The sequence below is a fragment of the Onychomys torridus genome, chromosome 1, assembly GCF_903995425.1.
Source record: "Onychomys torridus chromosome 1, mOncTor1.1, whole genome shotgun sequence".
In the NCBI taxonomy this organism is placed as follows: Eukaryota; Metazoa; Chordata; class Mammalia; order Rodentia; family Cricetidae; genus Onychomys; species Onychomys torridus.
In genome coordinates, this window is record NC_050443.1 from 119,443,204 (window position 1) to 119,513,012 (window position 69,809).

At 50.8% G+C, this 69,809-nt stretch overlaps 1 protein-coding gene across 1 annotated transcript; it reads left to right on the plus strand.

Moving 5' to 3' along the window:
- The first annotated feature begins 29,313 nt into the window (after positions 1-29,313).
- On the plus strand, positions 29,314-58,343 carry Muc5ac (mucin 5AC, oligomeric mucus/gel-forming). The gene is given in 50 exon segments (XM_036177789.1): positions 29,314-29,386; positions 30,069-30,143; positions 30,933-30,992; positions 31,319-31,580; positions 31,881-31,995; positions 32,373-32,463; positions 33,345-33,454; positions 33,574-33,787; positions 33,885-34,010; positions 34,201-34,318; positions 34,510-34,648; positions 35,769-35,879; positions 36,381-36,450; positions 36,534-36,671; positions 36,752-36,916; positions 38,439-38,533; positions 39,102-39,228; positions 39,508-39,763; positions 39,899-39,951; positions 40,374-40,474; positions 40,788-40,939; positions 41,163-41,301; positions 41,393-41,506; positions 41,614-41,793; positions 43,367-43,606; positions 43,941-44,097; positions 44,716-44,844; positions 45,116-45,287; positions 45,970-46,013; positions 46,107-46,292; positions 47,031-50,627; positions 50,847-50,977; positions 50,979-51,047; positions 51,372-51,546; positions 51,890-52,140; positions 52,240-52,423; positions 52,682-52,880; positions 53,392-53,570; positions 53,942-54,032; positions 54,164-54,264; positions 54,406-54,437; positions 54,928-55,090; positions 55,450-55,554; positions 55,785-55,822; positions 56,361-56,486; positions 56,567-56,665; positions 57,128-57,247; positions 57,422-57,479; positions 57,593-57,701; positions 58,061-58,343. Coding segments are annotated over 50 exon segments (10,122 nt in total).
- The last annotated feature ends 11,466 nt before the right edge of the window (positions 58,344-69,809 follow it).

Sequence of the window (69,809 nt, forward strand, 5' to 3'; positions counted from 1 at the left end):
AATGAACCATTTTGTTCCCTAAGTTGCTTTTTGTCAGGGTATTTTTTTTTTAATAACAGCAATAGAAATGAAGCTATGGAAATCTCTCTGAGTTGAATTGAGCCCAGTAATTCACAGGTACATGGCCTGGTGAGTGTCCACACATGTGTGAACAGCTCCTAGAGAGACCCGGAACAATCCCAGCACCCAGACTCCTGCTGAAGTCACCCTGGTTCTTTTCCTTTTGTATATTTCCTGTTTTCTGAATCTTAAGTGCAGGCCCCTTTGGTATCAGCTTTGCCTCAGAACGGTGCACATGGTGACCTTTAGAAGCCCTGCCCCCACCACTTATTATTTCTGGTAGCATCACATTGTATGCCCGTACCATGGTTATTTATTTTTTCAACTGTTGATATTTTTGTTATTCCCATTGTGACACTCTATTTCCTTTACCCACATTTATATGTTGGTGTGGGAATCCTCAGGGCCTCAGAATGTGACTGTATTTGGAGACAGATCTTTATGGAGGTCAACATATTAAAATAAGGCCAGGAGGTTGAATCCTAACCCAGTTTGTCTGTGCATTGACTTTGTCAACTTGACACAAGCTTGAGTCATCAGAGATGAGGGAGCCTCAACTGAGAAAATGCCTCCATAAGATCAGATGTGTGCAAGCCTGTGGAGTGTTTTCTTAATTAGTGACTGATGTGGGAAGGCCCAGCCCATTATGGGTGGTGCCACCCCTGGGCAGGTGGTCCTGGGTGCATAAGAAAGCAGGCTGAGTAAGCCATGAACAAGTCAGTAAGCATTCTTCCATGGCCTCTGCCTCTGCTCCTGCCTCCAGGTTCCTGCCTTGAGTTCCTTCCCTTACTTCCCTGGACTACAAGCTGTAAACTGAAAAAAACTCTTTTTCCCTGAGTTGCTTTTGGTCATGGTGTTTTGTCACAGCAATAGGAACCCAAAGACAGACCAGCATCTTCATTAAAAAGGGGAAATGGCACAGACATGTTCAAGGAGAGTGCCATGGGAAGAGGAAGACAGAGGACAGTTATGTCTCCATGACAAGGATGGCTAGCAACCACAAGAGCTGGTGTAGGCTGGACAAACTCCCTCACAGCCTGGGAAGGACCAGCCTCACCCTCTGGAGCTCAGGCTCCTGCCTGCCACCTGAGAGCACCTATTTCTATGGTTGAAAGCATGGGTCTGAGGCACCATGTCCTGTGGCCCTGGCAGATAGACATACATAGTTCTTGGTTGTTATGGTCATGGTGGCTATAATGTCCACATATGTGGTTTGGGTGGATCAGATTGCTTCCTCAAGGAACTTGGGAGTGAGGACTAGGTCCTATGTGGGCCAAATGTTTTGATGAACAGCTGTGCCTACACATTTGTACACATGGAACACAGTCTGTATTGCTGGTGGGAGCCCTCTCCTGGCTCCTAGAGTCTCAGTGTGGTGTCAAGCATGGGTGTCTCTCTTCTGTTTATCTTTCTGAACCCCTATTGGAGCCCCTTTGCCTTTAATTATAAGAAAACTATCTCCATTATGACTTTAATACTCCACTAAAACTGGACAGTGTAGAACTGTGGTAAAATGCAGTGGAAGTTCCCATTGCTGCCGTTTGGGGAAAGCCGTGTTGTGTGGGACCAGCATGTCCTTCCCAGAACCCTGCTCATCTTGAAGAACTCTGGAAGGGACACAGTTCTTCTCTCGATTGCCTCTTCCTGCCGCGCTCTGCCATTATGTTGGTGTGAGTGGCGGGATCAGCTGCCATGTCTCGGTCTATATCTCTCTGTCTCCTTTTTCTTTGACTTTGTCTGTCTGTCTGTCTGCTTCTGTGTCTCTATGCCCCTCTTTGTTTTTCCATCTTTGTCTCTCTCTTTCCTTTTGTCTCTCTGTCTCTGGATCCTCTCCACTCTCTCTGTCTGACTCTTTATCTCTCTATGTGTCTGTCCCTCTGTCTGTCTGTCTTCTGTGCTACTCTGCCTCCATGTCTCCCTAGCTTTCTGTCTCTGTGTCTGTCTGTCTCTGTGTCCCTCTTCTCTGTTCCTGCCTGTATCCCTGTCTCTGTCTTCTGTGTTTTTGTCTCTTTCACTGTGTCTATCTCTGTCTGTCTCTGTACCTCTGTCTGTCTCTGTACCTCTGTCTGTGCATTCCTGGAGCTTGTCTTACTCCATACCACTTCTTTCTGCAGTATAGCCATGGCAGAGGGCCAAGGGTGTTCATTGGTGGTTTTTCCCTAGACGAAGAAGCCCTTCCACCCCACCATGGTGGGGACAGAGTCCCACTAGGCCTAGTCTCAGGCTCCAGGACTCAGCTTCCTTGAGGAACCTCTAATTGTGTAGGACAGCACAGCTACTGAGTTATGGGGGTCTCCTGCCTTCCCTCCTTATATGATCCTAAGCCCCAGACCATTCTGGAGCACTGGAGTGGGCTGCAGGCTGTGGTCTCTGCAAACCACAGTAGCTCAACAGCTCTGGCTCTCATGGTGCCAGAGGCCTCCAGCATGGCTCTAGGGTCTCAAGACCTTTCTCTCCTAGGTACATCAGGTTTACTCTTCCTTCTCTGTCCTCCTAGGCTGACGGAGAATATGGTAGGGCCAAGGAACCAGTCTTCTTAACTTTGGGGAGTTAAGTCCCTTGACAATTTCAGCCAGGCTCCTGGTGTGGGAGCTACCCAGGATTGTCAGTCATCAACCTCCTGCAGGATTCTGTGGGTTCCTTGGGAGTCAGAGCCAGACAGCCTCTCCTCTGACCACACAGGGCCTTGAGTGCTTGGATTTCTGGGGTGAGGCTCACTGTAGGCTCTGCTAACTTCTCTGGCCTCTCAGATGCAGGGGCTGCCAGGGTGGAAATCAGTTGTCAGCCATCTCACACTACTATCTACACTGAGCCATAGAAAAGACAAACAGTCTGAGTCACATTCAAGGGAGCCACCAGGGTGATACCCACATGGCCAGCAAGGAGTCCGCCATCTTTGTGTTGTCTTAGTGCCGTGTCCTCTTCTGACTGGTGGGTAGAACTGTAGGGATGGGCAGGTTGCCAGATGTGCCACAGGGCCCCTTCATTGCCAAGTGTGCATAGTGGGAGAACTAGGTCCAGCTGACTCTCGCTCTTGACTTGTGAGGGAATAACCTAGACAAGATCTGTGTTTGTGGTTTTTAGGGCATAGATCACTGTCGCCAGCCTATTCCTTATCTTTAATGGGGAACCTCATGGGGAACTCCCAGGCTAACCCCAGATCAGTCCAAACAGCCTAACCACTCACCCCTGGCCAGTGGGTCTGGCTGCAAGATAAGGATGTGTGGTGGCTGAGGAGCAAGGGTTCCAGTCTGTGATTGTCACTGGTCTTGATCAGAGTCCCCTTGCCTTCCTAGGTGGGCAGGCCTGGTGATACAGGGCCCTGAAGGATCAGGGAGGGCTTTCTGGACTGCCCTCAGGTCTGGGGCAGACCTTGTCAGGAGAGCAGAGGGTTGGTATCGGAGGAGGAAGGTGGTGAAAAGGTTCATGGGAAGAGGAAGGTGGGCATCAAGGTGAGGGCCGCTGGCTGTCCAGCTGGGCTAGGCCAGATGAAGGGCCAATTAGTGAAGTGGAAGTGGGGGCATGTTTCGAGAGTCTGAGAGAAGGTGGGTGGGAGTTTTGAGTGTGTGTGTGGCAGGGGCAGGGGGTGGCAGGAGAAGAGGACTAGACACCTGGAACCTTTGAAAGGCCCTGCTGAGCAGCACTCAGGGGACCTGTCAGTAGGTGAAAGGTACTGTGGGTCCAGCCTTGGTTCTAGAGGGCTAGAATCCTGACACGTGGAGGCTTGCTGGGTAATTGGAGTTTCCAGGGAATGTAGGATTACCCCACCACCACCACCACCACCACCACCATGCCGAGCATCTAGTGGTGATGGCACCATTCCACATGGCTTAATTAAAACCTGACAAGTCTTACAGCTAAATAAGGCAGCTGGTCTAACCCTGAGTACAAACCTGGTGCATCTGTGTGGCCTTACCCCGTTGTTTGTGAGGACCTCCCCTCCTTCCTTGGCTATCTCAGTCCCTAGAATTCTGGCACTTTTCCTTCAAGCCATGTGCTGACACTGTCTGGTTCTGAAAGTCCTTTCTGAACTGAAGAGTGACAGTGTCCCTCTTTGTCACTTTCCATAGCTGCTCTGCCAGGCTAGGAGGGAGTCCGTGTCACTAGACGTGTTAACTCAGTGGAGAAGGAAGGGTGGCAGCATGGGAGAGGACTGGGTTCCGGGCTTAAGGAGACCCAAAGCATATGTGAGTCTGGGGGCTTCACAGCAGGGTCACATACTCCAGACCCGCACTGTGATTTCAGGTCCTTGGTTGAGACCTGGCCTGGCTGTCAGGAGTCCTATCTATCTTCAGGTTGTGACTCTGCTTCTATTTGGTTGTGAATGTAGACTGCACACCTCAGTAGCTTGAATTAATGATGTGGCAGCCACACAGGGTGACAGGTGGCAAGGTGTGAGTGGACCAACAGCCTGGGTATTTATGGCATCCACACTGAATTTCCACCCAGGTATGGTGTGTGGTTGTAAGAGGCTGCAGGAGTACTGTGAGCCTTGTAGAAGTATTGTGGGGGCTGTGAGACCACTGTGGGCCAATTACAAACCCTCAGCTCATATAGCCTTGGACATGGCCCCAGGCAGAGCTCCAGAGGTAAGGGGTCAGGTTGTTGCCCCAAGGAGGATCCTGCCTATGGCCCAGGACCTGTTCCTGCTTGGGTGTCTCAGCTGCCCCATATTTCCTGCTGTCCACACTTGGCCTTCTTCTCTTACACTGTGGTTGACACAGTTATGCCCTCCACCTCCCAGAGCCAGACAGATTCCCCTCCACCCTCCATTTCCTTCTCACACTCCTCACCTTGTGTTGTCTCTAGACTTGTTGGCCAGCCCCTCCTGTGAACTGAAACCTGGTCCACCTCTCATACCTGCACCCCGCCCCCCGACTCCAGGCATAGTCCTAACACTGCAGCATGTCTTAGGGTCAGGCAGATGTTAATGATACCAGGATGTCCCCAGGCAGTCAAGCAGAGCCACCCAGTCTCTAGTCCAGGAGACAGCTGAGGATGATTCTATGTCTGGTCCACGCTCTCTAGCCTGAGGGTGGTGACCATTGTCCTCCCAGGCTTTGCCTGGCATTGCTAAGAGACTGTGAGTACTTTCTCTCTTTCCTGGGCTCAGAAGAGGCCTTAGACTCCCCAGAGGGGCTGGGTAAGGGGCTGGAGTTGTGTCCTGGTTCTCCTGGAGTTCACTTTGAGAAGGTATCAGATTCAGGTGGCCTCATGGGGGTCCTGGTGTCATTTCTGAGGGTGTCCTTCAGTGGGGGTCTTCTAATGCCCTCTGTGATGCCTTTGCCTTCCCTCTTGGCCTGAAGTGGGATCAGGGGCTGAGCATGGCTACAGAGTCGTCTGGTCCACTTGGTAGCAGGTATCGTTCTTGTTCGGAGACCTTGCACCGAGCCAGTGTGTCCTTTGTCTGAGGAATAGACTCCCCACCCAATGCTGGTTCCCATGCCCCAAGAAAAGATAAACCCACAGTTTGTTTTCTGAAGGAGGAGGGTGGCAGGAGAAGATATTTTCTACGAATAAAAGTGTCTTTTGCTAGTACGCGTGCCAAGGTACACGGCTCATAGGCCCTAGAACCTGGCTGGGCTTAGCCCATGACTCAGGCTTCCCTAGGGAACTTGGAACCACCCATCTCAGCTGGAAGAAATTCTAGGCTAGCCCCAACACCAGCCCTACACCTTCATCATCCACAGGGTGTCTTCCAAGTACCCAATGACCCGCTAACAACCACCAGTGGTAGCTCGGGCTAGTCTTCTCCCAGGTACCTCATGTAAAGCTGTTCAGATGGGCTTGAACAGATCGAACTTCCCACATTGAATGAGCTTTGCAGGGGCACAGTGGCCCGTGGCCCAAGGTCATGGTTTGGTCAATATTGGCTGAGTCAGAGGAGAAATGAATAGTTCAAATCTCTGCCAGCTGCACGTGTGTCTACCACAGGCCCACAGAAAGGCCCCAGGCTCCTTATTCAAGTGTTCTCAGGTTGAGTTCTGTGAAGAGTGGGCTGGACCAGTAAGTCTCAGGAACCCTGTCTCGTTCCCTCTGCCCTCTCCTTCCCCCTTCTCCCCTTTCCATCAGGTCTTTACTGGTCTCTCATCGGTAAGCACATTTGACACAATGTCAGGCAGGGGGATGATACTTCCATCTGCCTCCTCACTCAATCCCTCCACACTTTTGTACAGTAGACATTTTTATTCTGTGCTGACTGTGAGTGGCCAGTACCCTACTAGCCCAAATCCAGCCTTGGTTTCCACTTTGGACACACAGGGGAGCTCTGTTGATGAATATGTGACAGTCACACAGCTGTGGGAATGTACTCAGTGCCACGAATTGTGCACTTACATGGTCACAAGGGTGTATTTCATACTCTGTGCATTCACCACATTACAGAACACGATATTAGAAAAAAAGAGGGGGGCCAGGGAAGCAGTTTCCCACTGTACCCATGTCTCTGCCAGCTGCATGTGTGCACACCCCAGTTGTATAAATCCCACTCACAATGTTGTGCAACTGTCACCATCGTCCAGATCCTGTTCCTGTCAAGCATGGATTCCCCAGCACCATACACCTAACATCTGTTTTTCTGTTTCCATGAATCTGACAATTACAGGGACTGACATGGAATCCTGCTAGATTCAATGCAGCATTCTTGATGGTCATCCATGGTGAATGTCCTTCTAAGGATCGAGGAGTGTCCTCCCATGGGGATGACCACACATGAGACAAGAATATTGCTTTGCCTGTCCAGTTATCTGTTGGATACTTATCCACTTCTTGGCTCTTGGAAGTAAAGCCATATGAATATGGACCATTGTTAGAATCAAGTGTGTGTGTGTGTGTGTGTGTGTGTGTGTGTGTGTGTGTGTGTGTGTGTGTGTGTGTGTTTGTGTGTGTGTGTGTGTGTAGTGCCTACCAGGCAGGTAGGCTAACCAAAGCCGGATTCTCCAGGTGCCTGTGTCCAAAGCTCTAGTAGAGGAACTAAGCTGTTCTGACTCCATCCATCTTGGCCCTGCTCAGAAACGTGAGGTTACAATTGTCATTCCATGTGGCTAGTTCCCTGGCCCTCCTGGGTGACAGGCTGTGTATCAGGACCAGTGGCTACTGCTTGAAGTGTCCAGCTCACTTCAGATGCCCTACGCAGGTGCATCTTGGAGGGAAGCATATGAGGATAACAATACATAATTGGGTACATATATGAGTATATGATTGGCCCACTCCTGTGGCTAGGCTGCTGAGACCATCAGCACCATAGATCTGCATAATCCTGGAGTGAGGCATCCCCGCTGTGATGGTTGGTATCGATGTTGACTTGACAGGAGCTAAAATCACCTAGGAGACAAACCTCTGGGCATGTCTGTGAGGGAATTTCTAGATTAGGTCAACTGAGGTGGGGCAGCCTACCCTGAATGTGGGCTGCACCGCTCCATGGGCTGGGGTCCTAGACTGAAAAAGGAGAAAGCGAGCTGAGCATCAGTGTTCATCCCTCTCTTTCCTAGCTGCAGATGCCCAGGCACCTCATGCTCCTACTGCTCTGTCTTCTCTGCCATGATGGACTGTTAAACTGTCAGCCCAAATGAACCTTTCCTTAAGTGGATTTTGCCAAGTATTTTGTCATAGCAAAGGGGAAAAGCAACATGTTTCAGCTCTGTCCAGCTTCCTCATGGAAGCTCTGTCCTTTTCCTGCCCTTTGCAGGATGATCCTGGCAGTTAGGACTCTTGTCTAGCCAGGCCCTCATGCTATACATAGCAGAACAGCCGGTGGGACCACCCAGCTGTCTTCAGATCTTGTTGCACACGCCCCATCCACATAGTGTATGTACCTCCTCACAGCTTGGCTACATCTCACAGGCCCTCTTCTGGCCAGCAGGAGGGATACCAGAATGGAAGAGAGAGTTCTATGGATCCTAAGCCCCAGGAGCACCTCAAGCCTTCTGCATGAAGGGAGAAGGGGGTGGCTAAGAAGACGGTCAAGCAGGGCCCAAATCAAGTCAATGAGATGTGTAATTAACCATGTGCCCTCAGGAGGTCAGGAAGAGGGGAGGGAGGAATGAGGTTGAGGTAGAGCTTGAGCAGGACTGGTGACAGGTCCCTGAGTATGGGGGGGCTCTGGGACGCCTGGTTTCCCCCACCCCATCCTCCCACTGTAGGCCTCAGAGGAGTGAAGCTGTACCTTCTGCCCCATGACCCACTTCCTCAGCCAAGGCCCTCCTTCATGCAAAGGCTTCTTATATGGTCTACCTGTGCCTGCCCAGGCACCAAGAACACCAGGGTGAAGCTCAGCCCAGAGTGGGTCTCATGCATCATATATTTTTCCTCTAGTAGCACAATATCCCATCCTCCATAGTACCTTTGGGAAGGACTATGAAGTTTGTAGGCAGGGGTTCATGGGACACTTTTAGGATGTTACCCTTGGAACCAGGTATAGGATAAGCCATGGAATTCCAGAGAGTCCAGCACTGGCCTTGTGTCTTCCTTCCAGCAGGCTGCTGGAGATGGAATATGACCTTGGACAAGGCAGTTCCCAGGGAAAGTCAGCCCTGCCACTGGCAATAATAGGTCTTCATCCTGGTGGAGGCTGAGTAGTGTCTACCATGCAAGGCCATTGGTAGCCATGGAAGCCCACCTTCTCCATCTCTCTCTCTCCCTCCCCTACTGTGAGAGTCTCAAGCTCATGCCAGCTTAGGCATGCAGGGGGGGGGGGGGGGGGGGTGGTGGTGGTGATGACACTCCCTGGCCCTGAAGGGACATCAGAGGACTTTATGGTGCTATTTCAACATCATCATTGTGGCTGGGGAAACCAGGGCCTAAAGATACATAGCAAATTCTGACAGAGCTGGACTCATATCTACCACCTCACTGCCCTGCTTAGAGCCATCTGCCTGCTGTGGCCTGGCCAGGGAGCACAGACAGTCAAAAATCTAAGAGGGGACAGTTGTTCAAGAATACAACCAAGACACCTTGAGATTCTCTCCAGCAGAGGGTACCCCTAGGCTCAGCCACTCCCATGAGTAGTGGCCCATCCCTCAGGGCAGCTGACCTGAATCTGGATACAGCTCCAAGATGATCCCTACAGGTGTGGGTGCAGGGGAAAGGGGGATTGAAACCTGAGGCTTTCCCCCCAAGGAGGCAGAGGGGCCTGCCAGGCTCTGGCACTGGCCTGGATGGATATTTGGGAACACCACCTACCAACTTGTCCCCTATCGACACTTTGTGTGACTCCTCTTGGGTGCGGTTGTGCTGTGGTAGATAAGCTGCTTAGCTTGGCGTGTGCCCTCAGGCTTTATCGAGGCCAGGATGTTGTCTCAGGTGGAGTTGGGCAGGCCCAGGGGAGAGGTGTTCCCAGGCTACTGAGAGGCAGCATTACCCAGCTCCCACCAAGAAGGGGGAGGGCTGGGGAGGTCAGGCCAGGGGCTGGCTGCTCCAGCGGCCATGGTGGATGGGAGCTAAGGTTGGCAGCATCAGCTCTTGTTTGGTCCTTAGAGGCCGGCTGCCTTCCTCATCCCAAGTGTATCCTCTATGTATGGAGCATGAGGAGAGCGAGTAGCCTCAAACACTAGGATTTGTAGCTGGGCTCGGGCACCTGTGGGATCAAACACTCCCTGTGTTTCCTCTGATCAGTTCCCGAGACTGCACCCATGGAAAGGGAACTGGAACCGGGGGATATCACTGCCTCTTTTACAGTCAGATCTCATCCCAAGACAGGTCTGAGCATTTTGCAGTGATCCATGACTAAAACCAAAAAGAAAGCCAGCATGAGAATGTGGGAATCAGGCAGCTCCGGCAAGCCAGGTGCTTGGCTCATAGGTGGCCGGGATGGGGTGGTCCTGATGAAGTGAGGAGCCTCGACACTAGAGGAGCTGGGGTGTGGATGGTCCAAGAAAGGGGCCCTGGGGACACTGAGGAAGGCGCAGGGTGTTGAATGGAGAGTTTGGGGAGCTGGGCAGGGGTGGATGCAGTCTGATTCCTCCTCTGTCCTGCCCCAGAACTCACTTGCATCCAGTCTTGCTCCAATCAGGTTGACTTGAGAGCCCCCCCTCCCCACCCCAGACAGCCTGGCTTTCCACCAGAGACCTAGCATCACCAGGCTTCACGTCACCACATCCTCATGTCTCTTCTGAGTCTGTGCCAGAGGTACACACCCCATCCAACACACTGCCCCCACAAGCCACACATCCACTTATCTAAATGCTCTATGTCCAAGACTTCCTCACAAAGTCCCTATCTTCTCAGCAGGAAATGCAGCCTCTAGAGTCTGTTCCTACCCACCCTTTATTCTCAAGCTGATGAGCAGCAGCAGCCTCCAGCTGGTGGGCCCCAGGGCCCCAAGGTTGGCTTCCAGCCCAACTATTGTTCCAGAGCTGGGGGAAAGGCAAACAGCCCTTTGTGTGGGGCCTCCTCGACTATTCCAAGCACTCTGGGGACAAAAGCTGGGGGCTGAGGAGCCCCACAGTCTAGACAGCCTGGCCCCACCCATCAGGCACCTGGGGAAGCAGAAGTTGTCTGAGAGGGAGCTTGGGTGTTCCTGAGACTGCTGGTCCTTGGTCCAAAGCAGGAAGGACAAGGATTACAGCAGGAACGTGGTTCTGTACAGCCCTGTCTAGGGCTCTGAGCCTCTCTGGGCCTCAGCAACCCTGGGGACTGCCAAATTCCAGAGGAAGGACAGCTGAGGCCAAGCTTGGTTCTGTTGCCCCTTTTCCTGAAGTGAGACCTCCTGGGTCCTGTGTGGTCAGTACAGGGATGGCCTGGGCTCTGGACAAGGTTCTTCTCTTCTTCCCTGACTCCTTGTCTCCACCCGCTGTCTCTGCTACTATTGCCATGACGTCACTGTATGTGATCCTGATTCCTGAGATCTTAAGGGTCCTTTCTAAAAACCTCAGTCATGGTTTTCCAGCCTTAGGACTCCTCCATCATTCCCATAATAGTTCATATACACACTTCTTTGTTTGTTCAGGCTTATGATCCCTGCCTGGGGAGTATAAAGCAATGGGAAATTAGCCCCTCTTACAATGCTCTTGGGCAGATTTCCAGTTGTCATGGGTTCTGTACTTTGCTATGGTGCCCAGAGTTCCTCTTGATCCTCCATTAGCAGGGGAGAGGTCCAGTGAGCCCACAGTATACATACTGGGAGTATTCTTTGGCTCTTTAAAGCACAGGCTTGTAGACCAACCAAATGATGTCTTATGGGGCCAGGTGATCCGTAGGCCCTAGGGAGAGCTAGAGGCTAAAGAGGTCATGTCCATGTGAGTAACACACACACACACACACACACACACACACACACACACACACACATACACACTCACACACACACATACACACACACCACACACATACACACACATACACACATACACACACACACACACCACACACACACACACACACACACACACACACACACACACACACAACTGTGGTGGGGCCCAAGAAAAACATCCTAAAGAGAAAAACAGGTTATAAAGTAGAGTAAGGCAGGTGAAGGGCATGGGATGGGGTGGGGGTTCCCTGTAAATAGAGAGGAAGAGTGGAGAGAGATAGTAGGGGTCCCTTCAGGGCTGAGGAGTGACTCACAAGAGACAACACATCTGCCACTCATAGTCACAGATTTAGACAGCATAGGAAGACCCCTATGTTAGTGGTTGGTGAGTAGAGAGGTGGACAGCATTGGAGGGGATGCAAACGAGTACAAGGAAGTAGAAAAAGGGTGAGCGTTTGTCCTGTACAGTGACGGCTTTCTTCATTGTTGTGATAAAGGACCTGATGTAAACAACCTGAAGGAGGAAGGTCTGACTTTGACTCAGTTTTCAGAGGGTCCTTTCAGTCTACGGTCACTTGGACTCTATGCACCACGGTGTGGAAATGTGTAGGGGAGGAAGTTCTTGCTCTCATGGCAGACAGGAAGCCGAGAGGGAAGTTACCACTTTCAACAGCACGTGGCAGAGACCTACTTTCATCATCTAGGATCTATCTATGTTTCCAGAACTTCCCAAGACGAGGAACATGTGTTCAACACACGAGCTGGGGGAGTGGGGGCGTTTCATATTCAAACTATGGCAGCTGGCTCCCCTGGAGGAGCCTCTTCAGCTTTCAGGGAGAGGAAGAGAGCTCAAGCTAAATGCCTAAAATGGCGGTGCCAGCTGGATGCACGTGTTTAACGTGTGAGCCTGCAGTGGGAGGGGGTGGTTTTTCATTCAAACTGTGGTGCCTCTACCCACAGTCTTCAGGCTCCTGACAGGGGGAGCTCAGGATGGAGGCAGCAGCTTGCCAGACAGAACAGATGATGTTGCCAGACCTTGAGTTAGGAATCTGGGGGACCACAGATTGGAGCTTGAAGACCAAACTCCCTGAATCTTCATTCTGGACCACTCCTGCAACTGAAAACCCCTTTTCATCTACTGAAGTGCAAAACCAGTCAAGAGCATTGCTCCCATAGGGGTGAGTCTCCTGGGGTTATATTTTAGTGGGATGGTGACCTCAGCAGGTGGTCTTCTGTGTCCCAGCCATGGAGCTGAGGAGGTTAGCAGAGGGGAACACCAACAGAAGAGAAGCCACAGGCAGGGAACAAAATCTTGCTTTTTAGAGCTGAAGTGATGAGGTAAAGGACCACCCTGGAGAAAATGGAGAACTAGGAAGACATAGTGGCTCATGTCTGTATTTCCAACACTTGAGAGGATGAGGTATACATGTTTAAGGCCAGCCTGGGCTACATTGTATGACCTTGTCTACAATCTACACAGTAAGTACTAGGTCAGCCAGGGCTACATAGCAAGACCTTGTCTCAATTCTCTCCCTTCAATTCCTCCACTCTCCAAATAAAAATAGAACACACACACACACACACACACACACACACACACACACATGCACGCGCGCACACACACACACACACACACACACACACACGCACGCACGCATGCACGCACATGCACACACACATGGAGAAATATTAGTCTAGCTAAACAAAACTAAAGGAAAAATAGTGCACAAAGGACAGCAGGGGTGGAGTTAAGGAACCCCAGCTGGGTTTTTTCTCAGCTAGGCACCCATTCTTTCTTCCCTTGAGGCCAGTGAGATTTCAGTGAAAGCCATTTGAACACATGGCTTCTCCCCCATCCCCTATCACACTGTCAGCAATGAAGCACCCATCTCTCCCCCTTGGCTTCACCTCACTGATGACCAAGCCTCTACAGTGTCAGTGCAGGACTTGTGAAGAGCTGTAACTAGGTACCTCGTTCCACCCTAGTCGGCAACAATCAGACCTAGGTGAGCAATGAGCAGAGACCCCTTGGGCACTCAGACACCTGCTGGAATGTGAGCATCTGCCTCCTCCTGGTGAATCAGTGCCAGAGGAAGTAAATTAAAGAGTTTCAAGGCCAGAGACTCCTAACAGAACCTGTCAAACATGGATAAAAAGCCAGTACAAGAACTGGGAAGATCTCAAGCTGAGGTCAAAGTGGTCAGCAGAGGTCAATGCTGAGACACCAAAGTATGATTACTCAGCCAAGACCTTAACACAACCACTGTAAGAAGGCTTCCACGGGGCAACACAGAGGCAACCTAACACACACACACACACACACACACACACACACACACACACACACGTTCAATAAGGAGCAGAGAATCCAAGCAAAGATGTGAAAAATACCAAGGAATAGGGCTGGAGAGATGGCTCAGAGGTCAGGAGCACTTGCTGCTCCTCCAGAGGACCTGGGTTGGATTCACAACACCCACATGGCAGTGTAGTGGATAGCCATCCCAGCATTGGCCTGGAAGTTCCAACCCCCATTGAGGCTTCGGTAATGGTCACGCCCACAAGGCAGGGTGGAGGAGGAAGCAGAAGACCAAGGATCGGGAAGAGGTCACTCTCTTGGTTCCCGGACTAGGGACGCTGGAGGTAGACCGAGCAGAGTTCTCCAGAGAACACAGCCGGACTGCACTATACCCTTGCCAGACCCTGTAACCTACCCCCTCATTTGTAAGTGCTCCACAAAATAAACCTCCCTTAACTACGTGGAGCGGCCTTAATAATTTCACCAATATTTGGCGCCCAACGTGGGGCACCATTTGTAGCTAGAGTTTTCCTGCCTGGCCCAGTCAGGACAAATCTCTCTTACCCGCCAGTCCCACAGTCGCTCAGACCCAACCAAGAAAGCACATAGAAACTTACATTGTTTAGAAACTGTATGGCTGTGGCAGGCTGCTTGTTATCTACTTCTTCTATCTTAAATTAACCCATTTCTGTTAATCTATACTTTGCCACATGGCTTGTGGCTTGCCAGTGTCTTTACATGTTGCTTCTCATGGCGGCGGCTGGCGGTGTCTCTCTCCAGCCTTCTACTTCCCAGAATTAGGTGACTTTCCAGGCTGCCAGCTGTCTCTGTCTACCCTGCAAGACTCCCGAAAAATGCTTGCATCCTTCTCCTGGTTCTCAGGTAATATTATATCCTTCTGAGGTCTTTGATGTGGTTGAAGGCTAGATAGTTATAATTTCCTCAGTTATGATAAGAGATAAGTTAGGTATAAAACCTTAAACTCACAAATATAAGATACATAGGATATCTTCTTTAATATTGTAATTGTAATTCTTGCTTGATAATTGTTTTGTTATATGTAATTGTACTATGTAAAAATGAAAACCTTCCTTAAAAAAAAAAAGAAAAGGGGAAGTGCTGTGGGTATCGCTTTGTGTAAATAAAGTTCTGATTGGCCAGTGGCCAGGCAGGAAGTATAGGCAGGACAAGAGAGAAGAGAATTCTGGGAAGTAGAAGGCTGGAGAGAGACACCGCCAGCCGCTGCCATGAGAAGCAACACGTAAAGACACTGGCAAGCCACAAGCCATGTGGCAAAGTATAGATTAACAGAAATGGGTTAATTTAAGATAGAAGAATTAGATAACAAGAAGCCTGCCTCGGCCATACAGTTTCTAAACAATGTAAGTTTCTATGTGCTTTCTTGGTTGGGTCTGAGCGACTGTGGGACTGGCGGGTAAGAGAGATTTGTCCTGACTGGGCCAGGCAGGAAAACTCTAGCTACATGGCAGCTCACAACCATCTGTAGCCCTAGTTCCAGGGGATCCAATAATTTCTTCTGGCACAATGCTCTCTAGGCACCAGACATGCAAGTGCTACAGAGACATATATGAAGGCAAAGCACCCATACACATAAAATAAAATTAAAAAAAAAAAGCTATCAAGGAAAACCAAATGAGATTTTAGGACTGAAAACTCCAATAATGGAAAGGATAAAAACCCCAAAAGCTCATGTGTGTGTGTGTGTGTGTGTGTGTGTGTGTGTGTGTGTGTGTGTCTGGATGCTCCACAGTCTCGTCTGTTTCAACCTTGGTCTTCTATTGAGGGGTACTATTTCTGGAGGTTGTGGAACCTTTAAGAGATGGGGTTTTGCTGGAGGAAGTGGATCACTGAGGGACTGTCCTTGAGGGTTGTAGCCCAGCCCTTGTTCTACCTAAGTCTCTCTGATTCTGGTCCACTGGGGTGAACAAGCACTCTGGCCACAGAGTGGCCCACCACCATACCTTTCCCACCATGATGGAAACCATGAGTCAAAACAAACCCTTCATCCCTTAGGTTGCTTCTCATATTTGGTCACAGCATTGAGAAAGGAAGCTACTACAGTGGACCTAAGTGACAGAAGGAAGGGGAAGGATCCTTAAGAAGATGAAACACTGAACTGAAAGATGTAAGTCAACAAAGATGATCCAGGCTAGAGAGGAGATAGACTAACAGAGATCGGGAAGGCACACACAAACAGCCCCAGAAATATGAAGGACTATATCACAGAACTCACACTAATGCCTTTCATGGAGTGCTAGTTACTCTTCATGTGACCAAATACCCACAAAAGCAGCATATGGGAGGGTTTGTTCTGACTCATAGTTGGGGACCAATCCATCATGGCTGGGAAGGCATGAAGCAGGAGCACAGGGCAGCTGGTCACATTAAGTCCACAGGAAGGAGACAGATGGATGCCAGCACACAGCTTTTTTTCTTTCTTTCTTTCTTTCTTTCTTTCTTTCTTTCTTTCTTTCTTTCTTTCTTTCTTTCTTCCTTCCTTCCTTCCTTCCTTCCTTTCTTTCTTTCTTTCTTTCTTTCTTTCTTTCTTTCTTTCTTTCTTTCTTTCTTTCTTTCTATTCATCCCATGGGATGGTGATTCTCATATTCAGGGTGGTGATTCAGTCAACTCAATCCAGAAACTGCCTCCAGACATGTCCAAAGTTTTGTCTCCTAGGTTCTAGACTCTGTCAAGTTGACAGTCAATATCAACAACCATCATACACAGTTGATCTTTGGTGTTGTCTGAAGGGCCATGTGTTGAAGGCTTGATCTCCAGTGTGGGCTATAGTGAGGTGACAATCTTTATGGAATGGGGTCTAGTAGGAGGTCTTGGGTCATTGGGAGCATGCCTTTGAAGGGGCAATTGAGATACTAGCCCTTTCCTTTTTCTTTCTTTTGCTTTTCACCCACAAGGCTAGAGGTTGTGATGTGTGGTCTTGTCACAGGTCCCAAGCATGAGATCAAGGGGCATGGACTAGAACCTCCAAAACATAAGCCCTCCAAACTCAAATCAACTCTATTATTGTTCATTATCATCCAAGGATGACTACCTCAGGTATTTGTTTTAGGTTATAGAGACCAAAGATGACTCACAAAACCATGGGAACCTAGAAGAAGAGGCAGAGGGTATGGCAGAAAAAAAGTACCAAAAGGGTGAAAAGCTCCTAAGTAGACTTGGAAAGATAGCTCAACAGTTAAGAGCACTCGCTGTTCTTGCAGAGGACATGATTGGGTTCCCAGCACCCAGACTGAAGCTCACAATAGCCTGTAGCTTCAAATCCAGGGGATCTGATTCCCTCTCTGGCCTCCACAGGTACCTGACCACACAGGCACAGACACACAGTCACACACATCATTAAAGATAAAAATAACTCTTAAAAAAGTAAAATCTCCCTAGTATGACCAAGCACATGGATGCTCAAGAAGCAATGTGAACCTCAAGCAGGATCAGTCCTGAGAACGCACATGGAGGCCTCAGTGGCAAGCTTCTGAAAATGGAAGAGAAGATTCTGAAAACAGTGGGAAAGAAATATGTTACCCACAGGGAGCATCAGCTCCATTGACAGCAGATTCCTCATCAGAAACCACAAAGTTCAAAGGTGTCAGGGCATCCTCCTCCAAGTGTGGGAAGAGCTGTTCCCCAGCCCAGAATGCTACCCCAGTGAGGGCAACTCTGAGAAGCAGAGGAGTCAGGACTTTGTTAGAGGAAGCACTAAAAGCTGAAGAGCCTATGCCTCGAAACTGTTAGGAACAAAAGGACTAACACAAATTTACAGTTATAGTTAGAGATGCTGACAACCCCCTCTAAACAATTGTTAGAACAATGAGACCGAAGGCCAACAAGGATGTAGCAGAGCTTAATGCTGTCAGCCAACAGGACATAGCCTTCATCTGGGGCACTCCACCCTGGGGCACACCCTTTCTCAAATGCCCAGGGAGCATTGTTGAGCATCTGCTTCCTCCAGGTTGTGTGACCATCATTGTCTGGCAGCAGAGCTACTGTGGTGACCTACAGAAGACCTTAGTCTGCAGTCATGGCAAGGAACTAAGCAGAATACAGCTGGTAGTGTTGTACCCAGAGTCCCCCAAAGACCACCAAGAGACCGAATCCGATGCAAAAGCAAGGGGTCTTTGTATTGTTACTAGTTAACTTGGGACTCTTCGTCTGTCTGACGCAGCAGCAGGGCAGGAGAGACCCCAAGTAGCATGGGACAGGGTTTTTAAAGCAAGCGGGGGTTGGGGTCTACAGACTACATAGGAACAGACTCAGGATTGGTTTATGCAAGTGGAAATCATGTTAGTAACTTTTAATTGGCTAGAGTTAGTTGGGGGTTATAGTTATCCATTTTGGGGCAGATCTGGACAAGTCCCAGGCTTTGTCCTTGAGTTGCCATGGAGGCTGGCTGGCCTACCACATACTGATTGTGGGGGCTGGTTCAGTGGCCCAGGCTGTCACATTGATCCATGTATGTAGCTCTAAGTTGGTGAGGGTCCCAGATCGTAAACAATTGACTGAACCTTGAGCCCGTCAGAGTATGTGCAGAAAGGGACCTACTGCAAGGACTATGTTTTTTGTTCATGGTCCTTTTGGAGACTGCTTGCTCAAGTCTCAGGAAACTGAAATTGAGGCCTTACTTTTGAGAGAAGACTGAGCAGCCTGTTATAGTGGCTGCTTGGTCCTTTTAATAGCATGTCTAGGGCAATGAGGCTGCTAACATTCTTATGTAGAGAGAGAATCATGGGATACTGGGGTTCTGGTTGCTGGTCTCCCCTGCCTCAGTTGGGCCTGTGTGTGTGTGTGTGTGTGTGTGTGTGTGTGTGTGTGTGTGTGTACAAGGAGGCTGGAGAATAACCTCGAATCTCTTTCCTTAGGAGTTGTGCACTCTGAGACAGGGTCTTTCATTGGCCTAAACTCACCAACTAGACCAGGCTGTCTGGCCAGTGAGCCCCTGTCTTTGTCTCCCTAGAGCTGTGATGACCAGTGCATGTCACCCCACCAGGCTTCCCCTCACCCCCAGGGGCTGCATCTTAGCAACTGGCCAGCTCTTCATCCCCACAGCAGGGTTGTATAGATTTTTTTTCATTTTTCTGAGGTGATTCTCTGTATAAGTTTACCATGAATGACCATTGAACTTCCCAAACGCATTCCTCTCTGGACGTGGGTCACACAGCCATGGGTTCTTGGCTATCAAGTGTTTGGAGGTTCTTGATGTCTTCTGTGCTGATTCTGATTTGATTGTGCTGTCATCAGACTCAGTACGTGCAGGTTTGTTTGAGATCCCAGGACATGGAGAGCATATGCCTGTTGCATGCCTTTTTCTGCAGAGACCTAAAGAAACATTTATTCATCCCAGATAAGGAGGTTCCCCACAGACAGAAGAGCCTGAGTCTGGCTTGGTGAATATACAGGGTTATGATTTTCATATCTATTATTGGCAAGAAGCATCTCAAGGGAGGATGGCTTTAGTCTAGCGCGTAGTGTAAGAGGGTACAGTCTAGGGGAGGCATGGAGAAGGGAGCAACTCAAGGCGGTGGTGGTGGGAGCTTGCTCACATCTGCCTGGAGCAGGAAGCAGAGCTAGACTATAAATCTCATGGGCCACTACCAGTGACCTACTTCCTCCTACTAGAACCCACCTCTGAAATGTTCCACAGTTCCCAAAATACCACCACCAGCCGGTAGCCAAGTTCAAACACAGGAGCTTGCCAGAAGCAGTCCACGTTTAAACCACAACAGTGAACCAGTGAGTTCATTGGAGTTACTGGCAAGAGCCTGGGTGACTCTCGGGCAGCTATGTCACTCCAAAGCCCTGACCCCAGCTAGCCTTCCACCTCTTGTGTACTCCAGCACTCCTCAAGAGCACATACAGCTGGGGCAAGACACACACACACACACACACACACACACACACACACACACACACACACACACTAACTTGTTAATATCTGTTCAGTGGTAACAGGCCAAAGCTTTCTGCTTCCTCCTGGGAAGAGGATACCTATCTCCAAGAGCAAAGCATGACATTTCTGCTCTAGGTCTCAGATACTATCTGATGACATTTTTAGCTTTTGAATTGGTAGAAGCTAGCCGTCTGCTAAGTCAATACACTCCGAAGTTTTCTCCTGACAGTTGAAAGAACATTAGATTAGATCTAGAAATGATAAATGGCTACCTTGGGACTAAAGACAGCTCAAGGTAACTTGCCTCTTTACCTGCCACTTTCCATCTCTCTACGTTCACAGTTCTTGCCAGTCAATGAATCTTCAACACAGGGAACCTCACAACGTTCACAGGCCCAGGGGCCTAAAGCAACACAAATGTATGACTGCAGTCCAGGAAGCTGGAGGTCTACAGTCAGCAGGACCCCGTTTCTCCCAGAGGCTCCTGGGAGAACCCATATCATCCATGTTCTATCTTCCACCTGCATTCCTTGGCTGTTGTCTCAAAGCTCTTCATCTATTGCTCTCTGAGGACTACTGGGATCACTTTAGGGTCCCCAGGAAACCCTGGACACTCTCCCTATCCCAAGAGCCTCTTACAGTCACACCTGCAACTTTCATCAAGGAAGGTAGTGGACACAGGCATCCATGATAGTCAATACTGACTGTCAACCTGGTAGCATCTAGAATCACCAAGTCTGTGAGGTAGTGATAATTTAGGTGGGAAGATTCACCCTAAGTGTGATCAGCATTCTTCCATGGACAGGGGTCCCTGACTGAGTAAGAAAGAAAAAATCCAAACTGAGCACCAACATCTGCCTCTGATACCTAGCTCAGGTACAGTGTGACCAGATGCCTTATGCTCTGGCCACCATGACTTCTCTGCCAGGACAGAAGAACTAAAACTCGTCCTTCCTTAAGTTGCTGGGTCTTTTATCACAACAAGGTAAGTAACTATACAGAAGTCCCGGGATCATTACCGAGACTGACACAGTCAGGGAACAGCACTGTATGTTCACTAGATGTTCCCCATGTCTATGGACTACCAGCATACTATGAGGAATGAGCAGTCCTCAGCCGATTCATAAAACCCTAAACACCTAGGATTAAATTTAACAAAGTGTATACAAGACCTTTACAATGAAAACTGGAGAAAGCAGAAGAAATTTAGAGACCCATAGAAGAGGAAAAAAGATGACTCAGGATTGCTGAGATGTCATTTTCCCTGCGACTGATCAGCAGATTTCTTTCTTGACAGTGACACGCCCATCTGGTCTTCATGGGCCTGCAGCACCTACCTAGGACAGCCAAAGAAGTCTTTAGGAGTGAAATTAGAGGACACTATTTTCAAAACCTTTACTGGTCCAGGTGGAGTGGTCTTGGTGTGAACACAGAAGCAGTGAGTAAGGAACCTGGATACACACTGTCGTTCACGGGGTCACTTGACTCACCGTTGAACCCATTGTGGAAAAAGACCAGCATGGTGGTAAACTGGAAATTGGAGTAGGAAAAAACAAACCTTGCTTCAGACTTTATATTACACAAATCCCTACCCAGTGGTTCACTGTCTCACAGGTGAAACCTTGGCAATGGCATCCTACGAGAAAACATGGGGGTGAGTCTCCCTGACTTAAAATAGACCAAGTTTGAAGGCAAGGCTACCTGAACAGAATGAATGTCACTGGGTGCAAGAGAGAGGATTGGTAAATTGGATGCCGCCTGAATTAGGAATTTCATCAAAAGCCAAAGTGTTCACAGTACATTTCCAAAGAGAATTTATATCGTGCATACTTAAAGAACACCTACAAATCTATAGGGAAAAGAGACACATCTCAATTTTATTTCATTTTTATTTTTTTGTGTGTGTGTTCATGTGTGTGTGAGTGCATGTGTGTGTATGTGTATGCCTGTGTGTGGAGGTCAGGGGTCTATGTCAAATGTCATTCCTCAATAATTTTCTACCTTATTTTTTGACAGAGTCTTTCACTGAACTTGGGGTTTGCCAGTTCAGCCAGACTGCCTGGCCAGCAAGCTTCAGGGATCCTCCTGTCTCTGCTCCTTAGTGCTGGGATTGAGGGCAAGCACCACTATGGGGACCAAACTCAGGTCCTTATGTTTGCCTGGCAAACATTTTCCTTACGGAGCCATCTTCCTAGCTGTTCTTACACTAGTTAAAAACAACAAACAACAAAAACCCCCAGAAAAACCAAAAAACCAAAAACAAAACAACTTGACAAAAGGCTTGAACACATACATCTTAGCTAGGCTTCTATGGCTGTAAACTGGACAGATCTCCATATTCTGAGTTCTCAGGAAATAGTTGCCACTCAAACCACATATCTGTGTCTCTGTAGTGGTCTGGGAAGGAGACACAGCTTTCCTGGCCATGCTGCTAAAGGCTGATCTGGATGCATGTGGATAGCCATGGTTCAGCCCCGCTGGTGTGAGTTGACTGGGTGGCTGGCCATGGTCTGACCTCAGGGCTGAGCCTTTGTATCATTTCAGTACTTTTCCTCTTCACCTTGCCCTTCATAGCTTTATCATTCTGAGGACTCTGTGGGTGGGTGTGCACTGCCCTTTGCGTGGTGCCATCTCCTAGGGTGACTGCTAGCTGCTGGGCCTGTCTTTTCTGTCTTCCTGGTGCTGCTGGGTGGACTCAGCCACTCTTGTCTGCCCTATGATGAGCCATCAGGCCTAGTTAAACAAGGCAGGTCAGGGTTGTGCTGTGTGGGCTCTGACGGAAGGGTTGACTGGCTGATGGGGACCCACATAGGGTGGGGGAGGGTAGAGTCCAGCTCCTTTGGGCCAGTAGTGCTTGGCTGGCCTGCTGGAGCCCTGGCCTGGCCTGGGCAGTGATTCAGAGCTATGCACCCAAGACACCAATGGGTTGTTTACCTGTTCAGTCCTTAGAGACCAAGTTGTAGGAGTAAGCCTGTGTACTTTTGGAGCCGGGTGTTGGGGTGGTTCTAAACCTTCACCCCAAAATGTGAGTGTCTCTGATCTGGTTGCGCTTGGAGCTAGGCTTTGGGGGGTGATCTCAGTTGTCAGATATTCCAGGGGTGAAAGTTGTAGTTTATATGGTCTGGGAAAATTGGCCCTGCAGCAGCCCCTCAGGGTGAGGAGGTGTGGGGGCTCAGGTAAGCAGCCAAGAGTCCAGTCACTGTCAGGGTCAACAAGGCTTGGGAGAGCGCACACACAGATCTCAACCCAGAGAAGAAACAATGACTGCCATGGTCCCTCCTGTTTTAAAAGCTCATAGTGAAATCTACACCACGTGAGATCTGCGGCCTTAGTCATTGTCCTGAGTTCATTTCTGTTGCTGTGACAAAACACCTTGACAAGGAGCAGCTTAGGGGAAAGGGAGCTTATAACTTTGGGAGAAAGGTTATCTTCCATCACCGCAGAGAAACCAAGACAGCAGGAGCCTGGATCAGCCAGTGGAATCACGCCCACCATCAAGAGCAAAGAGAGAAGGAACTCGTGCCCACAAGCCAGCTTGCTTTCTCTACCCTTACACAGTCTGGGACCCACACCCAGGGAATGGTGCCACTCAGTTTTAGGCTGGCTCTTCTCACAGACATGCTCATAGCCCAAACCAATGTAGACGTGTTTTCTCACGGGGATTCCCTTCCCAGGTGATTGTCCAGTTGACCATCAAAACTAAGCATCACAGTCATACACGCTTAAAAGTGCATAGTTCCATGTCATGAGGCACATTCACAGGTGTGCAGCTGTCCTCATCGTCTACTTCCAGAATATTCCATCTTCCTAGACTGAAACTCTGTCAGCATTAAACACTGACTCCATGCTCTTTCCAGGCGCAGCGTCTCATTTTTATTTCCTTTTCTGTGGAGCTAACAACTCTAGAGATCTTCTGTGAGTGGAATCTTGCAGAATTTATCTTTTTTTTTTTTAGTTCAAGAAAGGTCTCACTATATAGCTCTGGCTGTCTTGGAACATGCTATATAGATCAGACTGCCCTCAAACTCCCAGAAATCCTCCTGCCTCTGCTGGGATTAAAGGTGTGAGGCACTGCACCTTGTCCAGAATTTATCTTTCTGTGTATGGTTTAGCTTACTAAAGTTTCATTCACATGCTGGAATTCCCTGCCCCTGACTTTCCTGAGACCCGGTATCTTTCTATGTGGTCCTGGCTGGCTTCAAACTTACTATCCTTCTGCCTCAGGCTCAGGGTGCTGGGATTACAGGTGTGTGTTGAGTAATATTCTAGAGTGTGGACACAGCATGTCTTGTGCATGTTCCAGTGGATTTGGGCTTTTGTGAATAGTGCTGCTATGAACCTGGACATGCAAGCATCTCTTGGAGAGCTCTTCTGTTGTTCTGGGTGTGTATCCAGAGCAGTACTTTTCTATGAATATAAATTTCATTGGATGTGGGTGGTTATTATTTTTTTTTGTGTGTGTGTATGTGTGTTTGTATGTGTATGTGTATGGCCTGTGTGTGGAGGCCACAGGTTGCTGTTAAGTGTCTTCTTCAATCATGAAGCTTAGTTTCTGAGACAGAGTCTCTTACTGATTTTAGAGTCATTGATTCTATTAGGCCTGCTGGCCAGCAAGTTCTAGGGATTCTCCGGTCTCTGACTCCACAATGCTGGTGTTCTGTGTGTTTCTAGGCTTTTTTATTTTATGAGGGAGCAGAAGATCCAAACAGCAGGTCTTCATGCTTTCCTGGTATGGATGCTGCTGACTAAGTAATCTTCTTAGGCCCTGAATTATTGAGGAAAATGTCCTACATACTCTGTTGTGTAGAATGCAACTTGAAAGCATGTTCTTTTTCTGTCCAAAGAGCTACTATCCATGTCCCAGGGGTCTGGTTGGGGCTAGTCCTAGGGAGCCAGTAAGGGAATATGCCATTCTCTACCCTGAAGCTCAGTAAGAGGTGATATAGAGAGGGTAAGCAACCTGGCCAGGCCCCTTAGGCCAGAGTTGGGGAGCAGCACCATGGAGGGGTGACCAGGGATAGTCTGACAGAGCCTACTTGACTGTCACAGACCCAGTAGCTCCCAGGGTTGCACTGACTGGCTGAGTGATGGCCCCAGAGGAGAACTGGGCCTGGTATTCTGCCTCAGGATCTTTTCTGTCTCCCAAATCTATCTTCAGGTTCACACTCTCTAGGGGATACAGTAAAGCTGCTTGGGGCCCAGGAGACGAGGTGACCAGAGACCAAAAGAGGGAGGGATGAAGGGCTGTAGGGCAAGAGAGGGTCAACTCCCAGGGACAGTAGGAGAAACATATACTCCCAGACTAGGCAGGCAGAAGTTGGTGTTGGGAGCACCAGTCATGTGGGAGGCTGGTATTGGCCACTTTCAGCTGCCATCTATGTGGTTCTTACTGTGGGCACTGCCAAAGAACTGGCCCTTTGGCTAGTACCAGAACCAGAGGGGTTAGGACTTCCTTCAGCTGCCCAGCCAGATCTTGGGAGGAATTCTGTTTGCCTAATGATTCAGAGAAACAAACAAGCACGGGAATGCTCCGAATCAGGGCAGCCCCGCCACAAAATCAAATTGACGCTATTCCTTTTACCTCTGATGTTGGGGTGCAGTTCCCAGCCCTAGGCAGGCTAGGCCAGCTCTCAGTTCCTTCCGGGCAGGGCGAAACAACACTCCCATGGACATTGCTTCACCCTATCTCTCCCTTGCCCTCCCCCCAAATAAGCCTGGAGAAATTTAAGATGCTTTTCTCCCTTATCAAGGAAGTTCCTGGCTTGCTAAAGACCCACTGGGCTGCCTGCCCTTCTGTCAACACCTGCGGTAGTTCCTGAAGGTGGCAGGACTGCTCAGCCATGCGAGGGTTGTCCCCTTCCTCAGCTGGTGCCACTTCCTTTCTGCCCCTTCTGAAGAATGGACTCTCAGTCTTTTGCAGGAAGCCCCCACAAAGCCCATTCAAACAAGGAGATACAGTTCCCCCCTCAAATGCCAGCTTCGCAATCAAAACTAGACTTGTCAGCAGGATCAGCCCAGCCCCAGGCTCTCAGGGCACCCATGCATTACATGACTATGGGATAGAACTGCATGGGAAGCCATCAGGATCATAAAACCTGCTGCGTTTTTAAGCGCCATGACTGGGCATATGTGTCCAAAATGACAGGCTAGGAAGTGCCATGCTGCTTTGTGAATGAGGAAGCAGGAACGCTTTTGAGCCCCTTGACTAGCCTCTAGTAAGTGAGGGGTGCCCCCCCTCCTCGGGAGGACAGTAGTAGACTGCCACTGAGCCCTTTCCCAGAGACCAGGAGCAAGGGTGGAGAATCCTGTGCTGACTGAGACTCAGTTCATCATTGGGCTGGTAGTTCACTGTGAAGCAGCTTGTACCCATGAAAACTCGGAGGCATGGAGATGATGATAGGCTAGTCCAGGGCCACATAATACAGGATGCTGTCTTCTGCCCAGGAAGTAAACCCTATGGCAAAGTGCACCCCTGGCTTCCCAGGAAGAGTCCTTAACCACTCACCTTTGGGAAAGAGGAAGAAGGTTGAGGGATCTCAGGTCTGCATGTTGCTTCAGGGGACATGGACTTCTCTTGGTAGAGCTGGGATGATCTGAGGGCCTCAGGACTACGCCTAGAAACTGGAAAAGTGTGGGCAGTGGGGGAATGCCAACCCTGGAGCTCTAGACACTGAGATCTGAGGCCCTACGCAGCTCATATGGACCAGTGACAGGCTGGGCTGAGAGTCAGGCTGTGGCTGGGCTGGGGGAGGCAGGAGGCCAGTAGAATGGGTATGATACCTTAATGTTAAGTGGGTGGCTTTGCCTAAGACAAGGAAACTCTTAGACAAGGTAGGAAGGGAGCTGTAGTGAGCATACTGCCCATGAGGGAACGCAGAGCATCCTTCATGGCAGGGCTAGACTTGCAGGTGAGGGGTCTTTGTGTAAGGGTCATGGAGTCTCAACCTTCAATTCTCTAGGCTGTCCAAACTGGCTATTTCTTGCCTTACTGTGGGGCTGATCCAGCTGGATGGGGCTTAATCTCCACTGAGTCACCAGGCTAGCCTGCCAGAATCAAGGGGATATCAGATGCTGGCTTCCTGTCTCATACTGGGGGGCCAGAGGTGGGGCTAGTAGTCAGACAACAGCATGACAGTGATGCTCTGGAATACGGCCATGGCCTCTGTCCTGTTCTGGTCCCTAACATTTCCCTGACTCCATGGCAGCAGTTGGGGTATAATCCCAGCCCTTCCTTGAAGCACTGCAGTGAGCCATTCACTTATCAGTTCCTGAAGGGAGGGCTCCAACCCAGCCCAGGCCCCGCCCTAGAGCTGAGTGGCCTCAGGGACCAAGCAGAGGAAGGCTTCTGGACCACTGCCATAGTCCCATGCCCCCTTTGCCTCCATGGCACAGAGTCCTTACTGTATGTCCTTTAGGACAGTGGGGCTCCAGCAGCTGAGCACAGTCCCCACCTGTGATGCATCCTGCAAGTCAGGTCTTGTCACCCTGGCTTCTAGGTCAAGCCATTGCTCCCATACCTATCCTGGATCAGAAGCCGAGCAGGCTCTATCCCAGGGGGGAAGTAGGGTCAAGAGACCAGCCAGAGTGACTGGAGCCCATAGGTGTCAGAGTGAGCTGAAGGTGGGGGCCAGAAGCCACTGGAGCCCTACAGGGTGGATATGTGAATCCTGGGTGTTGAGATGGTCAATCCTCAGGAGGAGTATCTGGCTCTGCCAAGCGTCCAGCTAGGTTGGATTTACATGGGAACAGCCAACAAGCCTGGTAGCTTGGACAGTGGTTGAAGTGCCCAGAACTGGGTACTAAAGGAAGCTCAGCATCCACATGGTCATGACAGGACTAGGCAGTCACATGGGCCTGGTCCCCAGAGTGAGTCTTGGAATCCTGTGTGCCATGGCCTGTTGATGGTCTGGTCTGTGAGCTGGTCAAGGGATCCTCTTACTGTGATTGAACCCAGCCTCAGACACAAGGTGTGATATCCACCAAAGTCAGGCTGATAACTCAGGGTTGAGGGGTCAAGATGTGATCTGGGCCTGTTTCCTTGTGCTAGGGCAATAGACCCTGTTGGCCAGGGAGGCTCCTGCCTTGCTAAGGGTGTGAGGAAGGCATAGCAATGGTCATGTACTCCCCCAAGTCTGGGACTGGCTACCACCTGTAGCACCTTATGGCCTTCTCAATGGAACTGATTCCAAATCACACAGCCTACACACCTAGCCATGGCTAGCCTCGTCCATAGTAGCCTGCCCCACAGCAAGGCTACTCCTCACTGAGCTTTCTCCAGGCTCAGTGTTCAGTGCTAAGACAGTCCAAGCTCTGCAACAGTTGGTGTTTGGGGCAGGGGGGTGTCATGTATCTAAGACCCAGCCTGCCTAACTCATATAACCATCCCGTTACCACCCACACCTTTACCTGTGTGTCCACTCATTTATTCTTCAACTCACTCATCCATGCATTTGCTCATCTAGTCATCCATTCTTCACTTATTTGTTTACTTTATTCATTATGTCTATTCATTCAATCATCCATCCATACTTACTCATTGATTGATTGAGTTATCCATCCATTCATTCACTCAATTGTCCACTCACTTTTGCATTCATTCATTTTTCACCTACTTTTGCTCATCGATTGATTCTTTCACTTATTCACATGCATTCACTCATTCACTCACTCATTTACTCGTTCACTGACTTATTTGCTCATTGATTCACTCACTCATCCATAATTCTGGGGCCCCACACTCCTGTGATACGTGAAGTGTTCTCTCTCTCTCCCTCTCTCTCATAGACAGACAGACAGACAGACACACACACCCCTGGACCAAGGCATGGCATCTGAACCAAAGGGCAGTACAGGCTTAGGACAAACCATAAGGGAAGCCAGAAGCAACCAGAAAGTTCAAATGTGTGTCTTTCTTTGACCTTTGACCTCTCTCCAGCAGGGAAGGGGATAGCCTTTCTTTTTCTCTTGCCATTCCTCCCCAGTAGGGTCTTTCACTCTGTCTACTTTGTGGGCAACAGAGCTGCTGACATTAGCTGAAGGAGTATGGCTACCAGGGGTGTGTGTCCAGCTCAATTCCTGGTGGCCCAACCTCATACATCCTTGGTTTGGGCAAGGGCCCACGTACAATGTTTTCTCATCTGAGCATCAGGACAATGAGTACAGGTTCCTCTAGGCAGGGTCAGTAGCATCTCTCCAGGCCAGTGAGCACTAAATGCCTTGGCTTCTGGCACCCAGTGGGTAGAACTGGGCCTCTTGCTGCAAGTGCCCACTTGGGTCCAGGAACCTGAAGTATAACCCACATTTTTGAGAGTGTGCAGCTGGGGGGTTAGTATTTCTGTTGCGTGCTTGGCTGTCGCTGCCCACAGAGCTCCTCTTCAAGGAAAGAGAGGATGACTGTCCAGGACAAGCCCTGGAGTAGTCTCAAAGGCAGCATTTGGTCAGGCTGGAAGATGTGTCTGTTGAGGTGCCAGGAACTCATGGGTTAGAGGGTGGCCTGGGAAAGTCTAGGTGGGGGCTGCTTGAGGAGGACTATACAAGTAAGTCCTGGGAGCCTCCGGAAACCAGGCTCCACCTGCAGACACACCCACCTCTGACTGCTGCCATTGACCAGCCTAAAGTGACTGAGTGCCCACTGTTTACCTGGGTGAGGGGAATGATAGACCTGCCCCACCCACTCAGGTGAAGCCACTGGGGCTGGAGCCAGCTCTCAGACTACAAAAGGCAGCTGGTGACTTGAGTCCCTCCTCAGAGGCTGCCAGTGGGGACATTTCCCCATGCTCCACAGCATGAGTGTCGGCCGGAGGAAGTTGGTCCCATTCTGGGTCCTAGCCCTGGCCCTGGCTTGCGGTCAACACACAGGTAAGACTCAAAGTGTCCAGCTTTCCCAGGCCAGTTGGGGAGACATTTTCATCACCCCATGCTCTAGACTCAGGTGAGGATGAAGTTCAGAGTTTTCTCTATCTGGGTCCTGACAAGCTAGAAGTGTCTGTGAGAGAGTCCTGCCATGTAGCCCAGCCTGACAACTTCGAACAGTCTCTGACATAAGAGGCAGGGAGGTAATTCTATGCATAAGAGATTGAGGTTGGGCACCTAGCGTGTAGGGGAGCAGAAAACCGTGTCTCAGAACCCCCAAAACTGGTCATGACAGGCTCTCAGCCCTCTCATGTGCCCCATTGTGTCAATTTTATCAGCTCACAACCCTCTCTGGACTGTCATAACCTCACAAGAACCCACAGGCTGTAGTGTTGTAGCACAGGAGGGGGTTCTGGGGATGTGGTTTCTACTAGCCTGGCCTAATAACAGATGAAGGCACCAGGGAACTAGATTTAGGGTGAAGGCCAGTCGCAACTTTGCTCGAACCCTCTTGTGTAGGTATGGGGGTGGGCCATTTACCTGCCATCATGGTGACTCTCTGAATCAGGCCATTAGTCAGTGATGAATACATCACTGTCTCCCTCCACTTGCACACTGGTGGCCAGCAGCCTGGGCTACCTGAGGCACCTGTCCTGTTCTCAGCTCAGGCCCATCTCTCCTTCTGCAGGCCAGGCCCAGCAAGATACTCTGAAATCTGACCATGAACATCACTCTGACTTCTCTCTCCTTCAAGGGCACGATGGTGAGTCCCAGCCTTTTGTCCCCACTATGCCTGCCATGTACTGCCCCCCAACTCTACCTTCATGTGACTTTGGGTCCCCCAGGACTTCTTGCCTTAATGGCTCCTCAGCTAGCACACTGAGTGAGAACTTAGAGCTGAAGTATACCCTGGTATACATGGTTGTGATCAGCTACCTCCTGTCCTTGACTGATCCAGCCCATGGAGACATCACAGGCATCCTTGCTCAGGCTCTCAGGCAGATGCAGAGTCTGTCAAGCTGACTGGGTAGGCTATGTCCCCTGTGGCATGGGCTCATGTTTCACCCATGTAGAGCCTACCTCCATCTCTCTTGGTTTGATTTACCTGTATCAACATCACATTCACCGTCTGGGATTTGACCTAGGAGCTGGGGGATTGGCCATACATGCCAAAGCAAGGGGTCTTGTGGGGCACTGGCCAGCACCTTGCAGTTTGCATTTCCCCAAACTGGTTAAAAAGGAGGTTGAGCTGCTGACCTAGATTCAGGCATTTGCGAGGATCAAGTCACAAGCCCCCAAGTGCAAACACAAGTTTCTGGGCTTCTGTGGCCACTAAAGGCTGATGGCTTCAGTGAGAAAAGAGAATGCTGTATGTAGGCTTCAGGCTGGGCCATGACTTACTTGGATCTCAATAGACAGTAGGACCCAAGCTGGACTGGAGACCTAGGAGTCTGCTTCTGCTGGCCCTGGGCCCTCTCCTCTGGGCCACAATGACTCCACAACCTCATTCAAGGCTGTGTGCATCCCATGATCTAAGCCCCTGTCTCCACAGCTGCTCCATTCCATGGGGTGACCATCATCCCACCTCTGAGGACCATCCCTGTGGTACGAGGTGAGTGAACCCCAAAGCCTCTCTGGGAAAGTGGCCCTGCTTAGCTGGGGTACTCACCCTTAGACCTAAAGAGCTAGTTTAGAAAGGGCTCCCTGATTCCTGGCTGACAATAGCATAGGAAAGGTTGGGGGGCATTCAAAGCTGCTGTGAGCTGATCCCAGGACTTCCTAAATCAGATGAGACCTTAGATGCTCACTGTAGACAGCAGCCTGTCTGATTCCCAGTGGCACATGGAAAACAGATACCCAGTGTGAAAGGCAGAACATGGAGGGCATATCAGGGACTAGAACAGTGCCCCCAAAGCCTGCCATTGCTTTGGTCCACAGCTCTCAACCCAGCACACACCGGGCGGGTGTGCAGCACCTGGGGCGATTTCCACTACAAGACCTTTGATGGCCAGGTCTTCCGCTTCCCTGGCCTCTGCAACTATGTGTTCTCTGCACACTGTGGGGCTGCCTATGAGGACTTCAACATCCAGCTACGTCGTGGCCGGGAGTCTAATGCCACTGCTCTGAGCAGGGTCACTATGAAGCTTGATGGCCTGGTTGTGGATCTGACCAAGAGCTCTGTATTAGTCAATAACCACCTGTGAGTCTGGGGCAGTATTGGGTGGATGATGGAGGTGCTGTGTGGTGAGGGGAAAACTAGGATGTCAGGGTTGTGGGAGACACTGGGGTTGTTAGCAAGACTCCACTCTCAGGAGAGAAGCTGAGCGGGCACTCCTTCACCCCATGCTCGAACTGCCCCTTCAGCGCCTCCTTAATACTGACATTCTAGGTCCCATGTCTCTGTCACACACATGGCTGCAGGGCTCTTCTCACCTGGGGTCTCTCTTGTCTCCCTGCCCCCCCCCCTCGCCCCGTACCTTATCCCTACTCTCTTCTACAGGGTTCAGCTGCCCTTCAGCCAGTCTGGGGTCCTTATTGAGCTCAGCAGTGGCTACCTGAAGGTGGTGGCCCGGCTGGGCCTGGTCTTCATGTGGAATGATGATGACAGTCTCCTGGTGAGAGGGAATAGAGTCTCTTGGTGGTGCAGAATGGATGTGGGTGGGCGGAGCCTTCTGGTAAAATGGGGGCAATGGGTGGAATCTCCTAGTGAGACCAGGCGTGGGTTAGGAGAGGGGGCATAGGCCACACAGCTGGGGAAGGTGGGCATCCAGGCATTAACAGAGCCTCAGGGGCTTCACCCCCAGACATAGGTCCTGTGTATGCGGGGTGTTTGCTTCAGCCCTGCTCTGAATCATGACTTCATCTGATTTAGGGGGAAAGTCCTTTGGATTGTGTCTCCTCTGGGAGCCTTTGCCCCCATTTTGGGGGTCTATACTTCTCATCCTGGGTGTCTATAGTGGGGTCAGATGTCTGATGTCTCCTCCAATTTCAGCTGGAGTTGGACACCAAGTATATCAACAAGACTTGTGGTCTCTGTGGAGACTTCAATGGCAGCCCAGAGTCCAGCGAGTTCCTCTCCCACAGTAAGTCCCAGGCGATGTCCCAGGGCCCCAGAAGGCTTGGTTTCCCAGTATCCCAAACCATGTATCTCTCTGTGTATACAAACAAATGCTCTTTCTCTGTCTGTCTGTCTGTCTGTCTGTCTGTCTCTGATACACACACACACACACACACACACACACACACACACACACACACGCCTGCAATTCACATGGGCACATACACACACACACACACACACACACACACACACACACACACACACACACACACACAGGCTTCCCTCTCCACAATTACAGCTCATGCATAAGTGCACACAGACATACCTGCACATACTGACACTCATGTGCATGTACCACAGGTGCATGCGAGGAAACCTCTAGTTCTTGGTACCCTTATTCTGAGGACACAAACCCTCACATGGAATCATTCCTGCTTTCTTTACCTTGGGAGGGTCACATTTCTTTACCTCCAAGCAGTGATATCACAAATGTGGCTGCATCAGCCCTCCTCTGTCAGTCCCCCAAAGTCTCATATAAGCTGTGGGTAACAGACTATGCATATGGCTGCCCCTGTCAGGCTAGGCTGTGTGCAGAGTCAGCCAGAGTCTGAGGGCTGGCGGGATGTCAGGTTCACTCTACAGTCCTCTGGGCTGCGTCTGATGGCTATGCATCTGTTAAGGCCACCAACCACTCCTCCTGTTGCCCTAGGAACTCCAAGCTCTTTCTGGGCTCCTCTCATGGGTTCCAGATATCAGCATCCCAAGCAGTGAGGCTGGGGAAGCTGGGCAGGGATCACAGGACCACATGGACATTCTCAGTGGGGAGCCCTTTGGACCTGGCTGTTGGGATGATGGGCTGGGGGCCTGGGACCTGTAAACAGAGCTGCTCTGGACTTCCTACAGATGTTAGATTGACACCTCTTGAGTTTGGGAACCTTCAGAAGATGGATGGCCCCACAGAACAATGCCAGGACCCCCTCCCTGTGCCTCAGAAGAACTGCTCCACCAGATTTGTGAGCTTTGGGAGGAATGGGTGGGCAGGGTGGGGAGGAGGGCTTTGGGCTCTGGGCTAACCCAGGTGCTTCTGGGAAGCCAGGGGTCTGAACTCAGCATGGGTCTTGTTCTTGTCCAGGGCATCTGTGAGGAGATCCTGAAAGGTCATCTATTCTCGGACTGCTCAGCCCTGGTGGACACCAGCAGCTACCTGGAGGCTTGCCGGCAGGACCTCTGTCTTTGTGAGAGCCCTGACCTGTCCAGCTGTATCTGCCATACCCTGGCTGAGTACTCCCGGCAGTGTGCCCATGCTGGAGGACAGCCCCAGGACTGGCGGGGTCCCAACCTCTGCTGTGAGTGCCCTCAGCCCCCTTTCCCACCATCATAGCATCATCCAGCTGGTAAATGGGACCTGGTCTGATCCGATCTTTTTTTCTGGTCTCCCTGCAGCTCCAACATGCCCCCTCAACATGCAACACCAGGAATGTGGCTCACCCTGTGTGGATACTTGTTCCAACCTCCAGCGCTCCCAGGTCTGTGAGGACCACTGTGTTGCCGGCTGTTTCTGTCCTGAGGGTAAGATGGAGTCTCTTCCCCACCAGTCCAAACACAGGACCTCCAAAGCACATAGTTGCATGGGTGGTTATGCTACCATTGTTCAGCCTTGGTGAAAGATCCCTATGACCCTGGCCCAAAGTGTGTCTGTGTTGCTGAGATTTACTGAGGCTCCTAGATGACACTTATCACATGGATTTGCTTTCTTCAGGGATGGTGCTTGATGACATCAACCAGACTGGCTGTGTCCCTGTGTCTCAGTGTGCCTGCCTGTACAATGGGACAGCTTATGCACCGGGTACCAATTACTCTACAGACTGCACCAAATGGTAGGTCTTGGACTTCCCACCCAAGAGTCTGACATATGCCAGGGTTACTTCCTCAGGATGTGTGGACTGGTGAGGTCCAAGGCTGTTGTGGCCAATGCCCCATGGGTAGGAGCCTTCAGTCTAGGTGGCAAAAATATCAGGACTGTTGTTCCTGGGACCAGCACACAGTATGTCCTTCTTCCCACTCATAGCACATGCTCTGGAGGTCAGTGGAGCTGCCAGGAGGTCCCATGCCCTGGCACCTGCTCAGTCCTGGGAGGTTCCCACTTCTCCACATTTGATGAAAGGCAGTACACAGTGCATGGGGACTGCAGCTACGTGCTGAGCAAGGTAAGGCCTATGCTGTCCTGGGGCCTTTGATTTGGGGGGGGGGTGTCCCCAAGTATCACTAGCCTAGGCCTCCATCACTGCTGCACCAGGGAGATCTCGGGGACTTTGTGGTAAAACTATGAGGAAATACTACCAATTGGCCCAGGGTTCCATGGAGTCATTCACCTGTTGACTGAGCCTCTAGTGCTGAATGACCCCTGCTCATTTCTTTGGCCCTTCTAACCTTGTCTTTTTAAAGAGACTTATTATTTTATTTATATATTTTTACTTATGTGTATGTATGTGTCTCTCTCTCTGTGTATATATGCACAGTGCCCATGGAGGCCAGAAGAGGCATCAGGTTCCATAGAGTTGGAGTTACAGGTGGCTGGGAGCAACCTGATATGGGTGCTGGGCACTGAATTTGGGCCATTTACAAGAGCAGTACATACTTAATCATCGATTCATCTTTCCAGTCCCTGTCTTATTTAATTTTAGATCAGTTTTATGTCCACAAATAAATTAAATAGAAAGTCCAGCGAGTTCCCAAGCCTCACCATCCCCAGAAGTCTCCCTGTACTAACGTTTGCTTTAGTGTTAACATATTGGTGATGATTGATAATGAAAACCAGCCATTACCATCCACGGCCGTGTCCAACAGGGTCACTCGTGACCATACCCCAGGATTTGACTAAGGTGAAATGTCCTGTATCTACTACCTGGTGTCACTCAGTAGCACACCATGCTGGCCATCCTAGACTCCACCTCCCTACCTTGGAAACCCCTGTCTTTTTTTTTAAACAAAGCAAAACAAAACTTTTATTTTTGAAAATTTCATATATGTGTGCAATGTATTTTGATCATCTACCTCCTCTCCCCCTCCCAACTCCCCTCAGTCTCCCCCTGCTACATCTCCTTCTCAACTTCTCTTTTAGAATTACTGCACTCATTAGGTGTATTAAGCCCCTGTGTTAGGGACTAGGGGAGCCTTCCTCCTAAAATCCAATGCCTGCTTCTTAGAGTCTTTGACAATGGTGGAGCAGGAATTTCCCACAAGGGGAGGCAGCAGGGATGGAGGAGAGGGGAGATGAGGTAGGCAGGGGTTTGGGCAGTATGCAAGGACCAGTGTCTCTCCCTATAGCCCTGTGACAGCAATATCTTCACTGTGCTGGCTGAGCTTCGAAAGTGTGGACTGACAGACAGCGAGACTTGTCTGAAGAGTGTGACATTGAGCCTGGGTGGGGGGAAGACGGTGAGTATCACAGGGGAGCTGAGGGGAGCTCGGGCAGGGAGGTTTCTGGGAGGCAGTGGAAAGAGTATGTCCACATGGCCAGTCACCTGGATTCACATCCTGAACAGTGAGTGCACTCACTATTTGCGCCTCTTTCTGGGGACTCCCAAGAACGTTGCAGGAGTCTGGCTCTGGGACTCTTGTGATTGTACCAGTTGGCCCCAGGAAAGAGGATTCAAACATCTCTATCCAGTACAACTCAACTGACGTTATTTTGTAGACATTAATTTCTATTTTTATATTCTGTAGACTACGATTCTTTTGAAAGTTTAGAAAAGCAGGGAAAGTATGTGGACAGATCTTGGGACATAAGTTGACCACATGGGGACTAGAGCTTTGCAGCCCAGGGTCTCCCAGACCTAACAAGCATACTTCCCAGCCTGTGTAGGCTACCAGGGGACAGTTGAGGAAACACTGCCTCAGTGCCATACTGACCCCAGTTGACTCTGGAATTGCTTCTAGGTGGTCATGGTGAAAGCCACTGGAGAGGTCTTTGTGAACCAGATTTATACCCAGTTGCCGGTGTCTACAGGTGAGGACTGCTTGTGAATCTAAACTGTGTATCTCCATTCCATGGAGTATGCCCACCCTGAGACCCTCATCTTCTGCCCACAGCCAATGTTACCCTCTTCCGGCCTTCAACCTTCTTCATCATTGCCCAGACCAACCTGGGTCTGCAGCTTGAGATCCAGCTGGTGCCCATCATGCAAGTGTTTGTGCGGCTGGCACCTGAGCTCAGGGGTCTAACCTGCGGTAAGGGGCACTGACCCTGGACCTCAGCCCATTCCATTCTAGAGCCCACATGTGGCCTCAACCTGTTCTCCTGTCCCCAGGGCTCTGTGGGAATTTCAACAGTATCCAGGCCGATGACTTCCAGACCATCAGTGGGGTTGTGGAGGGCACAGCAGCTGCCTTCTTCAACACTTTCAAGACCCAGGCGGCTTGTCCTAACGTCAGGAATAACTTTGAGGACCCCTGCTCACTCAGCGTGGAGAATGGTGAGTGTAGCTGTTGGTCTGTGTTCTGTTGAATGCGTAGGGGTTGGTTTACCTGCTTCCATTTCTGAACTGGTTACTATCCCAAGGAGCATTTTCTCAGCAAACTCTGACCTGGCCTGGGGTCCAGCTGTCTGCCCTGAAGTGGTGAATAGGAAGACTAGTATGTAGTGCATTGTGTCTATCACACATTGAAGACACCCCAGGGAGGGTACCAAAGGACATTGATGTCATATTGAGGAATGAAAGAAGGAAGCTTCCCCTTGGAATAGTTTGACTGAAAGTGAGCCCGAATTGGAATCCTGCATTTCTCTGCTGGTGTTTTCCATTTATCTGTAGTTTGTAGTCAGTGGCCTGTCTACTGTATTTGATCTGTCTTTGTTGCCTGTCTATAACAAAGGGTTTTGACCCGTATTTATTGAACAGCATGAAAAATACGGTATGGGGAATGAGTGAGGAATTCTTTTCCATTGAAATTTTAAGCAGAGTTTTACAAAGGAAAACGTTACTTTACTGATTCTAGCTGATCCAGGATAGCACTCAAAACTGCACAGAGGCTTTATCAATCTGTAGCTGCATGTTTCTGTCAACATTTATGGGATATATATATTTTTTCTTAATGTTGCTTTCTACCTGTTGGCTGCTTCCAGCAAATGATGATCATAACACACTTTCATTACTCTTGGTCAGGGGCATGGAGAAGTACAAAATTCAAGATTAAAACTATGTATTTAGCTTAGGTTGTAAAGCTAATTACAGAGGAAATCCAAGGTATATTAAGGTCAGTTACACTGTTCTCTTAAAGTCAGGTTAAACTTGAACAGGCCGAGCACACAGTAGGACAGCAGATTGAGCACATTGTCTTAAATGTTTGCAAGGCTTATTATTAACTTGGCTACAGCATCTGGCAAAAGTTCAGTCTTCTTGAAGGCAAGCAGTATTTTAGAAAAATATGTTGCTTAAGTTTATTCCACATAGTATTACAGTGAAACAAGTGTGGGTACTCCAGGGAAGAGTGGTGACCAGCATCCATGCTTGCCACCTAACAGGGAGGACATGAGGGATCTCCAGGACAGTGTCACAGATGGTTAAGGACCTCATCTGCTGCACTATGTACACAGGGTGTTGGATATTAGGGGCCCTGCTTCAGGTAAAAGAAAGGACACAGATTCTAATGTAGTTGTGATACTGTCCATCCCGCCAAGTAGAGTTGAGGAAGTAGGGTTCAGTATCAGATGGTACTGCCTCTTTTCCCTCTGTATTTTGGTCCAGAAGTCTAGACTGTTGTCCATGATGTTAGCCACTCACATTGCTGGGGGTGAGGACTCTGGGACATAGGAAAGAAGAGAAACAATGACTATAGCTTTCCTATGCCTCATGTATGTTGCAATGACATCTGTGGTGCAGTATGGCTAAGTGCCCACGATATCTGTTTGCACAGAGATGCAAGGTGTTACAAACCCCAAGTGGGGGAAATCAGGGGCCTGGGTGAATAAGTAGCTGATGGGTTCTCTTCTATCTACAGAGAAGTATGCTCAGCACTGGTGTTCTCAGTTGACGGATGCCAATGGCCCATTTTCCCAGTGCCACACCACCGTGAACCCCAGCACCTACTTCTCGGTAATGCCCATTCTTTGGCTAGCTAGGACTCCAACACTGCATTGTGTGCCCCCTCTTGGGAGGATCAGAGGACACTGGAGGGAGGAAATTGACAGATAGCAGGTGGAGCAGGTGGCAGGAATATTCTTCTAGTCCGTATCTCTGGTTCCATTCCTGATATCCATATTCCTTCACTTATTGACTTAATGTTTGTTCATTGAGTTTAGGTTGTAAAGCTAATTATAAAGATCATTAAGCCTCTGGTCTCATTAGAAACAGGGCTAAACATGAAGCTTTTGAGAAATATGAGTAACAGGACAGTAAGAAGGACGCAGTGTTGCAGGGCTGGATCTGGTGGGCCACAGAGACAAAGGGACAAGGTCTTTCCAGAATCCATGCCCTAGAGGGAAGGTTGGCTACATGTGAGATGTCAACATTAAAATGAACTACAGAGGAATGGGGCATGGGGAAATGTCCTGAGGAAGGCAAGGAAGGTGGGAATATGTTGGGATGGCAGGGGCACTCAGTCAGATGCCAGGCTCCTAGATGTGAGGCTGGGTCCCTGATGCTCTGATGTCCCCTCCCCCAGAACTGCATGTTTGACACATGCAACTGTGAGAAGAGTGAGGACTGCATGTGCGCGGCCCTGTCCTCCTACGTGCATGCCTGTGCCGCCAAAGGCGTGCTGCTCAGTGGCTGGAGAGACAGCATCTGCAGTGAGTGTTCTGTGGGCAAGCTGGGCTCTCTTTCTCTACAGATCAGGGCCCCCACATATTGCCTAGCAGCTGATTGGATGCTCCAAGGGTCCTATCATCACACCAGTCTCTGAAACTAAGGGAGACACATGCCACTGTGACCAAGAGCCCTAATCAGGAGACAGTGTCTGGGGGGGGGGGCTGGAAAGGCCCTGAACTGCTAGGCCCCCTGTTGTTGATTGCTGGGCTGTGTGTCCACCAGTGTATTCAGTGTTCCTCCCTCCTTCTGCTCCCCCACAGCAAAGCCTACAACTACTTGTCCCAAGTCGATGACCTACCAATACCACATCAGCACCTGCCAGCCCACCTGTCGTTCTCTGAATGAGGAAGATGTCACCTGCCATGTCAACTTCATCCCTGTAGATGGTTGCACCTGCCCCGCAGGCACCTTCTTGGATGATTCAGGCAAATGTGTGCAGGCCACCAGCTGTCCCTGCTACCATAGGGGATCCATGGTTCCCAATGGCGAGTCAATACACGACAGTGGGGCCATTTGGTAAGACCCTTATGTCTGGCAGACTGTCAGAGGTCACCCTGCTCCCATGCACCTGTAGTTATGCAGACAAGGAGGACATGGCAGCAATTCATGGGGCCCAGAGTGGATGATGTTACAACAGCCCTCTCTCCACAGCACCTGCACCCAAGGAACCTTGACCTGCATTGGAGGTCCTGCTCCAACTCCAGGTGAGCCTGTGAGGGAGTCCGTCAGCTCTGGGAGAATACTTCCAAAGACATGTCAGGATTGATGCCCATCCCAAGTGAACAGAGCTGGAGTTAATGATCAGTTTCACTGTGTCTGGTGTACTCTGTGACTTGGGCTTTGGAACAGGGGAGATGAGGGTGTGGACACTGTGCACACATAATCGTGAAAGTACTCAGTGCACTCTCAATGCACACACACACACACACACACACACACACACACACACACCAGCATGCATAACACAGATGTGTACCCTGCCCGCCCCCCTTCCCCTCCACCACAGGGCAGCCACATGCTTGGCTGTCTGGAAACAAAAGGCTGAGATGTTACAGCACTGGCCTCTCTCTGAGAAGACTTGGCAGGGGTGGATGGCATCACCTCACTTGTCCCCTTCCTTCTCCAGTGTGTGATGCACCCATGATCTATTTTGACTGCCGCAATGCTACACCTGGGGACACTGGAGCTGGCTGTCAGAAGAGCTGTCATACCCTGGACATGACTTGTGTAAGTGACCTATTCACTCCTGAATTACCCTCCCTAGGACCTTCTTGGGGATGCCCTTACTTCCTTGACCTGTCCTGCTGTGGTGTCTGTGGAGACCATCAGGCTTCTTTATGGTGCCTCTTGGTGCAGAGCAGCAGGGCTTGCCAATGCTGAGGGTCTTCAGGGCAGCCTGGCTGGGCTGTGTTCTCAGAGCATCCCTGGTTACCTGCTGTTGAGCTTCCTGCTCCCATGGCACCTGCAGTCCTGCAGACAAAGAAGACATGTCAGCCCCATCTACATCCAGTCTCACTTACCTTATCCATATGTCCTACAGTACAGCTCTGAATGTGTGCCTGGCTGTGTGTGCCCAGATGGGTTGGTGGCAGATGGTAATGGAGGCTGTGTTGTTGCTGAGGACTGTCCTTGTGTGCACAACGAGGCTACTTACAGGCCTGGGGAGACCATCCGAGTGGGCTGCAACAACTGGTATGTGAGGGCAGGAGAGGTGGGTGTCTAAGCTGTCACTAGGTACAGAGGTCCTTATTAAGAAAGGACCAAGCTCCAGCATGGCCTCTGAAGGACATACACACCACAGACTATCAAGGCATCTGGGCTCTGTGTTTCAGTTTCCTATAAGGGGTCCCCACAGAGCCTCTGGGAAGGTCTCATTCCTGTGGGATCCCTCAGCTGACCTCCACCTTCTATGCAGCACCTGTGAGAACAGAATGTGGCGGTGTACCGACAAGCCCTGCCTGGCCACCTGTGCTGTGTATGGGGATGGCCACTACCTCACTTTCGATGGGCAGCGTTATAGCTTCAGTGGGAACTGCGAGTACACACTACTCCAGGTATGCCTGGCTGACAGCCTCACTGTGGCCACCCACAACCCCAGGTATTCACATCCCTTCCCTGTCCCTCAATGGCCTTCTCTTCCTCTAGGACCACTGTGGTGGGAATGGCAGCTCTCAGGATGCCTTTCGTGTTGTCACCGAGAACGTCCCCTGTGGTACCACAGGAACCACCTGCTCCAAGGACATCAAGATCTTCCTAGGGGTGAGTGGAATGGAGCTGGCAGAACACCCTGGGGGCTCCACAGTGGTGCAGGAGCACACAGGAGGGGTGTGGTCCTGGCTAGGCCCTGAGGATGCTTTGTCACACAGAACTATGAACTGAAGCTGAGTGATGGCAAGGTGGAGGTGGTCCAGAAGGGCACGGGGCAGGAGCCCCCCTACTATGTTCACCAGATGGGCATCTACCTGGTGGTGGAAACTGACATTGGCCTGGTGCTTCTGTGGGACAGGAAGACCAGCATCTTTCTCAGACTCAGCCCTGAGTTCAAGGTGAGACAGAGACAGGGAAACATTGCTGTTACCCCTCTCAGGGGCTGGGGCACACATGGGGCTGGGGCACACATGGGGCTGGGGGCATGAGCAGAGAGAGACAGAAATACACACAGAGATAGAGATATAGATAGATAGATATATATAGAGAGAGACAGAGAGACAGAGACAGAGAAGAAAGAGTGAGAGACAGATAGTCAGAGACAGACAGGAAGAGTGAGAGAGATTAACATACACACACAGAGACAAAGAGAGACAGAGAAAGAGGGGTCAGGGAGATGGCTCAGTGGTAAAGGTGCTTGTTGACAAGCCTTATGACCTCAGACTTGAGGTTCAGTCCCCAGGACCCACATGGTAGCAGAGCTGACTACCACAAGTTGTCCTTGGACCTCCACAAGAGCTCTGTGGCACATGCATCATTCATACACACACACACACACACACACACACACACACACACACACACACACACATACACACACACACATACACACACACATACACACACATACACACACATGCACACACACATATACACACACATACACACATACACATATACACACACACGCACACACACACATATACACATATACACACACACATATACACACACATACACACATACACACGCACACACACACACACACACACACACACACACACACACACACACACACACACACACACAGGAAATCAATATAAGGATTTTTGAGACGGGAGGGATGGATGGGAAGAACCTTCAGAAGAGCAGTAAGGAGGTCCCTTGCTGTGTGTATCTTGCAGTTTTTGTAACAAATGACCACAAACTGAGTGGCCAGTTCTCTTTTGCATCTGGACCCCGGGAGGCAGTGGGAGTCAGTAGGGCTGCAGCCTGTCTGGCGGCTCAGGGGGGTCTTTCTGACCTCTGGGGTTCCTGGTATCCCCAGATTGTGGCTTCATCATCCTAGTCTCTATCTCAGATGTCACCTGGTTGACTGTGTGTAGCTGTCTATATTTTTCTCTTTAATAAGGACACTAGACAGGAGACAGGATTCACTCCTGCCTTAGTAGACCTCATCTCACTTGACTATACCTTTAAAGATTCCATTTTTAAGAAGGCCCCATTCACAAGCCCCAGGGTTAGAAAAGGACAAATATGGGGCCACTGTCCAGCTCACAGTAACGAGCTGCTATTTTGGACTGCTATTCAAGGCAGACTCTGAGCGAATGTCATGGCTCCATGCTCACCCTGCAAAGGGACTGAGAACTGGCCTTGGGGTCGGTCGGGGTGGAGGGAAGAGGGACAAAGCAGCCTCATGGGAAGAACGGAGAATGAGGTTTCCTGGGCAGCCCAGCTGGGGAACTCACAGACCTCCTGGGATGTCACGGGCAGGGGTTGTGGCCTGGGGACAGAAACAGATGGGCACAAGTGCCATGCACCACCACTGGACATCAAAGGACCTTCTAAACTCATACTTGCTGTTCTTCTAGGGCACTTCCTTTAGAAAGTTGCATGGTAATAGAGCAGAGAAGATGTCAGGGTTCAGGAAGGGGGCTCTGGTCCATATCTCTAATATCTGTGCTTCTTTAGGGCAGGGTCTGTGGCCTGTGTGGGAATTTTGATGACAATGCCATCAATGACTTCACCACGCGCAGCCAGTCTGTGGTCAGTGACATGCTGGAGTTTGGAAATAGCTGGAAGTTCTCACCATCCTGCCCAGATGCCGTGGTGTCCAAGGACCCCTGCACTGCCAACCCTTATCGCAAGTCCTGGGCCCAAAAGCAATGCAGCATCATCAACAGTGCGACCTTCACTGCCTGCCATGCCCATGTATGACAGTGGGACTGTGTGGTCTCTGAACTTTAGGATAGAGAAACCATCAGCCAAGGGCGTGGGTGTCTTGGGGTCGAGAACTCACATGCGTATGCCAGAATGGGCTATGGTTTGGAGGCTGTTAATTCTGAACATGGACTGAGGAAGCTTCAGGCAGCTCCATGATCAGAGCCAGCCTATGGACACCATGATATACTGGCAGGATGTTCATGGTCATACATTTGTCACTACGAACACTAGTAGAAACTAGCCGAAATTATTAGGCCAGTGTATGCACTAAGAGTTGAGGGGAACAGGAATCCCCAGAGCCTGAAGCCTTGGTCTCTTTCAGGTGGAGCCCGCCAAGTACTATGAAGCCTGTGTGAGTGACGCGTGTGCCTGTGACTCAGGGGGTGACTGTGAGTGTTTCTGCACGGCTGTGGCTGCCTATGCCCAGGCCTGCCATGAAGTAGGAGTGTGTGTGTCTTGGAGGACACCAGACATCTGCCGTGAGTGGGGCTTTGTCTATGTTGCTGAAGGGTGGAACTGGGGATGTGTGGGTGATAGCCACCCCTGTGCACATGCGCGCACAGACACACACCCACACACAGACACACACAGACACACCTCCAATGTGTGTCCATCTGCATGTGTCAAGCACATTCATGTGCATAAATACTGTGGCCACTCAACAGGCAGCTCTAACATGAGTAGTTCCAAGCGCTGGGGACTGCAGAGGCTGGGCTAGGATGCCTGTTGAGTACTCTGGGAGGGGCTATGGTTCCAGGCAGGAGAGGCCAGCTCTGTATGTCCATCAGGAAGCATTGAGGGGCCGATAGCTTCCTAAGGAAAATAGAAATGAGGGTGAGCATCTGTAAGAGGAAGCCTGGCCTCAGAAAATGTTCTACACTGAGGGCATCAGTCCGCCTTCTTTGGCACAGTCTATGTGAAGCCCCCAGGGAGGACTGTGGCCGGGGGCAGCTGCTGTAGCTGGAGAGTCCCATTTGATGTTCGCCTCTCTAGCACCCCTATCAGCCTGAAACCCTTATCTGAGTCACCTTCTCTCAGGGTGGGGTGGGAAATGGTTTAGAAGACCCTAGGTGCCAGCAAATCTTTCTGCTTTCCAGCACTGTTCTGTGACTACTACAACCCAGAGGGTCAGTGTGAGTGGCACTACAAGCCGTGTGGAGCTCCCTGCATGCGCACCTGCCAGAACCCTAATGGACACTGCCTACATGATCTTCACGGCCTTGAGGGTAGGTTGAAGGCTGTACTTGGAGGGGCAGGGTTTATTGGGTTCCTAGGATCTTGACTGGGGTCTATCCTGGGATCCAGACCCTGGGGTCTTCTTACGGGACCCTTGGTTGGGGTGAATTCTTCCTGATCCCACTAGGAGCCTGTATAGCTTCAACCTCAAACACCAGTGTGGATGAGGCTAGGCACTGGGGACTGACCAGGGCCCTAGTGTGAGAGGGCTCGGGGAGGGGTGGGGGAGACTCTCTGGGACACAGGCCTCTTGGTCCACAGGCTGCTACCCCAAGTGCCCACCAACAGCCCCCATCTTTGATGAGGGCACGATGCAGTGTGTACGCAACTGTACAGTCACCCCTTCGCCTCCACCACCTCGTCCCTGCCGCATCAATGGAAAGTTGTACCGACCAGGTGCGACAGTACCTTCAGACAAGAACTGCTATTCCTGGTAAGTCAATCAGCCAGAGTGGTGTAGAACCTGGAACACCATGGTGAATCTAAGCCAACCTCATACACAGCATCAGCCTGGGGTCTAGAAGCACCCTCAGCCCAAGGGGGAGATGAGGGGAAAGAGTGACGGCTCCAGGGGCCCCTTGCATACATACCTGCCAGAACCTCAGTGGCCCGAACTTCAGCTGGGAGGGACAACACTCTTCTTGGGCTCCATTGAGAGGAAGGACAGCACCCTTGGCTTGTGGCTGAGCTGGAGGGAGAGAACCCTTGGCCTGGGGTTCAGATGAGGAGATGACAAACCTCAGCCTGAGACTCAGCTGAGAGCAAGGATGCCTTTGGCCTAAGGCTCATGTGAAAGGGAGGACTTCCTTGACCTAAAATCCAGCTGTGTGTGAATAGGATGGTGTCCTCAACCAAGATATCCTCCCAGGGACGAGAGCATGATGTCCATCAAAGTCCACCTGTCTCCGTTGGTTATTGACGAGGTTGGGGGGATGTTTGAGAGTGTGTGACCTTAGTGGAGCAGATCCTGAAAGGCTGAAGGTCAGGACCCGGTTGGGACCGCAGCCTCCAGCTTGGGCTGTAAGGGAGCTGTTTCATCACGAACACTAAGCACACTGGGTGCAGGCAGTTCCCGTTCCCACGTACTCAGTCCCACTTCTTCCTTCTCTTGACAGCATTTGCACGGAGAATGGTGTGAGCTGTGCCCATGATGCTGGTGGTGAGCACCTGCAGCCTTCTTGGATCTGGAGACAGGGTGGGAGAAGTCTTTGTCTTAGCACCCCCTGACTGGCTAAACGTCTGTTTCCCACAGCCTGTGTCTGTACCTACAATGGGCAACACTTCCATCCTGGGGATATCATCTACCACACGACAGATGGCACGGGAGGCTGTATCTCTGCACACTGCAGGGCCAACGGCACCATCGAAAGGACTATTGATGCTTGCAGCTCCACCACCCCCACACCCCCGACCACTTTCTCCTTCTCCACACCGGTTGGTAAGGCAGATGTCACTGGTGGAAGAAAACGTTAGGCTTAGTTGGGGTGTCTCTCTTCCTGCTGACTAGTACTGCTTCTCTTGCAGAATGTTAGGTAATAGCTAGCTCTGGATATTGGTGTCAGGCCCTGAGGCTCAAGAAGAGGCCAGGGAGTTGGGCATCTGGACCATGGGTACCCTGCTTTTATCTCACAGCAGGAAGGGATCAACCTCCCTGACCCACTCTGGAAGGCCTGCTGTCCATGGTATTACTTTCTGTAGCTACTGGACTCGATCTCAAGGGAGTGTGTGCCTTAGCTTACAGGCTCTAAGCACAATTGGTCCCAGGCCAGTACTTGGATGAACATAAAATTTCCCCAGAATTCACAGCTGCCTGCTTGTCTTACATTACATGGATCACTAGATATCCCTGAGGTCTCACCCTGTGGGGAGTTTGTCAGAGTTCTCCCACCCCAAGCTAGTTTTGAGCTAGATATAAGTATATAGATCCTGCTCAGGGCATGGCCTTTAGAGGTGCTTAATTTGTTTGTAGGCCCAATATACTCTACTTCTGTACACCAAGAGGTAGGTTCTGAGAAGACAGGCTGAGTGATGTGGCTCTGATGTTCAGTTATCAAAGTTAGTATGACCATGGTGGTGAGATCCAAGGTAGCTGATGTATGGGGAGGGAGGATGTGACCAGGGACCAGACAGGCAGCACCTAGGCCCTAATGCCCACTCTTGTCACCTTTGTCCACAGTCATGACCTCAATGCCACCCTCCAGCAAACATCCCAGCTCTACCCTGAGTGTAGTATACACAGGGTCCCCAAGCAGGGCTGTATTGACAACCAGCAGCATATCGTCAGCAAAGACCCCTGCCACTGCCCCGACCTTGACTGCATCTTCTATGGCCTCCACTTCCACCACACCAGGCTGTCAGGAGTGCCACTGGTCTCCCTGGATGGATGTCAGCCATCCTGGACGTGGCATTGACAGTGGTGACTTTGAGACTCTGGAGAACCTCCGTGCCCATGGCTACCAGATCTGCCAAGCACCAAGGGCAGTGGAGTGTCGTGCTGAGGAATCCCCTGAGGTGCCGCTTCATGTGCTGGGGCAGCACGTGGAGTGCAGTACAGCTGTAGGATTGACCTGTCACAACAGGGACCAGGTGTCAAGGCTCTGTGAAAACTACCAGATCAGAATTCAGTGCTGTATCCCCATCAGCTGTCCAACCTCCAGAGGTCCTAGCCAGACCACCCATTTGATCATCTCCAGGACAGCTACAATGGGCACCACAACCTCCTTAGGCCCTGTCCCCTCAACTGACCACACAGACACCACAGTTATCTCAGGTCACTCTACCCATCTTCCAGGTCCTTTGCCCTCTTCCTCACATCCTTCTTCATCAGCTCCAAGTCCATCTACCCTTGCCCCAGTTAGTTCTACCGCCATTAGAGTAAATCTGTCCACTACTAGTCCAATGCCAGAGCCAAATTCAGCCACGTCATCTGTGTCCATCCCAACCGCAGTGTCCACCACAGCCTCTTTTGAGACTACCCATGAATGCAAACAGGAGCTTTGCAGTTGGACTGATTGGATAGATGGCAGCTACCCTGGGCCTGAGAGAGACAGTGGAGATTTTGACACTTTCGTAAACCTGAGATCCAAAGGCTACAAGTTCTGTGAGAAGCCCAGAAATGTGGAGTGCAGGGCTCAGTTCTTTCCCAACACACCACTGGAGGAGCTGGGGCAGGATGTCATCTGTAACCGAGAGGAAGGGTTGATCTGTTTGAACAAAAACCAGCTGCCACCCATTTGTTATAACTATGAGATCCGGATAGAATGCTGTAAGGTAGTGGACATGTGCTCCATGGATACAGCTACCACACATTCAACCTCACATGAAGTGAGCACAACAGCAAAGACCAACTGGACCACAGGCTGGCATTACTCTTCCACCAAGGACACCAGTACTCACTCTGCAGCCCTACACACAGAGAGTCCACAAACAATCACCCAAGCTGGGACCACCCACTGCCAGCCACAGTGCAACTGGACCAAGTGGTTTGACACTGACTTCCCGGTGCCTGGTCCACATGGAGGGGACCTGGAAACCTACAGCAACATCCTGAGGAGGGGAGAGAGGATCTGTCACCGGCCAGAGGAGATCACACAGCTGGAATGCAGGGCTGAGAACCACCCAGAGATGAGGGTGGAGGATCTGGGTCAGGTGGTGCAGTGTGACCCCACTGTGGGCCTGGTGTGCAGGAACCGGGACCAGAAGGACATCTCTGGGATGTGCCTCAACTATGAGGTGCGAGTCCTGTGCTGCCGCATTCCTGAAGGCTGCCCTGCGACCACACGTGCCACTCTGCCCAGCACCCCAAGAGAGACTGTCACTAGCTCAGCTCCTGGGACCACTTCTGTGCATGCAGCAATCAGTACGTCCCTGCCCCAAACCAGGACAACCATTGTGCAGACAACCAGCACCACCTCCACACCCCAAATCAGCTCAACCTCTGTGTACAGAGCCAGCACAGTGTCCATCAGGGGCACCAGCACCACCTTGGTGCAGACAGGCAGCACAACATCCATGCCTAAACCCAGACCAACCTCTGGGCAGCCAGTCAGCACCACCTCCAAACCCCAAACCAAAACAACACCTCTAGAAAAATCCAGCACCACATCTGGGCAGACAGCCAGCACCATGTCCACCAGGACCACCAGCACCACGTCTGGGCAGACAGGCAGCACAACATCCATGCCTAAATCAGGACCAACCCCTGGGCAGCCAGTCAGCACCACTTCCAAACTCCAAACCACAACAACACCTCTAGGAAAATCCAGCACCACATCTGGACATCCAGCCAGCACCATGTCCACCAGGACCACCAGTACCACCTCTGAGCAGACAGCCAGCACGACATTCATAGGAAAAACAGGTACAGTCTCTGTTCCTGCAACCAGAGCCACCTCTGCACCTACCAGCACCACAGGCCCTGGGTCTCCTTCTGGGGTGACTTCTTTCCCAGGGCCCACCCACTGCCAGCCACAGTGCAACTGGACCAAGTGGTTTAACACTGACTTCCCGGTGCCTGGTCCTCATGGAGGGGACCTGGAAACCTACAGCAACATCCTGAGGAGGGGAGAGAGGATCTGTCACCGGCCAGAGGAGATCACACAGCTGGAATGCAGGGCTGAGAACCACCCAGAGATGAGGGTGGAGGATCTGGGTCAGGTGGTGCAGTGTGACCCCACTGTGGGCCTGGTGTGCAGGAACCGGGACCAGAAGGACATCTCTGGGATGTGCCTCAACTATGAGGTGCGAGTCCTGTGCTGCCGCATTCCTGAAGGCTGCCCTGCGACCACACGTGCCACTCTGCCCAGCACCCCAAGAGAGACTGTCATTAGCTCAGCTCCTGGGACCACTTCTGTGCATGCAGCAATCAGTACGTCCCTGCCCCAAACCAGGACAACCATTGTGCAGACAACCAGCACCACCTCCACACCCCAAATCAGCTCAACCTCTGTGCACAGAGCCAGCACAGTGTCCATCAGGGGCACCAGCACCACCTTGGTGCAGACAGGCAGCACAACATCCATGCCTAAATCCAGACCAACCTCTGGGCAGCCAGTCAGCACCACCTCCAAACCCCAAACCAAAACAACACCTCTAGGAAAATCCAGCATCACATCTGGGCAGACAGCCAGCACCATGTCCACCAGGACCACCAGTACCACCTCTGAGCAGACAGCCAGCACGACATTCATAGGAAAAACAGGTACAGTCTCTGTTCCTGCAACCAGAGCCACCTCTGCTCCTACCAGCACCACAGGCCCTGGGTCTCCTTCTGGGGTGACTTCTTTCCCAGGGCCCACCCACTGCCAGCCACAGTGCAACTGGACCAAGTGGTTTAACACTGACTTCCCGGTGCCTGGTCCTCATGGAGGGGACCTGGAAACCTACAGCAACATCCTGAGGAGTGGAGAGAGGATCTGTCACTGGCCAGAGGAGATCACACAGCTGGAATGCAGGGCTGAGAACCACCCAGAGATGAGGGTGGAGGATCTGGGTCAGGTGGTGCAGTGTGACCCCACTGTGGGCCTGGTGTGCAGGAACCGGGACCAGAAGGACATCTCTGGGATGTGCCTCAACTATGAGGTGCGAGTCCTGTGCTGCCACATTCCTGAAGGCTGCCCTCTGACCTCTTCCACTCCCCCTGTGACATCATCTCACAAGCCCTCATTTCCAGTTGTGTCACCCACATCTGCGTCCCCATCTTCATCGTCCAGCCCTAGAGTCCACTCTACCACCCCTTGTTTCTGCAGCGTGGCAGGCCATTTGTATCCTATCGGTGAGTGAGACATTTTTATGCAGTTTCCTGAGGTACTTTTCCTTTATTTTCGTCCATTAAAGTCTTTGGGTTTGGTATATGGTACCCCAATTGCCTTTAAACATTTCTACTCTAATCCTTCTTTCATTGACTGGGACGTCTTGAGGTTGGCAACCCACTCTCTGGGGAGCAGTCTTCTCCAGGTCCTCCCCAACCTCTCCATACCTCTTGCTCTCTCAGGATCCATCATCTACAACCAGACAGATCTTGATGGCCACTGTTACTATGCCGTGTGTAGCCAGGACTGCCAGGTGGTTAGAAGTGTTAGTCAGGACTGCCCCTCCACCATGCCTTCGCCTACACCAGCTCTATTTCACATCTACATCTACCATGACACCTGTCATTCATCGGGATCGGTGCAATGTGTTCCCTCCAAGAATGGTAAGTCTGTCTGCTAACTTTCTTGAAGACTGATGGCCACTATGGAGTCCTTGGTGTATTTGCAATTATACCTCAACTTAAGTTCTCATGAAGAACACCAGCCCCCAGTTGACACAGGGTGAGCTTTGGGCTGGGTCTTTTTATGGCTTTGCATGTTTGGTTCTTCAGTGTTGCATTGATAGTTGGGTAGTTGGGTGTTGAGGCTGGAGGCTAAAAGTCCCCCTCAATGAGGGTGAAGAGGCAGAGGTGATGGTATAACCCTGAGAACTGAAGGGTGATCCCATGGCCCAGGACTCAGACACACAGCTGGCTTTGTTTCTGCAGAAAGGGGACATCTGGCAAATGCCTAATTGCTCCCAAGCCATCTGTGAGGGCAACAATGTCGTCTCCCTGAGCCCACGCCAGTGCCCAGAAGTGAAGGCACCATCTTGTGCCAACGGCTACCCACCTGTGAAGGTGGATGACCAGGATGGTTGCTGCCAGCACTACCAGTGCCAGTGTGAGTGGGGGTAGTATTCAATAAAAGAGAGGCATGACAGAAGAGGAGAGAATGAGGCATACACCAGGAAAGACTTTCCATTAGCAGGGCAGGGATGGGGATGCCAAGTGGAGATAACTGAGTCCCAGAGCCATAGAGCTCAGTGGGAGAAGAGGAGGATTCTCTGTGTCTCAGAATCCCAGCAGCTTATGAAGGACCTGCCAGTCAGAGTCTGAAGGGACTATCCATGTGTGTCACAAGGGTACAACAGTCTCAAGAGTTCCTGATTCGGAGGCAGTGGGGGAGGGGTTGGACCAGCTGGATGAGAGCCAGTTTATAAGGTAAGCTACCTCCCCCCACCCAGGTGTTTGCAGCGGCTGGGGTGATCCCCACTATGTCACGTTTGATGGCACCTACTACACTTTTCTGGATAACTGCACATACGTGCTGGTGCAGCAGATCGTGCCTGTGTTTGGACACTTCCGTGTGCTCATCGACAACTACTTCTGTGACCCGGGAGACAGCGTTTCCTGCCCGCAGTCCATCATTGTGGAGTACCACCAGGACCGTGTGGTGCTGACCCGCAGGCCAGTTGACGGGATCATGACCAACCAGGTAGACATGCCCTCTTGTGTGTGTTTGGAGGGGGTTGTGGCAGGCTTGGTCTGGGTTGAGGACCCTAACTCTAAACTTCCTTCTACTGTCTTTATCCAGATCATCTTCAACAACAAGGTAGTCAGTCCTGGCTTCCAGCAGAATGGCATTGTCGTCTCCCACGTGGGGATCAAGATGTATGTGACCATCCAGGAGATTGGTGTCCAGGTCATGTTCTCGGGCCTCATCTTCTCTGTTGAGGTGCCCCTCGATATGTTTGGCAACAACACAGAGGGCCAATGCGGTGAGCTGACTCTGGGTATTGTCTGGGTATTAGGAGCAGCCTCCCCACAGGCCTGGAGAGGTTTCTGAATGTGCACCCATGTGGTTCACATCTGCTTGTTCCACGGTGACTTCTCTGTACACTGGGAAGCAAGCTGGCTTCTGGGAAAGTCAGGCACACAGGAGAGGATGTGAGACAAGGTGCCAATTCTGACCCTCAGCAAGAGCTCACCAGGCACAGCTCTGCTGCCCCGCTGGCTGACCCTCGTCTCACCCGCAGGGACTTGCACCAATGACAAGAAGGATGAGTGCCGCCTGCCTGGAGGGGCGATAACCTCTTGTTCTAAGATGGCCCCCCACTGGAAGGTCCCCAACCAGCCTTCCTGCCAAGGGCCTCCTCCAACATCAACTTCAGTGGTACCCAGTCCTTCGCTGACTCCATGCCCACCATCACCAATCTGTGAGCTCCTCCTAAGCAAGTAAGGTTTCAGAAAGTGAGGGTAACTTTGCTGGTCCCATCTGCCAAAAGCTACCCAGTCCTTAGAAAAGGCTCCTTAGAAAAGCGAGGTCATCCTTGTTCTAGGGTCTGGGCACTGTCTCTAGGGATCTTGTCAGATAGTAGTCGCTGCTGGAAAGCTACTGCACACCTGGCGGTGGCTAGGTTGGCTCATCTCCAGAGGGCTCTGTCGGTTCCTCTCACTGATACGAGCTCAGTCACTGCCTGCACCTGGGCAGCACTCAGGGTTCCAGAATAAGGGAGGCTGAGGAGAGAGACTTTTGCAGGAAGCGGTGCTCTGGCTGATTCCTCTTCTGGCATGCACACAGAAGCGGGATGCCCCTTGGCTTAGAAGACAGGCTCACAGGTGCTGAGTCGTTGTCCAGAACCTCATCTCCAAGGAGATGTCACAGATCTGGAAGCCCCCACTGTGAGTGGTAACCCGAGTGTAATGGATGCACACACCACCTGTGTCTGTCTCTGCCCACCCACAGAGTCTTCCAGTCCTGCCATGACATCATCCCTCCACTGGCATTCTACGAAGGCTGCTTGTTCGACTCCTGCCATGGGTTGACCTTGGAGGTGGTGTGCTCAGCCCTAGAGCTCTACGCGTCACTCTGTGCAGCCCAAGGCCGGTGCATCCCCTGGAGAAGCCAGACCAACAATACCTGTTGTGAGTGCCCAGCCATGGCACCTTCCTGTCCTCTGTTGTGAGGATTTAGAGGCTCTAGGCTGATAGCCTGGGAGAGGAGGAGGACATGAAGCCTCATGGCCAGTCTTCCCTGAAGGGAAGAGCCCCCGGCTTTGGGTTTGTTTTCAGGAAAGGGGGATTGTCCAAATTGAAGTATCTGTGGATTTAGGGCCTGGGGTGCTAGCTGTCTTGGACAAGCTATAGAGCGAAGGACCTGGGGGAGGGGTGCAGGGTGTAGATAGCTACTGAAGGCTCCTGAGTGGGTGTCAGCACTCAGCAGAGGCTGGAGCTTGGAGGATCCCAGAAGTGGGGCCTTGAAATGGCTTCTCAGGGGTGGCTCTCTCTCCACGCAGCATTCACCTGCCCTGATAACAAAGTATACCAGCCATGTGGCCCAACCAACCCTCAATACTGCTATAGGAATGATGACATCAGCACCAGCTTGTAAGTGCCAGCCCTCAGTTCACAGGGCTGATAAACAAACCCTGGGGATCCATTTCTGGCACTTGGCTTTCTTAGGCTGGGTTCTTTCTTACTTGGGGGTGAAGGACCCACCAATTCTCTGTTTCTTGTAGGACCCTTCAAGAAGCTGGCCCCTTCACAGAGGGCTGCTTCTGCCCAGATAACATGACACCTTTCAGTACTAATGATTCAATCTGCGTGCCTTCCTGCCAATGTATGTCCCCATGGCATGTAATGGGGGGTTTGGAGGGCCAGGATGTGGCTTGACCCCAGATCCCACTATGGTACCCAACATGGGGTCCTGTTCCTGCCCCATCCCTTTGGCCACCCAAAATGACAGGACCTCTCTCTACAGGGTGTCTGGGGCCTCATGGAGAACCTGTGGAGGTAGGTACAAATGGTGGTGGTTCTTGGGGAGGCCAGAGCCTGAGGCAGGAGGTTCTGGAAACAAAGGCAGTACAGGGCTGTGGTGGGGCTTTCTTAGTGTGCCAAAGGCCAGATGAAGGCAGAGAGAGTGCCAGTGTCCCAACAGGATCCAGAAAGGCCTTCTTCTCTGCCTTGCCTGGGATTTGGAGCTGCTGGGTATCTCAAGAGGACTGGTCAGTCCTGTTCTTCCCTGGGACTCCTTCTTTCCCGAAGAGATGTGTGATGAGGTGAAGGGACAGGGCTGCTCAGCAACAAAGCCCTCATCTCACCTCTGCTCCTGTCCTCCATGCCTGGACTTCAGTGCCTCAGGCCTTGCACGCCTAAAGCCCTCTCCCCCAGACTTGCTGCACAGCCCCTCAGCACATGCGAGACCTGACGATGAGGCTTGGCTGCAGCTGCCCTTGGGCTGAGCAGCTCACTCACAGGCCAGGTCCGTGTCGTTCTCCCATAGCCGGGCCACACCATCAGCATCGGCTGCGAGGACTGTATCTGCAAGGAGGCCACACTGACCTGCCAAAGGAAGCCCTGTGCCCAGACCACCTGTCCAGAGCCTGGCTTTGTGCCGGTGCCTGAGGCCCTAGAGGCTGGCCAGTGTTGTCCCCAGTTCAGCTGTGGTGAGTCTTTGCTACTGTCCCCATCCCTGCGGGTGGGGCTATCTCCTGAGGAGCCATAGGTACCCTAGGTCAGCAGCCAGCTCTGCAGACATGGTCCCAGGAGGAAGGGAGGAGAAACCATCCCTTCCCAGGCTTTGTGCATTGCTTGAGTATAGGGAGCCTGCTGCGTCCTGATCTGGTAATGTCCTAGCAGGTGTTCTTCAGGTGTATGTGGTGGAGACTCCTTTGCCCAGCCTGACCAGAGCCTGCTCCTGGGGTCCTGGGAACTGTCATGACATCCTGTGGTGGGGTAGGCCCTTGGAACAGAAAAGAAGCAGGTATAGGGCAAGCCCAGCTCCTGACAGCTTTCTCTATCACAGTCTGCAACTCCAGCTACTGTCCTCCTCCTCTGCACTGCCCGGAGAATTCTAGCCTGATGGTCACATATGAGGAGGGAGCTTGCTGCCCACACCAAGTCTGCAGCAGTGAGTGTCCCCGACCCTTGCACCAAGTCACAGCGGGGCCTGGAATTTCCCAGGGGACCAGCCAGATGAAGCCAGTGATGGTTGGAGATGGGTTGTTGTTGCTTGACGTGGAGCCCATGGTGGGAAGGAAGCCCAAGGTGCTCCAATAACTAGCAGCAGAACGTGTTGATGTAGGAGTCAGGCTGTGCCCTTGCAAGGCCAAGGCTACAGCCAGTATGTCTCTTGGACAGGTCGGAAGGGCTGTGAATTCAACGGGACCCTCTACCAGGTAGGAACCACTGGTGCTCAGGCCTGACAGCCTACAGGGGTTGAGCTTCCCATTTGGGGTGCTTCACGAGCCCCGTGGACCTTGGCTGGTGATCTGAGAAGCTGATCAGGTTCTTAAGCCACTGTAGACCTGCATAGACCAATGACACAAACCTCTATGTTGAGCTCAGAGCAGTTAAGGTTGGCCCCAGTATCCTTGAAGCTGCCAATACCTGGTGTCCGGGCCCATCAGGATTCTAGCAGCTCTTGGTCCCCTGAAATCACACTGGGTATGCCAGTACCTCACTTCCCCCAGCTCTACTTCCCCCACACCAATTCTCCAAGTATGTAGTATCTTGGGTCCCCTGACATAGAGACATAGTTACAATGCCCTGGGACAGCACCTGAATTATGATCTCTTCACCATGAGGTAACGTCAAGAATCATCTCCTAGAGAATGGGTCAGCTTGGTGGGCAGCTGGGGCAACTGGCCAGTCAGAGTATAGGGCAGGTCTCTTCCCAGCTTGAGCCCACTAATGCCCAGCCCTGATTCTTCCCAGCCGGGTGCTGTGATCTCCTCCAGCCTGTGTGAAACATGCTTGTGTGAGGTGCCCAGCAATTTCCATTCAGATGGCTTTGTGGTCAGCTGTGAGACTAAGCTCTGCAGCAGCATCCAATGTCCTCAGGTGAGTACTGGCCTCAGCCCTGCTCTCAGTCACCCTGTGCCAATGGCCTGACCTCAAGCAGCCTACCATTCTTCCTGCAGGGCTTTGAGTACCAGGTCAAGCCAGAGCAGTGCTGTGGCCAGTGTATACAGAAGGGCTGCCTCGTTAAAAACAGCAATAGCTCCACCTACTTCTACCTCGTGAGTACCTGGGACTGTGCTAGGTGACCTCAGAAAGGGGAATAGATGGTAAGAACGCAGACCACAGGCTCTGCAAAGGCTCTACACAGGCTGGGACAAAGCCACCACACTCTCCAAGGAACTACTAAAAGTCCCAGGCCCAGGAACAGAGAGCATGAAGCAGACGGCATTTGAACTGAGCCGCTGCCCTCCTCCTCTGCACTGGCTGGTATGTCTCCTGGACAGGTCGGAAGGGCTGGAGGCACTGGACCCTGAGTGGCCTAAATCCTGGAGGCTCAGGGATGATCAGGCAGAGTCTTGGGGTCTCCAGGCTGAATAGGCAGGGTCCTGAACCTTGGGGGCACTTGGGAAGCCATCTCTGGCCAACATAGGCCTGGCCTAAGCCAGCGTCTCCCTAGAAGACCGTAGGCTGTGGGGAGTCAGAGGATGAGCGCTCACTAGGCAGGCTGCGCTTCCTTTCAGCCTGGTGAGTCCTGGCCAGAACCTGAGGACTCCTGTGTGACTCATAAGTGTGAGAAGCTCCAAGATGTGTTCACAATTGTGACAACAAAGAAGGAGTGCCCCAAGATCCACTGTCCACCGGTAAGTTTGGGCTTTCCCACTCCAGCCAAGGAGGCAGCTCACCTGGAGATGAGGGGGAGGCCAGCATGGCCATCAGGCTTGTCCCTTCGGTGGACATTTGGCCCCATGTGTCATTCTTCCATTTCTGGACGCCTTGTTGCCCCTGGCATTCACAATGGTCCATTGTTGGCACAGGGCCATGCTCAGCTGAGAGAAGATGGTTGCTGCTATGACTGTCTCGTACCACAGCAGAGTAAGTGGGGGCCGGGGAGGGGGTCTGACAAGGAAGGGGTTGATCCCAGCCTGGAGCACCCAGGAAATGACTGAGCAGACACTGACCCTCTGCCTCACTTCCTGTCCTCCCAGAATGCACGGTACACCAAAAGCAGCAAATCATCCATCAGCAAAACTGCAGCTCTGAGGGGCCAGTGAGCCTCTCCTACTGCCAGGGCAACTGTGGAGACAGCACCTCCATGTACGAACCCCGAGCCCTGGGAGCCTGAGGGGACAGCGTAGAGATGCAATTGGCGGTGGGGGTGGGGTGGGGTATGTGGTGCACTCAGGTCCAGAAGCAGGCTAGAGAGGGCCAGAACCAGGAGGGTGAGTGAGAAAGACCTGCTGTGCTTCTGGATGCAGACTTACGACGCCTGGTGGCCAAGGGCAGCTCTGGCTGAAACATTTGCCCTAGGGCGATTGGCAAGTGAGAGGGGTAGGGTTTTGTACACAGGGTGACGAAGACCTTAGGAGCTTGGCACTGTGCCCGCTGGACACGGAGCCTGTGGCAGGTGCAGGCAGCTCCCGGCAGGGCCTGGTGCTGAGCAGATCTACCTACAGGTACTCCCTGGAGGCCAACACGGTGGAGCACAAGTGTGAATGTTGCCAGGAGCTGCAGACCTCGCAGAGGAGTGTGACACTACACTGTGATGATGGCTCCAGCCGCACCTTCAGCTACACCCAGGTTGAGAAGTGTGGCTGCCTGGGCCAGCGGTGTCATGCTCTAGGTGACACAAGCCACCCAGAGTCCTCAGAATCAGAGTTCAAGTCCAAGGAAAGTAAGGAACATGGGCAGCAGTCAGCATTCAGGGCCAGCGAGGAGGTGCTTGGGCCTTCCCAGTAAACTGAGCAGCACTGCTGTCCCAACACACCACCCAAAAGTCCTCCTGAGGCCAGCAGGACATGTGCTGCTTGTTCAAGTGGCTTGAATTCCAGACCTTCTACCTACCCACCACTTTCTCTTCAAGAGGGACATCAACCTCAGCTGTCCTTGGAGGTGGGAGAGGTCCTATCCACCGATTAGGAGCATGAGGGCCACTGGGCCCCTTGGGAAAGAACTTTGGTATCATCAAAGGATCCTATGAATGAGTCACTTGAATGCAGTATCATCTGCTTGACTTCACTCCCACCTCAGCCCCACACCTGTGCTCCCCTTCAGAAAATGGCCAATTTGTTTTATAAATACACTCAGAGCATTTGTGGATTCTCTGTGTGTGTGTGTGTGTTATTTTTAAAACATCCATAGATATAGGAACTGAACAAAGAGAGGCCTGGATTTCAGGGGGCTTATACTTTAGGCTGTTCACTAGGTGCTTGGCAGCCTGGTGAGGGCCTCTGGGGAGTTCTCTGCCTCTATTTGCTGAGAGGATGTGTCCTAAAGGTGACAATTAGTACAAAGAGGCTAACTAGGGCCTGGGTGATGCTCAGAGTCAGAAGCATCCTGGGAGAGGATGATGAGGAAGACAATGAATGAGTGAGTGAATTAGTGAGTGAGTGAGTGAATTAGTGAGTAAGTGAATGAGTGAGTAAATAAGGAAGTGAGTGATTAAGTGAATTAGTGAGTGAATGTGTGAATGGATGAATGAGTGAGTGAATGAATTAGTGACTGAGGAGATTAGTGAATGAGTGGATAAGTGAGTGACTGATAGAATTAGTGAGTGAGTACATGAATAATGAAGTGCTTGAATGATGGAGAGAGCGAATGAGTGTACAAGTGATTGAGTGGCTAGGTAAGTGAACTAGGGAGTAAGTGGATGAACGATTGAATAAATGAGTGAATGAATTAATGTATAAGTGAGCAAATGAATGGACAGATGAATGAGGGAGTGAGCCAATGGATGAATCAATGAATTAGTCAATGGATTAATGTGTGTTAATCAGTGGATTAATCAATGGATTAATGTGTGAGCAGATGAAGGCACAGATGGTCAATCAGTCGAATGAATGAGTAAGTGCATGAATGTATGAATGATTGAAAGGGACCTGGTGGTGACCAGGCTGAGCCAAGCAAGTCTGGATAGCCCACTGTCCAGAGAGAGAGGCCTGAAGTGGGGCTGAGTAGCCCATGGGCAGTCCAGGGTCATGCACATACCACGCTCCAGTGCTCAGGAGCTCCAGACCTCATCAAGAGCAGTCCCATGGAAGGCAGCAGGGCAAGTGTCCCTAGAGCAGATACTCTGTGTGTGTGTGTGTGTGTGTGTGTGTGTGTGTGTGTGTGTGTGTGTGTGTGTGTGTGATGTCAGGCTTTTGGACCCAGACATTTGCTAGGAGGCTGGAGCTATATCTTGACAGGACAGGAGATAAACAGCTAGACCTTGTTGGATGCCTGGAGGCATCCTGGGGCTCAGGCTAGGTCCTGAGACCTGTGGTCCCTGGGCAGGTGTGGAGTGAATGGAGTGGGGTGTGGTCAGACTATCTAAACATCTCTGGTGTGGCATGAGAGGAGGAACATGGTTTTCATGTCCAGGTCTTTGTCTCACCCGGCAAGGCAGCATGCTGGTGGCCAGCACAGTGTACATGGGAATCTGGACTCATGTATCCAAGCCTAGTCTCCAGGAATTCAATGTCCATTGCTTCTATTTTATGCTGCCTCAGATATAAGAACCAGGCTCAGCTGGGTCTGGTCTGGGGCCCAGTGACCTGCAACCCTTCATGATCTGATGCAAAACCAGCTTTTGGGAGTTCAGTTGTGCTCCTCAAAGCCACCAGAAGCTGGTGCACACCTAGTTCTGCACCTTTGGGTTTTTGTTCTTGGGTGGACTGTCACTTGAGGACAGCCCAAAGCAGAACTGAAGTCCAAGAGGGGACAGGAATTTCCCAGGGTCTCAGGGCTACAGGGTCCGAGAGAGTGTGTAAGGACAGCCCTTCAGTTCTTTTCAAGCATACCCACTGGACAGGCAAGCTTTGGATTCAGCTGGAGAACTACAGTCCATCCACCTGTCTGTCTGCAATGCTAGTTAAGTCTTGGGCTGGTCCCTAAGGCAAACTCCAGGTCCATTCTGCCCAAATGTAGTCTTCAAGCTTAGGAAATCAGGGGTCACAAGAGATAGATATATCCAGTCTCTATCAGGTCCCTAGGTCACAAAGGGTTTTGTCCTAATGGCAGGCCTCTCAATATTTCCTGGCATTGGGTTTCAGGCAGACAAGTCCTTAGGTGAGTCCTACAGCTGCCCTTTTTGCTTGGGCTATTTACTTCCAGTGGTATGAGCTGCCCCAAGGCTTGGGTTCCTATGCATGACCACTGCTGAGCGGGGCACTCCCTGGCTGAGACCCTGAGACCTTTGGTGCAGGCAGGAAGTATATCCTGTGAACCCTGAGGCTGGCTCTGCAGGTCTGCTCTGCTGCCCCGCTCACCCCACTGACCTCTTAGTGGCTGCCAGTCCCTAATCAGCGTCATTGCCCCTGGAGAGGATCAGGTATCCCCGAGACCGCCTCTTCCTCTCAGAGTGGGGTAGTATGGTGGTGACTAATCCCCTAACTCTTGGAGTACCCGTAGGCTGAAGCCCTCCCTCAGCGTCACTTCTGCCTAGAACCACGGCAGGTGTGCTGGCAGGAAGCAACCGGATCGCATGCCCCTGGATGGGAGTGGTTACCTTCCTTACCTGCACACCCTGCTCACCGCAGCCTCAGCCAAATTGTGCAATGCACTGTTTCTGGAAAGAGCTGAAGAGTGGGACAGGGGCCCACACACTCCTTGGTGGTAGTCTTCACCCTGATTACAAGGGTAGCCGCATAGAATAGGGCAAGAAAACTTTTTACTGCTAAAATATCTGAATGAGGGGCCCCATTGACCTGGGCTGGCCCCAGCTGCTCTGGAGGGCATGCGGGTCTTGAGAAGGACCAATTTCAGGGGCTTTATAGGAGGCACAACATTGAGTTCCACCCTCCATGTTTTGAGATCTTCCAAAGTTGAGAACTTGATAGGCAGAGGGCAAGGCAGGCTTCTGACTGATCCCTCACCCAGCACCTTGCTTTCACCTACAATGGGAAGCCTGCTTAGTCTGAGGCCAGAGCCAAGGTGCAGTTCCTGTCCTGGGAAGGTGGGGTGGAAAGGGAACCCCTGTCTAGAGGTCTATGGGCAAGACGGAGCAGTACAAAGCTGGGAGGGGAGGATGGTCCACCAAGGGTCAGAGGTGAGAGGCCTCCTCAGGTCCCATTGCCTAACTCCAGTTGACCTGTGGTTTTCCAAAGGTTAAGATAATGATGGGTTGGTACTTGAGGCTGCGCTTATGTCCAGAAGTAGGGAGAGACCCCTCAGTGCTTCTACAGGCAAGCAAAAAGTGCTCCTGTCCTCAAGCCCCAAAGTAAGATGACCGGAAGTAGACTCTAGAGCAGACATGCTCAGCCACTGTAGCAGTGGCAATAGTTATCCTATCCTCACTTCAAAGAGGCTGTTCAGATCCCTAAGCCCACCCTACAGGCCATACTCTGGTCTGCCCCTGAGGCCCCATTGCTGAGTGCTGGATTTCTGGGGCCTGGTGGGAATGTCAGGTAGAGTATAGGCACGCAATTGTCCCCAAGACAGATCACAGTTGACACAGCCAAGTGTAAACCTATCTTCCTTCAAGGCAAACAGCTTGGGGTTCTGTGACACTCCAGGCTACCTGCCAGCAAGCAGTGCCCAAGCCCATGTTACCAGCAACAGGTCCCCAGGCCTGTGCCCAGCTCAGTCTACCTGCCAGTATCCTTCTGTAGTGTCTCAGCCCATTGCCCCATGGAAGAGTGCAAAGGACTCCAGCCTCAGAGGTGCAGACTCCAGAGATCCTAGTTTGAGCACGGGATGCTGAAGGGGACAGAGGTGTCTAAGGGCACCTGCTAGGACAGCCTCACTGTTGCTCTGGCTCCTTTCTAGTCCCTCCACCCAGAGGAGCCCTCACAGGGCTCAGAGAGCACCTCGGCTGTGCTTCAGAGCTGGGTAGCCCCTCAAGGAGCCCACCCCTCTGTCATGTCCCAGGGAAGAGAGACACCTTATCTCACATACTGAAACATAGCCTGGGGGGGGGGATAGATGTTTCTGTCATTTCTAGAATTGGATTTCTTCCTGTACCCCAGCCAGTTCCACCAGGATAGGGGTAGCTTCCTCCCCACACAGTCTGACCCAGCATGAAGCAAGGTCTGGGGTTTCCTCTGTGAGTAGATCAGTTCCTACTGGCCCACTGCCAGACCAGCTCCCACTGTCTGACTGATGCTGTGCCTGTCTTTAGCAGGTAGCTCCTGAGACTCAAGGTTCTACAAAAGATAAGCACCCCTGAGACTCCCTTTCCTGCTGTGAGCCCCCCAAGGAGCTAGGGGAACCGGGAAGAAGTCCCCCAGTATAGAAATCATGTACTTAGAATGTGCCCTGGGCCCTTGTTCCTGGCACCCTGCTAAGGTAGCCAGTCATGCTGGTACCAGAGCCTGTGTTAGCTTAGGAAGCCCCTGGCAGCTCTCTGAGACTTGGGATATTAAACAGCTGTCCTGAGATTGTATCCACACCTCCAAACTATCTCTGCAGTGATGATTGGACTGGTTTGCAAATTCTGCTGTTAGAGAGCTCAGTGCCATTGCTCACTTGTTTGCAAGTGGGGGTATGTCCAGTCATACCTGTAGGTCCTAGGCTGATGTATGGATGTGGATGCTTAGGCTCACCTGGACAGTCTTGGCTCTGCAGGAAGGAACTTCATCCACTCCTTAGGCAATAACACATTTACCCCTCTTCTTAAGGAGGGACGTGGCAGTAGCTCTAAGCTGACCATCTCTGGACTTCAGCTGGCAGCCTCTCTCCAGACATAGGAGTCTGAGCTGAATGGGCAAGAGACCCTGTGACTAAGTCATCCCTCTTGGTATCCACTGCATCCTTTGGGCTTTCTCATGATGATGCTGGGGACAACTCAGAACATACTGGCCTCAGGCATCTCTGACCCTGTGCTCCCAGGAGCATGGACACACAGCAAATGGGATCATTCCTTGCTCCTTTGTCCCTGTCCCTGCTGTGGGGTTCATGTAAGAGGGCCCTGGGACAGGAAGCATCTGAACATGATAGTAGAGGAGTTTTCTGGGCCCACGTCTCTGACAAGAGACCAGTTGTGCAGGCAGTCTATGCCTTCCCTTTCCCAGTGCCCAGATCTGCATGGGTGTGTCCTTTGGCTGGGTTGGGGCTTCCATAGCCCAGTCACCACAGGGGCCCTGAGACTAGGTGATATGAGCTTGTTGGGGAGAGGCCAGTGCAGCCTGGGTGTGGGAATCTAGCTGGCTTTTGTATCAGACATCTCTCTCAGCACAGGGCCATGGAGGGAGGGGGTCACTGGCCTCTCAGCAAACCTCGTGGGTAGCAAGTCAACAACGGGGTTCCTGGAGGGGAGGGAAGGGCCTGTTTGTCCACTTGGCATCTCTGCTCAGGAACAGGACACCGAGGCCCTGTTTGCTTCTCTCTCAATCTGCCTAATCCTGAGCAAACCCAGTGGCAAGGGGCTGCTTCTCACCTTTTCCTCTACACTAACCCCTCACATGTCCCAAGCTGCCCATCGGTGCCAGGGCTGGGTTGCCCAACTTCAGAGAGCCATCACAAGGCCTTGGCCCTGAGTAGGCATGCTGAAAATGGGAAGGGGCACTAGGCCATGGCTGCGACACCTGAACATCTGCCCCATCCACTAGCTGTCTCAGACTCCTGTGCCACCCACTCCTGGAATTCAGCCTGGAGACATAATTCCCCTCCTCTTCTGAGACCTTACTTTCTCCTTGTCTAGACCTCACCTGGGCATCCATGTCCAGGTGAGGCTTGTGGCTGCCCCTCTCTACCCTTCCATCCACCTGCTCTCCAAATCACAGCCAACATTCTGAGGGCCTTTTTAATCTTGATAGGATTTCGAATTTCCAGGTATGTCGCAAAAATAGAACCAAGAGCTCCCACGTGCCCCCTCCCTGGATTCACCGATGTGTGCTTTGCTGCACACGTCACCTTTTGCTTACATACGCACTCTGTATGTACATATTCCTTCCTTTTGAACCACCAGAGTTTAAGAAGTGTGCCCCTTCACCTGCTAGCTATGGGTGTGTCTTCCTGGAAACAGGGCGGGGGTCACACCAGAGGCGTTCAGTTGGCCACAGTGTCACGGTTCACCTGTTTGACTTCCACCCGTGGCTCCAGTTGCCACCATAGCCATTCACTCCCATACTGAGCCTCTCTTTGTGTCCTCTGTACCCCACACCCCAACCTGTTCATCGTGCTAGGGTCAGGCTACCCCCACCCTCACCCCGAGAGCCACTACGAAGCTTTGACACCCCCTCCCCAGCCATTGTGGCTGGGGACATGAGTTCAGCCTGGTCTTCCCTCCCCATCATGTTCAGGGGTACCCTCCCCCCAAGCTGGACTGTCACTGGGACATTTGGCTTATGGCACTTGACTCAGGATTTCCTTACTGAAAAGTTGCTCCCCTGGGGTTTGTAAGTGCCTTGTGGGGATATGTGGGGACCACCAGTGTCCTTTCTGGCCTGAGTAGTACCCAACAGGATTTTCTGATCCCTTCCCTTTTCTTATTGGCTTTCTTCTATAGGACAGATTTTTCTTTCATCCCATTTATTTATCTTTATTTTATAAGAATTTCATACACAGAAACAATGAAATAAATCATATCTCCTCCTGATTCCCCCCATCCCCTTATCGCAGCCTCCCCACAACTTCATGTCTCTCTTTTTTTCTCCAAATATCCTCTAAGTCCAGTTAATACTGTTCATACCTGCATGGGTGTGGGGCATCCACTGGATCCTGGGAAGCTAACCAGTGGCCACACCCTTAAAGAAGAATGATTCTCCCTCACTTAGGTGCCCAGGCCCATAGCCCTTCAGTAAGGGGTAAGGCCAAGATAGCACCACCCCGTTCTATGTCAGAATTTTGGCTGACTTGGTCTTGTGCAGATAACCGCAGCCACGGTGAGTTCATGCGTGTGGAAGCCATACTGTGTCCACAAGGCAGCGTTTCACAGCTGTCCCTTGCAGAGCACTCCCTCCATTCCTTTGACTCTAACATTTCCCTCTCCTCTCCCACACCCTTCCCTGAGCCTTAGTAGTGGGTGGTGGTGTAGATGTCCTGTTTAGGGCTGAGCACTCAGTCTCTGGTCCTCAGCACCGTGAGCGGTGATGCATCTCTCTGTTCACTGCTGTCTGCTATTAAAACAAAAGTGGGAGTTTGAAGGTCATTGGCCCCCACAATCTCATAGAGAGTGACACTATTAGGAGGTGTGGCCTTGTTGGAGTGGGCGTGGCCTTGTTGGAGGAAGTGTGTCACTGTGGGGGTGGGCTCTCAGGTTTCCTATGCTCAGGATACCGCCCAGTGTCTCAGTCAATTTCCGGTTGCCTGCAAGATGTAGGACTCTCAGCTACCATCTGCCTGCACGCCACCATGCTCCCCACCATAACGATAATGGACTGAATCTCTGAAACTGTAAGTGAATGACTCCAATTAAGTGTTTTCATTTATAAGAGCTGTGTGGGTCATGGTATCTCTTCACAGTAATAAAAACCTTAACTAAGACAACAAGCTTCTCTCTGACTAAATTTCTCAGGAGCCCAGGCCTGTAGCATCAGGAGCTGGGTGGACACCAGAAGTTTGAGCCCTAGTCATTTATTTACCCAGATTCAAAAATTTTTATTTTTATAATATTTAAAAAGGAATTTACCAGTTAGCAAAAATGGCATACTGGAAAACTTTGCACTTTTTATTCCACGCAAATGCCAGGATCAGAGCAAAAGCAAGAAGACATTGCCTGAGCTGATTTGGACAGGGCTCTAGGAGATTGCCCATTTTCCAGAAATGAAGCAAAGAATCAAGAAAAACTTATCTCCAGAACATTGTTACAGGTCCTTGCTTGTCCACTGGCAGCTCTGGCATTGAACACCAGGGCCCTGCCTCCTCCATCTCCCCATACCCAGGAAGAGCAAGCCGATGGCACTCAAAGGGTGCTGTGTGCTTGTGTTCTGACCTGCCAGCATGTACTGGGGAGGCACAGATGCTGCTTCTGTTCCACTTGACTTGGAACTAGAGCAGGACGAGCAGTTTGCACAGCTTATAAGTGCTTCTAGAGATCACAGACACACAGACTCCTGCGGTGGAGAACACAGCTGGAAACCATCTATGACCCAGGTGAGCTGGAGGAGGTGTCTTTGAGAGAGGAGAGCATCTACAAGCATCTATGCACTGGAAATTCACCACCAGGGTCCATCCCACCTTGGACTTGATTCAGTGTTGTAGGAGGCCTCAGGACAGAGCCAAGGCACAGATCTGGGAGAAGCCCCTGGAATTCAAGGAAATACTTGTCAAAATACTAGTGGAGACATGAGTTAAAGAAACCAGAGCTGGAGGCTGGGCAGGTGGCTCAGGGGGTATAGCACTTGCCAAGGAAGTGTGGGACTGATACGGAATTTGTAGAACCTATGTAAAGCAGGGCATGGTAGCACACATCTGCAACTACAGTGTCCTGCAGTGAGATGGGATGGATACAGGCCAATCTCTGGAAGCTCACAGGCCGGTTAACCTAGGGTATGCAGTGGCATCCAACAAAAGAGACCTGTGTCAAATAAGATGGAAGGTGAGGACTAATGCTTGAGGTTGTCCTCTGACCTGCACTCACACAAGTAAACAAGGACATGTGTGCATATATATATCCAAAGACTAGATTTTGCAAAACTAATTTGAAAACATCTCAAACAAACAAAACAAAAAACTAGGAGCTGATCACGGCCTCCCTTGGATTCCATATCCAGGCCCACACCTCAGGCTCCTTTACTGGAGGCCAGGTGGTTCCCAGGGACTCCAGATAAGACACCACCCACCACCTGCTAACACTCCTTAAGGTCTGCCCAACAGCCCCAGACAGCACACCCTCCTCTGGGTTCCATATTCTGGCCCTACAACATCAGCAGAAGACTTCTGCTTTACCTGAGGCCAGGTCAATACTAGGGACCCAAGGTAAAACACTGCCCACAGCCAGCTAACACTCCCTAAAGTTGGCCCAACAGTCTCCAACTATACCCACTCCTCTGAGCTCCATATTCCAGTCCACAACCTTGGCAGAACTTCTGCTGTACAGGAAGCCACACTGCATTTGGAATCCCAGAGACCAAGCAGGTACTAAGAACCTCAGAGGCTTGGGACCGTAGAGGCAAAGTTGATGTTCCAAACTCTAGAGGTCTTGCAGGCCATGAAACCCCCCTAGAAATACCCTAGTGAATTGAACCTCTGGACACATAGGCCAGAAGACCAGAGAGAAAACAGAAACCAAGGAACAAAACATCCACCCAACAAAGACAAACTTAGGAATCAACATCTAGACCTATAATCACCCCAAAACCAGATGCGTAAGCACCAGTGTAAGAACACAATCAGCAACAGCCAGGGCAACAAGGCACCACCAGAGCCCAGCTATCCTACCACAGCAAGACCTGAACAATTTAATGCAGTTGAAGTACAAGAAAATGACCTTAAAACAAACTTTATGAAGAGGCCCTTAAAGAGGAAATGAAAAAAAAAATCTCTTAAAGAAATCAAGGAAAAGACAAACAAAAATTGGAAAGAATCAATAAATCTCTTAAAGAATGCAAAAAAAAAAGCCAAGAAAAAAACCAAACAAACAGGTGAAGGAAACTGTTCAAGACCTGAAAATGGAAATAGAAGCAATAAAGAAAACACAAATGGAGGGAATTCTGGAAATGGAAAATCTGGGGAAGTGAACAGGGTCACAGAACAACAGAACAAGCATCACCAACAGAATACAGGAGATGGAAGAGAGAATCTCATGCATTGAAGAGACAATAGAAGAAATAGATTCATTGGGTCAAAGAAAATGTTAAATCTAAAAAATTCCTAACACAAAACATCCAGGAAATCTGGGACACTTTGAAAAGGACCAAACCTAACAATAATAGGAATAGAAGAAGGAAAAGAAACCCAGCTCAAAGCCCCAAAAATATATTCAACAAATTCATAGGAGGAAATTTTCCTAAAGAAGGAATTTTCTTAAAGAAGGAAATGCGTACAAAGGTGGAAGAAACTTACAGAGTACCAAATAGACTAGACCAGAAAAGAAGTCCCCCACCACATAATAAAACACTAAACATACAGAATGAAGAAAGAATTATAAAAGCCACAAAGGAAAAGGGCCAAATAACATATAAAGGCAGACCTATTGGAATTTAGAATTACACCTGACTTCTCATTGGAGACTCTACAAGCCAGAATGGCCTAACAGATGTCTTGCAGACCACAGATGGCAGCCCAGACTACTATACCCAGCAAAACTTTCAATCACCATAGATGGAGAAAACGAGACATTTCATGACAAAGTCAAATTTAAACAGTACCTAACCACAAATCCAGTCCTATAGAAAGTACTAGAAGGAAAACTCCAGCCCAGGGAGGTTAATTATACCCACAAAAACACAAGCAACAACCTCACATCAGCAAAACCCAAAGAGAAACACAAATACACATGTTTGCACTCATGCATGTGAGCATACACACACACACACACACACACACACACACACACACACACTACCATCACCACCACCACCACCACCACCACCACCACCAAAATAACAGGAATTAACAATCATTGGTCATTAGTATCTCTCAACATCAATGAACTAAATTTCCTAATTAAAAAAAGACACAGGCTAACAGAATGAATATGAAAACATGATCCATCATTCTGCTGCATACAAGAAACACACGTCACCACCAAAGATAGATATTAGCTCAGAGTAAAGGGTTGGAATTTTTTTTTCCAAGCAAATGAACCTAAGAAGCAAGCTGGTAGCTATTTTAAAATATAACAAAATAAACTTCAGGACAAGATTAATCAAAAGAGATAGAGAAGGACATTTCATACTCAAAGGGAAAAAAAATCTACCAAGAGAACATTGCAATTCTTAATGTCTATATCCTAAGTGCAAGGGACACCCACATTTGTAAAAGAAACATTACTAAAGCTTAAAACATACACCAAATCTCATACATTAATTATAGCAGACTTTAATATCCCACTCTCATCAATGGACATGGGATCCAGACAAAAACTGAACAGAAATAATGGAGCTAACAGACATTATGACTCAAATGGATCTAACAGTTATCTACAGAACATTTCACCTAAACACAAAAGAATATACCTTCTTTTCAGTATCTCACACAACAGTCTCCAAAATTGACCATATACTTGGGCATAAAACAAGTCTCAACAGATACAAGAAAATTGAAATCACTCCATGTTCCTTATTAAACCACCATGGATTAAAGTAAGATTTCAACAACAGAAAAAACAGAAAGCCTATAAAC